The sequence below is a fragment of the Adiantum capillus-veneris genome, chromosome 4, assembly GCF_014529385.1.
Source record: "Adiantum capillus-veneris isolate H3 chromosome 4, ASM1452938v2, whole genome shotgun sequence".
Taxonomy (NCBI): Eukaryota; Viridiplantae; Streptophyta; class Polypodiopsida; order Polypodiales; family Pteridaceae; genus Adiantum; species Adiantum capillus-veneris.
In genome coordinates this window covers 148,483,247-148,544,194 of record NC_140934.1, presented here as the reverse complement: position 1 = coordinate 148,544,194, position 60,948 = coordinate 148,483,247, and the positions used below count along the sequence as shown (strand labels likewise).

At 42.9% G+C, this 60,948-nt stretch overlaps 1 protein-coding gene across 1 annotated transcript; it reads left to right on the top strand.

Annotated features, from left to right (window-relative positions):
• Positions 1–13,347: 13,347 nt before the first annotated feature.
• LOC147460139 (common plant regulatory factor 1-like) lies at positions 13,348–32,511 on the top strand. The gene is made up of 7 exons (XM_086511250.1): positions 13,348–13,436; positions 13,544–13,586; positions 13,662–13,686; positions 31,265–31,494; positions 31,567–31,644; positions 31,795–31,920; positions 32,041–32,511. Exons 1-7 carry the CDS (start codon positions 13,408–13,410, stop codon positions 32,065–32,067), a joined length of 558 nt encoding a protein of 185 aa, XP_086367376.1. The 5' UTR covers positions 13,348–13,407; the 3' UTR covers positions 32,068–32,511.
• The last annotated feature ends 28,437 nt before the right edge of the window (positions 32,512–60,948 follow it).

Genomic DNA, 60,948 nt, shown 5'->3' with positions numbered 1-60,948 from the left:
TAGTAATGAAGATGGAGAAGATGGCAAGCTTAAGCATTGAAGCATGGCTCTTGGTTGGATTCGCATTCCATAGCCAAGAGTGTTGGCTCTCACTTCTCACAAGCTTGGAGAAGGAGGTGGAGTTCCTCAACTTTCACCAAGTGAGAATGGTTCCCCAAAATGAGTGTGTGTGTGGTGTATATCCCCCTAGCACCCCCCTTGCTTGCTTGGGACGAGTTGTTGCTTTTCCACATACTTCAAGCTCATTGGACCCCTCTCCCCCTAGCCAATCACATGCAGCATGCAGTCAAGTACATGGGTAGTCTTTTGACAAGTGTCCTCCTTACCCCTTCGAGAGAGAGAGAGAGCTTGAAAATATCTAGATATTTGTTGGATGGAACTAGAAGCTCATCGGACCCCTCGTTAGCCCAACCAATAGCATTCAAGCACACCATGTGGTTAAGCTTAAGGAGAGTCTGACATGTGTCCCATGTGCCCTTTGAGAAAAGGGGTGCCCTTTGGGTGAGTGGAAGGGTAGGTCAAAGATTCCCCTAACTTTGGGACTTTCATGCATAGGAAGCTTCTCAAGCACCTTCCTCGTTAAGTTTGTAGGGTATCTTTTTGACTCAAGCACCTTACCCCCCATGCATGGGAAGCTTCTCAAGCACCTTCCTCATTAAGTATGACAAATACCTCAAGTACCTTAGTCATCAAGCATGACAAGCACCTTAGGTGGAGTTCCCACCTCAAGCTTAGCCCTAGCTTGCCTAAGGTCAAAGGCAAGTTTAGGTCAGGTTCCCACCTCAAGCTCATCCCGCCTAACGTTGTGAGCGGGATGGAAACACACAGAACGCCTCTATAACGACCCGACACACACTCTTGGGAAGATACACACACACACACACTATGGGGCACCACTCGGCTTACACAACACACCTGGCCGAGACAGGGAACACACCTCTTGAGTGAGAGGAGAGAGACTATCCACTTGACCACTCCACACACACACACACACACACACACACACCCAAAAAAATCAGCTCAAAAGAGGATAATTTTTTATGTTTAGATACAATTGAGCTTGGGCCAACACCAATGGGGCAAATAGCTCACACAATATGGGTAAAAGATACCAGATACAATCACAAATTGGAGCAGAAGCTTCGCTCATAGGAGAAACTTACACAGCAAAAATAGCACAAAAAGAGTGAGGAATTTGGAAAAATGGACAGCGCCATCGTGTCCGGAACGACCCAAAACCCTAGTCTACAATGTCAAAGTGCTCAAATCCGACCTCGGATGAGCAGTTTAGGGCCAAAACAGGCTCCAAAAACACCAAAAAACACACCTGCGGCTGTTCCTCCTCTTCTCTCCACGTTTTTTCTCGTATTCTCTCAGTTTTTTCAGTTCCCACACTTAGCTTTATTAGTTGGGCACCCTTGGCCTTTTAGATGACCTCAAACGGACCCCGAACAGGCCAAAAACTGACCTCGCAGTGCATAGTTGTCACCTTTTTGCATCATCCACACACCTGGCACTCATTTCTTTTCAATAATGCGTCTCGCAACCACGTGAAGTGGCCCCAAAAAGTGGTCCTAATGATAAACTTTTTGCATAACTCTCACAAGAAAACACCCACGTTGTGTCCGTCCTCATCCGCGTGCAAATATTGACCCCGTTCGCCCTCCTGACGCCACTAGATGCCATCTGACGCACCTGCTTACCTCATGTCGTCGGCCCGTGGATAGGTTCCTTGAGAAGTTTTACGCGCTACCAAATCCTCCTTATTGTAGAAAAAACAAAGTGGTACTGGTAATAATGAAAATCCATGCACTATGTACACCCTGTCCTACCTGTACACATGTGGGCCCCACGTAACCACCTAGCTATGAAAAATGGGCAATTCTTTATTTGATGCACCATGCATGTATATGTACATATGCGCAATCCCTTGCTCCAAAAAACTCCTGACATAATTTGCCCATCCCCTAGCCTGCTAGATCATTCATGATCAGCAGCGGCAAAGAGAGATATGAGACTCGCCGCATCACAGGTCTCCTCATCCTTCACCAACATTGCTTGCTCCACAGACAGCTCATCTTGCTCCACCATCATCAATCTAGCATGATACAATTTAAGACACAATCCATTTACCCTTGAATTATGTAGAACCCCATCCAGGTTAGCCAACTGATATGTACCATTCGAGAAACACTCCACTACCTTGAAAGGGCCTTCCCACTTAATTTGAAACTTCTTTTGGAAGGTGTTGTCCAGCTTACTGTTGTAGCGCAAAACCAAGTCATGCTTCTTGATACCCTTACTTTTGACCTTTTCATTTATCTTTTCCAAAGCCTTATCCTGCATCTGCCCATAATGCTCCAATGCGCTCATCATATCCAATTGAACCTCTTGTAACTGCAAGAGCCTCTCTTTGAATGCATCACTAGGCGGCCCAAACAACTTCTCTAACATCTTGACCGCAAGCAACTCTACCTCCACAGGCAATAGTGCTTCCTTTCCATACACCAAATGAAATGGAGTAAACCCTGTACCTGTCTTCAACGAAGTACGGTAAGCCCATAATGTACTAGGCAATTCCAAATCCCAATTCTTTCCTTGGTGCTCTGTCACTTTAGAAAGAATTTGTACCAACTCACCATTGAATCTTTCATTTAAGCCATTACACTGCGGGTAATAAGGAGTGGTATGCTGGTGACTAATCTTCATCTTTGCGCATAAGAAGTCTAGCAGTTTAGCTCTAAATCCTGGCCCCTTATCTGAAAGTAGCTCTAATGGCACCCCAAACTTGCAACATATTTCATCATTCACAAATTTTGCCACATCCTTTGCAGTGATCTGTTTTACTGCTATAGCCTCTACCCATCTAGAGAGATAGTCCATTGCCGTAAAGATATAGCTTTTTCCCCTGCTTGTGATAGGTAACGGGCCTATTGCATCAATCCCCCACTTTTCAAACACAATAAACGCCATAAATGGTTTTTCGTAGCTCTGGCTTCAACCCTCTCTTCCCAAATGCTTGACACCTATTGCAAGACCTACACCAATGGTGAACATCCTTGTGCAAACTAGGCCATACATACCCCTCTTGCAAAATCTTATGCAAGGCGATCTTTAGAGCAAAATGGCCACCACATGCGCCTTCATGATTCTCTTCCAACACTCTGTAAAGCTCCTCCCGCCAAGGTACACGTCTCAACACGAGATCAGCCCCTTTCATGTATAAGACATCACCAATCAATTTGTACCTGTATGCACTACGCACAAAGCCATACTTCTTAGACTTCTGAATCTCCTTTGGAATGATTCCTGTTAGCAAAAAATCCTCTTCTTCAGCCAAACTTTCCCGGCCATGATAAAGAGGTAAAGTGGTCCTCAACACAAATAGCTCCCCAATCATGCCTTGAGCTGCTTCATGTGCCTCTCCATTTAGAGCACTCAATGTGTCTGATGATCCATGCTTCGAACTTTTTTAACAGGCCTTTAATTCTGAAGCACATTTCCTTCAATGAGGTGTTCTTGCTCTTCCACACACCCAACACTTGCTTCACCACTAACAAGGCATCACCTTTTATGCTCAACCTTCGAACCCCATGCTTCAAACAAATGTGTAATCCGGCTTCCAGAGTAGCATATTCAGCCTCATTGTTACTATGAGCATCCAATTTGAACCCTCTCTTGCATACTAGCTTCCCCTCTGGATCATAAAGTGCTATACCCCCTGAAGCTGCATCATGGCTCTTTCTGTATGAACCATCAAAGAACAACACATGTGCATTGCTGATCTGTGGCACTTCTTCAACTACCTTTCTCACCACCTCTTCCTTAACAATAAGGGGATTCTCCTTGTAGGTCAACAAATCAGCTAGGGTAGCCCTTGTACTATCTTCCACTAGAAAAGAGAACTCAAATTCTTGCAGCTCAATTACCCATTTCTTGACCACATTTGACATGTTAGTGCCATTAATTAACTGTGGCAAAAAGGCATAACTCGTCAAGAAAACAAAAGGTCGTGGTAGCAAGTAATGACGAAATCGTCAACAAGCAAATATTACACTGGCCATCACTAGCTTTACTTCTGAGAATTTTCTCTCTGCTACCAGCTTCACACGGCTTGCACAATACACTGGCCTCATATAATGGTTGCCCTTCCCCTTTTGCAATAGCATGGCTCCAATGGCATCCTCCCCTACTGATGGATTTACATAAAACACTTTCTCCCAATCAGGAGCCTGCATGGCTGACAACCCCCCTACCACCTCTTTCACCTCTTGAAACACTTCTTCACACTTGTCATCCCATTGCAATGGATCATGCTTTGCCACTTGCTGTAATGGATAAAGAAGTTGCGAAGACAATGGAATAAACCGTGCCATGTACTTCACTTTGTGTATAAAGGTTGCCAATTGCTTCGTACTCGTAGGTGATGGAAGAAGAATAATAGACTTAACCTTGTCTGGATCAGCCTCAATGCCATTTTCTGACACCATGTGGCCCAATAAATTCACCCTTGGCTATGCTAGATGACATTTCTTTGGATTTAGTTGTCCTCCACATTCATCATATCGAGCCAATACCATCTGCAGCTTCTCATGGTGTTTAGCCCTACTGCTATAAACAGAGAAGTCATCCATAAAAGCTTTAACACAACTACCAATGAATGGTTCCAACACCCAATTTGCTCTCTCTTGATAGAAGGAAGGTCCATTTGACAACCCAAATGGCAATACTGTGTAGCAATAGCAGCCCCATGGCGTAATAAAAGTTGTCTTTGTGCGGTCTTTAAGAGCAATCTTCAATTGAAAATAGCTTGAAAAACCATCACACACACTGTACCTCTCATAACCTGCCACTGAATCCAAGATCTGATCGATGAATGGAAGAGGATATGGGTTCTTCTTAGTGGCTGCGTTTAAGGGTTTAAAATCTACACAAACTCTCCACTTCCCATCCTTCTTTGGACTGACTACAACTGGACTCACCCATTCTGTGGTCTCCACAGGGACTATGAACCTTGCCTTCAATAACTTGTCCACCTCTTCTCGCAAGGCTTCCATTTTCTCTTGACCCATCCTTCTTAGCCTTTGCCGCACTGGCTTAGCACCTTCTTTCAACTCTATATGCATCTCTTCGCCCTTGAACCCTCTGATCTCTTCATATGAAGTAATGAACAAATCAGGAAAACTAGCCAGCATGTGCAAATATATATCCTTCTCCATAGCTGAGAGGTCTCCACTGATCATTTATGTCATCAATTCCTGCTTCTTTGACAACTCAACCTTGGTTTGCATCAGCCCTTCAATCACTTCATAAGGCCCTTCACTTTCATCTTCAACCTCATTCGTAAATGCAACTAAACCAAACTCCTCGATTTCTTTGTCCATCAAAAGAAATGCAACATCAGCATCCTCATCACTGCTCGTAGTGCTATCACTGTCCTCATCTGTCACCGTGGAAGAGTCTTCATCACTAGACTCATCCTCATCTTCATAAAGCTCCTCTAATCGTTTCCTTGTGTCCATATTATAAAGCTTCTTGGTACATGTCTTTCCATAGAGGCTAATCGTACCATGTCGCCAGTCTTGAACAGCTCCCACTGCACGTATCCATGGTCTGCCCAGTATAATAGGATATGCTCCCAACCCTGCTGGCATCACATGAAAATCAACCACTGCCTTTGCATCATATGCCTCCACTTCTAAGCTCTTTACAACACCCAAGCATTTTAATTTTTGATGGTTTGCCAATCTGATCTGAAAACCTGACACCCCAGCCACTATGAGACCCATCTTCTCAACGCATGAGTGTGTTATGACGCATATTTGGGCTCCGCCATCCACATAACCTTGTCCCAAATTTTTCCTTTTATGCCACACATCTACTATTGGACAAATGTCTGGTAGCTCATCCATTGCCAACACCTTTAGTGAACCTCTCTTTGGCTCTTTCTCCATTGGGTTAACCATCCTCTTCCACTGTCGCTTTAGCTTAGGCACCATCTCTATAAGCTGCCCAAAAGTAACATCTGCCTTCCTGCTCATCAGATCCTCCTTCAAGTCATAGCTTAATTGCCCATCCCCTAGTGGAAAATCTGAAACATGAAACTTTCGACGAGCTCTCCTTTTCCTCTTGGCCTTGACATCCTCGCCTTCATGGCTCTTTCCTTTCTTCTTACTAGGACCTGGGGCACTTCTTCCTTTCTTATCCTCTGTGGTCCTCTTCCTAATAGGCATCACTAATGTATCCTCTAGCTTTGATGCCTTCTCCAAGGTGACTACACTTAGCACTTTTGTCTTTCCCTTTTCCTCTTGGGTTAATCCACTGGTTCCTTCATCTCCCTTAATTTCGATGCCATAATCATTTGACCTAGTTAACACCTGTCTTGGCAATGGATACATGTCTCCCCCCATCCTTGGTGGCTTATCACATTGCGGGCTGATGTGACCCAACTCTCCACAATTATAACATGTGGGCGTCTGCCTCCAAAACCTACCATTGCTTTGTCCAACACCATTTCTAGGCCTTTCTTCACCTCCTGGCTGATTTGCAAACCTCCCTCGACCTCGATTATTTCCCACTTGACCTAGTATGTTTAGGCTGAGATTCTTCATCAAATCTACCACTTGCCTCATGTCTTGCCTTAGCCCATCATCTTGCACCGATGTAGTGACCACTGCTGGCATAACCTGAGTAGTAACAGGAACCACTGGTTCATGATGAACCCCTGACATGCGACCTTGTAAAGACTCTATAGGCTGAAATTCAGACCTCATGGGCAAAGACTCCACCCCTAACTGGCTCATTTTCCTCAACTTCCACTCTTTGTTCCTTGCTACCTCTAGTGCATCTTCATATGTCCTAGGCTTCTTTACCTCCACTCTCCAACGTATATTCTCCCAAAGACCAGCCAAGAACCTGTCCTTCTTCATCATGTCAGGCGGGGGTACCTGTGGTGCTAAGGCTTTGCACATCCGCTCCCATGCCAATGAGAACTTACGTATATACGCATCTACTGGGTCACCTTCCTTTTGCACCAAACCTTGTACTTCTTGCCACACTTTGTCAGGATCTTCTATCTTCACAAACTCCACTTCCAACCCATGCCTTAGATTGTCCCAACTCAATCTTACAAGTGGATCAGCCACACGCAACTCCTCTTCAAATGTTTTGGACCAGACTCGTGCATCACTCTTCAAACAAATTTGGAGAAGACGTAACATCTGCGCAGGGTCATGAATCTGGTTGCTAATGCAGGCAACCTCCATCTTTTCCAAAAAATCTTCCACATCTTCATCACTTCTTCCATGAAACTCCGGATAAGAGAAAGCCATGGCTACCCAAGTTACAATGCTTTGAGAACCCCTTCAAACACACGTGCAAGAACCCAAAACTTCTCACTACCCAATCCCCAGAAACTTCAATGGAGCTCAACTTTAGATAAGGACAAACACATGCACATCAAATGAGTTTTCATAGTTGATCATCGGAATTACAACAGGCAAAGGACATTCCAAGATCTCTCGTAATATTCTTGGCCCGAACATAAAGACTATGCGCTGTTGGAAAAAAATCTTCTTGGGCACATGAACATTTATCTGGATTCTTTGAGTTAAATGAAAAGGAGTGAATTGAGGGCCATTTTGATCATCCATTAAAGCCAACCATGAAGCTCCCAAGAAGGCACACCTGACTTAACCTCTGATTTTGCCAAAATTTCAGCAGCATAACAGCATAAATGGCTCAAAAGACCAAGAAACCAGCCATCATAACTTGAAAAAATTTTGATAGAGTTTCCCCTGAAGTAGAGCAGTAGGAACCCAAAATATAGACTGTATATATATGCATAAATTGTCAACAATAGAACCAGAGCATCAAATAGGACTCACTAGTACATAGCCTATGGCGAGGTCACAAAAAGGGTGCTCCAGCTACCTGTATCACCGAAAGGATCTCCACATTTGAGAATCCCCCAGCCCAATAAAAACCTCACACTATCGACCCTCACACAAAGGCTAATGCAAATCGCGTATAGTCAAGTCTCAGAAATGACTATCTTCCAGACCAAGTCTCAGAAATGGCTGGGACTGCCAAATACAACCAAGTATGGCTCCACAAATGCATACAATGTCAGTTTCCACAAGTAACGTACAATCCAGCAGACAATGCGCTCATAGGCGCCAAGTGATGCATACCCACAACAACTGCAAGTGACATCACTGCTAGTATATCACTGTACTCCAGCTACCTGTACCTGTGTGAATCACCTATACCTGTACATGTCCCTGTAACCTGTAACCTGTAACCTGTAGCCCCGAATCTCGAAGCTTGAAGCTCGAAGCAGAAGGTACTCGAAGAAGATCCTTCGTGGGGGCGCCAAAAGAATGTGAGCGGGATAGAAACACACAGAACGCCTCTATAACGACCCGGCACACACTCTTGGGAAGATACACACACACACATTATGGGGCACCACTCGGCTTACACAACACACCTGGCCGAGACAGGGAACACACCTCTTGAGTGAGAGGAGAGAGACTATCCACTTGACCACTCCACACACACACACACACACACACACACACTCACACCCAAAAAAATCAGCTCAAAAGAGGATAATTTCTGATGTTTAGATACAATTGAGCTTGGGCCAACACCAATGGGGCAAATAGCTCACACAATATGGGTAAAAGATACCAGATACAATCACAAATTGGAGCAGAAGCTTCGCTCATAGGAGAAACTTACACAACAAAAACAGCACAAAAAGAGTGAGGAATTTGGCAAAATGGACAACTCCATCGCGTCCGGAACGGCTCAAAACCCCAGTCTACAATGTCAAAGTGCTCAAATCCGACCTCGGATGAGCAGTTTAGGGCCAAAACAGGCTCCAAAAACACCAAAAAACACACCTGCGGCTGTTCCTCCTCTTCTCTCCACGTTTTTTCTGGTATTCTCTCAGTTTTTTCAGTTCCCACACTTAGCTTTATTAGTTGGGCACCCTTGGCCTTTTAGATGACCTCAAACGGACCCCGAACAGGCCAAAAACTGACCTCGCAGTGCATAGTTGTCACATTTTTGCATCATCCGCACACCTGGCACGCATTTCTTTTCAATAATGTGTCTCGCAACCACGTGAAGTGGCCCCAAAAAGTGGTCCTAATGATGACCTTTCTGCATAACTCTCACAAGAAAACACCCACGTTGTGTCCGTCCTCATCCGCGTGCAAATATTGACCCCGTTCGCCCTCCTGACGCCACTAGATGCCATCTGACGCACCTGCTTACCTCATGTCGTCGGCCCGCAGATAGCTTCCTCGAGAAGTTTTACGCGCTACCAACTCCTCCTTATTGTAGAAAAAACAGAGTGGTACTGGTAATAGTGAAAATCGATGCACTATGTACACCTTGTCCTACCTGTACACATGTGAGCCCCACGTAACCACCTGGCTCTGAAAAATGGGCAATTCTTTATTTGATGCACCATGCATGTATATGTACATATGCGCAATCCCTTGCTCCAAAAAACTCCTGACAACGTCAAAGGTAAGTTTAGGTCGGGTTCCCACCTCAAGCTCAGCCCTAGCTTGCCTAAGGTCAAATGACTTTTAACACTAACCATTGGAGGTCTTTAATGAAGCTAACCCTAAGGTCTTTTAAGCTCCATTAGTTAACCTTGCTCTTTGACATACCATCTCTCATTTGGGCCTCTTTACCATTGGCCCCGTGTTGAGATAGATCTGTACACACATGTCTATATTCTAACCCTTGTTCCCGTTTATTATCCCACATTAAATGATCAGTTTAATATGAGAAAATCATTTGTGTTGGTTAGATATTAGATTTAATGACACCATGTCTGCTCATGCCACCATGCAACCACCAGTATCGTTCGCCATCTATTTTTCTTTGGCGTGCCGTTAATCTTGACTTGTTTGCCAAGCTCAGCTAAACACATTTTTTTTTTTTGTAATCCTCGTCTCCATTAGCAAAGACCAGTTCACTTGCTCGTGTAATCCGACCTGCAAATCTTGAGATCTACCTCTAAATTTGGTGAGAAGACCTATAAATTTATTTATTTAAACAACATATATATATATATATAGTGTGATAAAACCTTCAAACTTTTTCTGAATTTACCTCTATTGTTTCTCATAAGTAGATTTGACAATTTTTTTCCGACAAAGGTTTTTGAGCACTGCTCTAACTGTTCATTTCACACCCACACTTCCCTTCAGCTTGAATCACCTAACGATGGCACTAATTTTTGGCCCCATTATCTACATAATATTGTCGCACATGTGCGCGCGCACACACACACACACACACACATCCCTCTCGTGAGCGAGAGCAGATGACCAACATACCCTCTATCCTCCCCATGTTTTGAGTTTCTTCTAAGCCTCATTATGTGCTCCCCTTTGAAGTGCACTACACCCTTTATGCAAGCATTTTTGTTAATATCACTCATTAAACATACACTTTAGTAATACATTTATCTAAATCTACTACATGTTCATGCGTCATTTATTTTTGCCAAATAGAGCAAGCCACACTCAAGGATACTTAGACGATGGGATTATTTTCATTGCTCTCATAGTTTAGTCAAGAAATTGAAAGAAGAGTAGCAACACATACACAATGGGTGATCGTAGACCTAATATTGATAACGAATGCAATGGACAACATATTGGTCAAAATCACACAACATATGATGATGAAGATACAAGTCCTCATGATGGACATGGGATAAAGTAAACACACACACCACTATAGAGATGAAACCTATAGATGGGATGATAACTACAACAATGGTAATTGACGGACTTGAAAAAGGCTAAAGATTGTAGGGCTATCCACAAACATGCTCAATACGATGGCATTGATGACCACAAAGGCTCTCTCTCTCTCTTTCCCTCTTTTTTACTACTCATACATACACTCCCTCGTTCTCAATATAGGAGTATCATCGTCACCAATGGTCCTATATATCTCTAAATTATCAAGGTATTACGATGCAAGTGGTCTTTTACGAACGACAACCAATTACATGATTGATGACGTTGGGTACTCTGAGCCACCACAAGGTCTCCATGGGACTAATCAATCATGAACTTCTTGAGGATTGGCCTCAAAAACATAGCACAATACTGGATTGTATCGAACAATTGTATTCTTTTACAGTAGCTATTGTAATGTTTAATTGGAAGTTAAGCCTGCCCAAGTAGCATTATAATCATTATCTTAAAATTTCCAAACTCATGAGAGCTCTCAAGCTTAACATCACCAATACTGACCTGCTTGCTAAAGATAAGAAATAAAATGGGCAACCCTAAGTTTTTTTAAAACTAGGTTTAGGCTAAGATGAAACAAACCTTCCTTGTACATTGGCAATAGATCAATTTTATATCGTTTGCCCATTGTCTCTTACAAGTAAAATTATGATCTGTCTTGTACAAATACACTTAATTACCCAAATATTTAAGTTCTGTAAGATTTGTAAGGCAAGGATGACATAAAAAAATCAACCCTAAATTCAACTTTAACGACTCTTAGAACAATGGGTCTAACCCTTGAGCGAGACATTTGATTCAGGTACTATAAATGTGCATGAACAAAGATAAATAATTTACCCATTATCTCAGATAGCATACGAAGCAATTTTGGCAGGATCTTAATGATCCCTTCACTCTAGCAGCTTCTAATAATGCAAAATACCATTGGACACTTCTAGAAGACTTAACCTCTTTTACTTGATTACATTGTGTTGCAAAATCCATTGTTTCTAACGTCATGAATTATACTTAATTTAATTGGAATCTTTGCTCAACTGTGATGCAACTACTAACATGAGCTCAATTGGTTTGGGGATGATCGTCAACATCTGGTACATACTTCAGCATTCCAACTTACTCCAATTAGGTACCAGGTAAATGTTTTGTAAATTTTTCATATTGTCTAGTCCATTGGTCATGTGCACACAGATTCGTCGATTTAAGCAGTGTGCAAATGCTCATCCTGGTGTAGACTCATCGATGTAGGTTGTTTGTGTCCTTCTTGTCTTCTCTCCTCTCCTCTCTCTCTCTCTCTCTCTCTCTCTCTCTCTCTCTCTCTCTCTCTCACCGTGCCAGTGCAACACTCTGCTCTAGGAGGTGCACCTACACGCACTCTCTCACTCTATCTTTCTCTGTTCGCGTATAACTCTGATTCTGTGCAAGTATGATTACCAGGTATGCAAATTTGTTGTTTTATGCCGTGAAGTATGTTGTTTTCAGTATTTTGCAGGGCCTTCCGTGCCTCCGTTTGTAGCATTTAGTGTGCTGTAGTCCGACTCTGAAGATCCCTAATGATTTAACCGAGATGACATCAACAACTCTACTACTTTTGCATAGAATCATTAGAATGATGCCTCATTCTTATTATGTTTTACATAAATGAATCAAATACTGAGTCATTTCTGTACAAATCTTTGTCTAGTTATCGTTTGAATGTTATGTTCTTTTGTGAACATGTATCTAGTTTAATACAACACACACACACACACACACACACACACACACACACACACACACACACGTTACCTGTGGTTAATGGATGCAAGTTCTCTCCCTCTCTCTCTCTCTCTCTCTCCTACTTGCGTATGCTATAGCTTGCACTCCAAATTAATGCGATTTTCTCGCTTTGTGTTGCTTTTTTTAACCTTGTTCTCAACTTAGAGCCAATTGTTTCAGGCCAAGTGGCTCTATTCTCCTTCCAGCGTTTCAAAAAACGCTCACACAATAAAGTTAAGGCCAAGTTCTATTCCATATGCGTGCAAGGAGAATCTTGCATATACCTTTCTCGAAATATTCTCTCATCAAAAGAAGGGAAAATTACCAAAATACCTATCTAATTTGTGGAAATTCCCAAAGGACCCCTCAAATTTCCAAAATACCCCCAATATTTTGTCATAAATTCCCAAAATGCCCTTCAAATTTTTCAAAATTCCAAAATACCCCTGGTCGTGAGATTAAACTTCTCCAAAGATAATTTTTTTTGTAGCTTTTCATAAGAAGACTGATTGTCTATCAATACAAGATGCTCAAGCTAGAAGTTGAGTTGGTTATGTAGGCTTTGGAGATAAATCATTTCATTATTTTTAGACATAATTGACTATTTTTGCGAGGTACTTTGTAACAAATTACATGCTAAGCACTCAAAACAGATCTGAATTGTCAAAAAAGAATAAAAATCAGAAAATCTTGAACAATCCGGCTAAAATAGATACTTTGGGAATTTTTGAAATTTGAGGGGTATTTTGGGAATTTCCACAAATTGGAGGGGTATTTTGGTAATTTTCCCTCAAAAGAATGACTATTCGTCTCGGCCGGTCAGTGAGACTAATAAGTCGCATGACGGGAGCTATCAGAGATGCCAGCCGACTGTGATCAGTCTTCGAGGTAGGCGCACCCACGGTCGTGTGTGTGTGTGTGTGTGTGTGTGAGAGAGAGAGAGAGAGAGAGAGAGAGAGAGAGAGAGAGAGTCGCTTCTTGTTTTCATTTACTAGTGGAGAGAGTGGAAGTGATGGGTCATGGGAAAGGAGTCATGAGGTTAGTGAATCCAATTCTCAACGAGCTTCTCGGATTTTAGTATTTCCTTCAGCTAACTTTGAATTGTGTGTGCAGACTCGGACCACGGCAGAACTCTTTGGTGAGATTCTCTTCGCTACAGTAGGCTTTGGGTACTGATTCATCTTTGGTTTTTTTCCTGGAAGGAACATGCACATGCAACATGCAACATGCTTGCAACTCACACACATAAGCAGTTGAATATCAAAACGTATAAGCAGTAAAAGCTGGTTGATCCAATAAGACCATATAAATTGGTTGAAGTGAAAGAAGAAAGGAAGAACCACAAGTAGGCAGTCTCTAAAGTCGTTACTCTTGAGCTCAGTCTTAAGCTATAGTGGAGTCAGCTCATTTGAGTGATTTTGTCTGCATCATTTTACGATGATGGAGTAGGGGTCTCTTAGGTCTACAAATGGGACCATATGCTTCATCGAATTCGAGAGCCAGTTTTCCACCTATCCTTAGGTAGGAGTGTCTAGAATCCTAGGAGGATTAGTACCGGCAATGTTGTGAGTGTGTTTGTAGGACATGCATGTTTGGACGAGTCTATTAGATTAGGTTTTCCAGTTTTGGAACCCTCTTGCATAAATGGATTGTACAAGCGTTTTGACAGATGTTGCTACACTACGGTGGACATCTGGCATGACATGCATGTTGTGTTTAGGTTACAAGAATCCAACTAGCCATTCCCCGCGTCAATTGGATTCTTGGATTGGCGGATGTGCTACAGTTTCACCCAAAAACTTAGCCCTGGTCAAACTCATTAGTGTGTCACAAACAGATGATGTGGCATGCCCATAGTTGTCCCAACTTATAAGACACCTATCGACAGGGCCCTAGGGACATTGGAATCAATAAAAAGAAAAGTGCTTACTGGTTGTACGGATCACTGTGATTTGTGTTGACAGGTTGTACGGATGGCCATGATTTGTGCTCGTTGTGTTGACGTGGCAGGCAATACAGATTTTTGCGTTTTGCACTGACAGCTGCTGATGTGGAAGACTGTACGGAATTCCATAATTTGCGCTGATAGCTTTTTGGGCAAGTAGTGTAAGGTGCAGCGGAATGAATGATGAACTTTGCTCAGGATGAGTGCTCCGAACTGTGCTCAAGGTTCCTTTTACTTATAAGGGAGAGCCTTCCGTTCTTAATGAGAAAGTGCAATGGACACAACAAAAGTGAATGGACACTGTGCGAGAAGGTGTATGAGACTAAGAGATAGAGAGAGAAGAGAACACGACACCAGAGGCGTTGTAAAACCCTCCTCCGAAGGTCCCAATCTCGTTGGCGAGAGTGGTCTATATTGATTGCACAAACTGGTACAAAGTGGATGTATGAGAACTGATGCAAGTCTAGGGCTATGTCAATGTCGACGACGTGGATGACGAGACCGACTTGTTGGCTGAAAATCTGCGTGCTTGTTCTGCTGTCCAAACATGCCAGAAGGCTGAAATCTGATGAAGCAAAACGCTGGTTTTAGCCTGTCTAAAAACGCTGATCAAGTTGTGGGAAAAACACTGATTTTGGCTGAGTTTCTGGTGCTTCAAACCGTTGAATTTGTGAGGTCTTATCGCTCAATTGCTGAGGCTATAGCGCTGCTGAAAACGCTAGGGAAAAGGGGCGATGATGCTGATGTTGAAAAACGCTAGGATACTGGAATCTGTGGCGATGAGGCTGACGCTGAAAAACGCCAGGAGACGGTGGTCTTGCTTGGAGGAAATCGCCACCAAGGGAGAAAGGTCTTGCTTGAGAGAGAGGGGGAACCTACTACATGTGGCCTGTGTTCTCCTTGCTCTTCTGCGAAATAGTGCTAGCCTAGGTTTGCTTATATATTATCTTACCCAATTTGCCCTACTCAGTTCCCTACAAAAGTCACTTAAAGTAATAAGTGAAAAATGTCAAAAATAAGGAAAATAGGTTTATTGCACTTGAAAATGCTCCTGATGGATTCTTTTGGATTTTGATGGTAATGCTGAAGATCATGTGGTGTGCAACCAGAGGATATGCATCTACTCTAAGTTCCTGGGCATGCACGGTCTGCGAACAGACTCACAAAAGTGCTAGAACACTTCCAAAGCTAGACTGACTAGACTGACTGAACCCTTGTCATGCTGTAGCTTGTCCAAAGACACATAGGGTTGGATGTGTCATGTGACATCCCCTCCTTTATAAAGTGAGGTACTGGTATCGAACTGCATGGCTTCCTTGTAGTCTGCCAACAACTCTGGATAATCCTTGAAAAACTCTTCGTCGACCCACACCGCTTCGTGGTCCCTCGATCCTTAAACTTCAAAAAGTATTGTCTCACTTGCTTCTTCGAACCATGTCGAAACCGATGCAACAACACTTGCTCCGGCTCCATGACTTCAGCTTCATCGATGATCTCTGGTTCTTCTTCTTCCGAAATGTCTTTTGGAGGTGTTCCCTGAAACACTTTCAACCAAGAAACATGGAAAACGTTGTGCATTGACCATAAGTTAGGCAATTGTAATTTCATTGAAACCTCATTTATCTTTTTAATGACTGGAAATGGACCATACATACGAAAAGACAACTTGGGACACTTCTTTCCAACATGCTTAAGAGGTTGCTTCATGACCCCCAAATACACCCAATCCCCTTCCTTGATCGAAACATCCTTTTCCATCCTGACGATGCTTACTAGCCTGCCGTGAATAAGATTCTTGAGCCTTGCTTAGCCGAAGCTTCACACTCTCAAAAATCTCATCTAATGACTGACTTTCAGCATTGGCATCAGGTATTTGATTGACCGAACAAGTCAAAAGCGATTGGAACGGACGGCCAAAAGCATACGGAGTTCGACCAATGGTGGCAGAAGAAAAAGTCATTCAAAATAGCCTGAACGAATGGGAGATAGAGCTCCCAATGAGACTACTGATCATGCACATATGACTTTAAAACATCAAAAGCCAAGCGATTGTAAATCTCTGTTTGCCCATTTGATTGTGGATGAAAAGCTGATGAAAAATTTAACTTAATACCAAAATTTTCAAAGAGTGCGCACCAAAAATATGACGTGAACTTAATATCCCTATCTGAAACAATTGATTTTGGCAAACCACAGAGGGGGTACCAATGCTTAAGGAACAACCGTGCTACATCTTGTGCAGTGATTGTGGCTTTACAAGGAATCAACATGCAAAACTTGTTGAAACGATCGACAATTGTCAAACATTGAGTGTTTCCTTGAATGCAAACTTGGCGGAAGGTTAGTCACAAAATCCATGGAAATATCTTGAAAAGGTCCATCGGGAATAGGCAACGGAAGCAAGAGGCCTTGCTGCTTACCCCGAGGAGCTTTTACCTTTTGACATATGGTACACTGTGTGACATAACGAAATACATCTTTTCGCATTTTAGGCCAATAAAAGAATCTTTCTATTTTTTCCAAAGTGATGTTCATTCCCCTGTGTCCACCCGTGAGAGAATCATGTTCATCATGCAATATGGTTGGCCTGAGAGAGGGAAACACACATAAACGTTGACGAAAATACAACAAACCATCACGAATGAGATAGTTGCTTGGCCCTTGGGAAGCAAAAGCTTGCAACCAATGTTTACCAAACTCGGAATCCGCATAGTGATTCTTCATGTTGTCAAAAGACACACCCTGAATAGAAAATGCGGATCTTGACTCAAGAGCCAAAATCTGTCCTTTGCGACTCAACGCATTTGCAACAGGGTTAGCTTTTCCAAGCACATACTCAATCAAACCTCTAAATTGCTTAAAAAATTGTGACCACCGTGCTTGGCAGTCACTCCAATGTGCACTAGGCATAGACTGGAGCCACTTGAGGGCTTGATGATTTGTGCGAACTGTAAACTCTCTACCATAAAGAAAATGCTTCCAATGCTTAAGAGAGTGAATGACAGACAAAAGTTCTTTATCATAAACTGAATAATTCTTTTCCGCACTATTGAGCTTCCGGCTAAGGAAAGCTACAGGACGACCATGTTGTTGAAGCATAGCGTCTATGGCGACATTGCTCGCATTCGTTCATACCTCAAAAGGATCATCCCAAGAGGCAAGGATAAGACACAGTGCTTCTGTCACCGCAACCTTGAGAGCTGCGAAAGCCTCAATGGCTGCTTCGGGCAAGTCTATGTGTTGACGGCCAGTCTTGACCCCTTTCAAAACATCAGTCATAGGTGCAGCAATGCGTGCAAAATTCTCTATTTCGAACTATATGCTTGACATAAACCAAGAAACGAACGCACATCATATGCAGTTTTGGGCAAATCCCAATTACGAACCTGTTCAACCTTCGCAAGATCTACCTTGACGCCGTCTGTAGAAATGATATAACCCAGATAAGTGACTTCATTAAGAAAAAATTTAGACTTCTTAGCTGCAATGTACAATTGACACTCATCCAAACGGGTTAGTATCCTTTCGACATCCCTTTCATGTTGTTCCCATGATGCAGAAAAAATGAGAATACCATCCGAAAAGATGAATACACATACACCGACCATATCGTCGAAACGACCTACCATGAGACGATTAAATGTACCCACGGCACCTGTTAATCCAAAAGGCATTACAATATACTCCCATTGCCCTCGCTCGGTGCGAAAAGCAGTTTTGAAGATGTCGCCTTTGAATACTCGTACCTGATGGGATCCACTCTTGAGATCGACCTTGCTGAAAACCTTTGCCCCATTGAGGCGATCAAGGATATACTCAATGCGAGGCATCGAAAACTTGTTCTTGACGGTCATCTTGTTCAATGCCCTGTAATCAACACACAAACGAGACAAACCATCCTTCTTGCGAACAAACCAAATAGGAGCAGCAAAAGGACTTACACTACGACGTATGAATCCTCTAGCCACCAACTCCGTGAGTTGTTGCTCTTAACTCTTCCTCCCTTGTCTTGTTCAAATGGTAGGGAGCCTTACTGATAGGCCGTGGCCCCTCCATAAGCTCGATACGATGGTTCTCCGGCCGCTTGGGTGGGAGACGGGGTGGAAGATCGTCTTGCAAAAAGAGATGTTTAAACTTGGTAAACAAATCTGAATACTTAGCTGGAGCGTGAATGCTCTGGGAAACTGGAGCAGCATAGATGAATGCCGCTTGTGCTCCTCGTCGTAATTCACGCTTTACTTGCACATGAGAGATGAGAGGCAAAGAATGCAAGCCCTCGTCAGTACGAATGATGAGGGGGGAGTTAGTTTTGGCATTTAAAGTGAGAGTGTTAGTCTCTCAATCAATGAGAGGGTTATGCTCACGAAACCATCTTATGCCCAAAAGCATATCACATCCTGAAAGAGGAGACACAAGAAATTTCTTACGGAAAGCAGCTTGTTGAACTGTAAACATCACATCAAGGCACTCTTTCGTGATGAGAGAGTCCATACCAGGAGCAAAGCGAGAAACTTCGAGAGGAGATTGCTGACTAACCTCTAGGCGGGCTCTCTCAACAAGAGGCACTAATCACATCATGCATTGTAAGGTGCAGCGGAATGAATGTTTGAACTTTGCTCAAGATGAGTGCTCCGAACTGTGCTCAAGGATTCCTTTTACTTACGGAAGGGAGAGCCTTCCGTTCCTTTAGTGAGAGAGTGCAATGGACACAAACAAAGTGATTGGACACTGTGAATGGAAGTGCATGAGACTGATAGATAGAGAAGGGAATACTACACCAGAGACGACGTAAAACCCTCCTCCGAAGGCCCCACTCTCTATGGCGAGAGCGGTCTACTTTGCACAAATCTCTACAATGCTTGGACTTGCCGACGATGTCGACGACGATGAGGATGACGACGAGACGACTGAAAACTGAAAACGCTAAGGGCTGAAATCTGCAAATCTTTATCCTCTGAATTCAGACTCTATGTGGATGACGATGTCGATGGCAACGATACGACGACGACGCGCTGAAACCGTAGATGCTGAAATCTGCGTTTTCCGGGCTGAATCTGTAAACCTTGTGGAGTCTGACCGTGCGGCGAGGATCTACTGCGGGAAGGTGAGATCTACGAGGTTCGGGACTTCTTCTGCGAGTGCTTAAGAGTGAAAACTGAAAACGCTGGGGTTTCTTGATGTTCTGTCGCGGGGAAACTGCAAAACGCTATGCTGATGCAAAAACGCTAGGCTGAAATTGTCTTCTGCTGCTGTCAGTGGCCTTGCAATGCAAAATGCTAGGCTGATCTGCTGTAGTCTTGTTGCCAAGCTGATGCAGAGACAAAACGTTGGCTGATCTGATGTGGTCTTGTCCAAAAACGCTAGCCAAGTTGTTGTGTAGCAAAAACGCTAGAAGTCCTTGGGGTCCTGTTGAGAAGTTGCCTGTGAGCAATGCTCTTGCTGTCTCTTCTGCCAGAAAGTGCTAGGGCTAGGTTTTTATTTATACAAACTTAGCAAAATTGCCCTACCTACTTTCCAACAGAAGTCATTAAAAAATAATAAGTGAAAAATGTCAAAAATAGGAAAAGTAGGTCTATGCACTGTAAAAATGCTATTGATGGGATCTGACTAGAATCTAATGGTCATACTGTGTGCAACCAGAGGATATGCATCTAATCTAAGTGTCTGGACATGCACGGTCTGCGAACAGACTCACAAAAGTGCCATATCACTTCCTATTCTAGAGTGACTTGATTGACTGAACCCTGGTTGTGCTGTAGCTTGTCCACGGACACATAGGGTTGGATGTGTCACGTGACATCCCCTCTTTTTCAAAGTGAGGTACTGGTACCGAACTGTATGGCATGGAGGGAGATCGCCAATAGCATCCGGAATCCTGGAAGGGACTCTTTGCCGGCCCACTTTGATGTTTGGGTCGTGCGGTACTTGAACTTCATAAAGGTCTGCAACGCTTGCTTCTTTGGGCCGCGCCGAAAGTGACAGTCTTCTGTGGCTCCTTCAATGCTTCAACTTCGTCTAGAGTCGTGCTTCTTCCTTCTTCAAGAATCTCCAAGGCTAAAAATTCCTGAAACCACTTCCAACACAAAAACATGAACATACCCATTCCATGTAAAGTGACTGGAGAAAATATCGTCTTCTCTAAAGACTGTGTATGCAATGTAGATGACCATAGAGACGGAGTGCCAAACCGTTCATCAAACACACGCAAACAATGAGATCGAATCTTGTCTTGTTGATCTAAATCAATCAACTGTGGCAATTCACAACGGAAATGCCCATGCTTGGTGCTCATACTTTCTTGTGCTCTTTCTACGACTGTGTTGTGCAAGAAAGAGACATGAAATGTGACTTCCTTGAATGCATACTTTTCAGCTTTTCATGAACAATCCGCATACATTCGTGGTCATTCATGAGTGAAAGGTGCTCAACGTGCAATATGTCATGCCTAGGAAAGGGATCACATAAAGACAATGACGAAAATACAGGAAACGATCACGAATGAAACACTCGAACGTGCTGACGAATCATTCGAACACATAGTACTTCTTGTAAGGGTTCTTTGGACCTAGGCTCGAGAGGCAAGATCGGTTCTTCGTGATTGATCGAATCTGCAATGAGGTTAGCTTTGCTAGAAAAAGTATCCACTAACTCATCCTTCTTGTGAACAATCACATCTTCTTCATGCAAATCATCATGCTTGTGAGAAATCACATCTTGATCATCATGCAAATCATCATGCTTGTCATTGTCATCCAAATCATCATGCTCATCATTATCATTCAAATCATCATGCAAATCCTGTGTGTCATGCTTTGGAGAAGAAGAGACTGAGAGAGTCTCCTTCTCCTGAATCCGTCCAATCTTCGCCTGCACATTAGCAATGAGAGATGGAGAATGAACAACTTGCTTTCCATGAATGGCAATGGGAGAGTCACTTTTGGCATTGAAAGTGAATGTATTTTCCGCCCAATCAATGAGAGGGTTATGCTTACAAAACCATCGAATGCCCAAAATCATATCACATACTGAGAGAGGAGAGAGAAATTTTTTTCTACGGAAAGCAGCTTGTTGAACTGTAAACAACACATCAAGGCACTCTTTCGTGATGAGAGAGTCCATACCGCGAGCGAAGCCAGAGAGCTCGAGAGGAGATTTCTGACTAGCCTCTAGGCGGGCTCTCTCAACAAGAGAGGGACTGATCACATCATGCATACTGCCTGGGTCAAAGAATATGACAAAACGTTGCCCCGTCATATGACCATTACATTTAATGAGAGACTCATCAATGGGAGGGTCAGGAGAAACTTGGGGTGCACTCGTGTTGTCATTGATTGCATTGACAGAGGAAGTGGGTTATGTGGATTCTTTAGATTCATTAGAGTCAAGCTTAGGACATGTTCTTTTTATGTGACCCTTAATGTGACAATGAAAACAACGACCTTCCTTAGAATAAGTGCTTTGCTCTTCCGACGTGATGTATCCTCCTAAAATTCCGTGTGCTACCTTTTCATCTGGAGTGAGCTTAGGTTTAGCAATTGTGTTAGCCTTACCCTTAGGTTCATTTTGAGAGTTCTTTTTTGAGAGATTATTGGAAGATTGGTTAGAAGAGTTATCGTTCTTACCATTCTTACCATTCTTATCGTTCTGAGGGTTCTGAGAAGTCTGAGAGGTACTTGAGGAAGTCTTGTTCTCCTTAGGCTTTCCCTTGTTGTGCTTCATCTCCTGTGCGAGAGCAATCGCTACCGCCTTGTTGAGAACGATTGGATCGAAGACTTCTACATCAAACTTGATATATTCGTCTAACCCAAAAGGAAAGCCTCTTTGCGCTCATCATTAGATTTGCGTAATTGAGTGCCGAGCTGCAAAACACGGTTAGGAAAAGACATGACTGGAATACCATGTTGCTTGAGATTGCGCCAATCTTCTTTCAATCGTGCTAGGTACAAAGAAGGCATAAACAACGCCTTGAGCTTGTCTTGGAAGTCGGCCCAATTGAAGGAAAGGGGCGCGTCTCCGTCGGCTTCCTCTAGGTGCGCGGCTAGCTGTGCTTCTTGCCATGCGTGGTACCAATTGACGGTATCACCGGCAAGGTACATAGCTGTCGTGAAAACCTTGCTATTTTTTGCCTTCTTAGTTGTTGCAAAATAAGCATTACATTGATGCAACCAAGAATGAATAACACTAGCGTCCATCTTACCATCATACTTACTGAACGTCAACTTCTCGGTGACGGGGTTGTTAACTTGTTGGAGTCCGAATCTCGGCTTGTGCCACTTGATGAACCACCAACTTCTTTGGCCGGTTCGGGTTTCGCGGTGAGGACATGTAGTACCAAGTCGTTCATGCGTTGTTCTCTCTGGGCCTCACGCTCTAACTCCAAAGTAGCCTTTCTTTCTTCGGCCGCTTCCCTTCTTGCGTCGGCCGCCAAGCGCGCTTGCACAAGCTGACGCTCAATAGTAGCCTTTCTTTCTTCGACCGCCAAGCGAGCGTGCTCCAAGTCGGCCTTTCTTTCTTCGGCCGCCAAGCGAGCTTGCTCCAAGCCGGCCTTTCTTGCCGCTTTTTTTTCTTTCTGTTCCTCGGCCGCCAAGCGATCGTGATCCTGTTTCTCTTGGTGGTCACGCTTCGTGGCAATGCAAGTCGCCTCTTGCTTTGCCATCATGTCCATCATTGACTTAACCAAAGCTTCCATGGGGTTTGGTGCAATTCCTGGCGTAGATGGCGAAGGGGGATGGTCAGGAAAACCTCCTTGTTGTTGAAATTCTTCTTCACTACTTTCTTGCCCATCACTCTCATGTCCGATATCCATCCCGCTTCGGGTGATGACCATGCATTGAAGTTGTGGCTTCTTAAGTTCACGAGGCACTTGGGTTCTTGTGGGTCTTGGGTTCTGTGAGGGTCTTGAGTTCTTGAGGTTCTTCTTTTGCTTGCAGTCTGTGTTAGAGAAGGATCTTCTCTTCACCCGAGTTCTGCTCTTTTCCGTGGGCGCACCCCTTGGCGGCCTTGTGCTCACACCAAGGTTGCTTCTTAGTTGTTGCAAAATAAGCATTACATTGATGCAACCAAGAATGAATAACACTAGCGTCCATCTTACCATCATACTTACTGAACGTCAACTTCTCGGTGACGGGGTTGTTAACTTGTTGGAGTCCGAATCTCGGCTTGTGCCACTTGATGAACCACCAACTTCTTTGGCCGGTTCAGGTTTCGAGGTGAGGACATGTAGTACCAAGTCGTTCATGCGTTGTTCTCTCTGGGCCTCACGCTCTAACTCCAAAGTAGCCTTTCTTTCTTCGGCCGATTCCCTTCTTGCGTCGGCCGCCAAGCGCGCTTGCACAAGCTGACGCTCAATAGTAGCCTTTCTTTCTTCGACCGCCAAGCGAGCTTGCTCCAAGTCGGCCTTTCTTTCTTCGGCCACCAAGCGAGCTTGCTCCAAGCCGGCCTTTCTTGCCGCTTTTTTTTCTTTCTGTTCCTCGGCCGCCAAGCGATCGCGATCCTGTTTCTCTTGGTGGTCACGCTCCGCGGCAATGCGAGTCGCCTCTTGCTTTGCCATCATGTCCATCATTGACTTAACCAAAGCTTCCATGGGGTTTGGTGCAATTCCTGGCGTAGATGGCGAAGGGGGATGGTCAGGAAAACCTCCCTGTTGTTGAAATTCTTCTTCACTACTTTCTTGCCCATCACTCTCATGTCCGATATCCATCCCGCTTCGGGTGATGACCATGCATTGAAGTTGTGGCTTCTTAAGTTCACGAGGCACTTGGGTTCTTGTGGGTCTTGGGTTCTGTGAGGGTCTTGAGTTCTTGAGGTTCTTCTTTTGCTTGCAGTCTGTGTTAGAGAAGGATCTTCTCTTCACCCGAGTTCTGCTCTTTTCCATGGGCGCACCCCTTGGCGGCCTTGCGCTCACACCAAGGTTGCTTTTTCCCACCTCACGTCGCTTGGCCGGCCGCTAAGTGCACGGTCCACTCTCAATGAGTGAAAAGAGGCACAAGGGGAGGCTGGACAAACCCTTCTTTCTTGGGATTCCTGTCACTCTTCAAAAACACGACTAGGAATCGACACGCCCAAGCGAACTTGGGTTCGTGCGACCGCAACAAGCAAAAAAAATTCTGTGGTTCTTGTGGTTCTTTCCTTGAGTGATACAGAACACTGCCAAAGCTCTGATACCAATGTAAGGTGCAGCAGAATGAATGTTTGAACTTTGCTCAAGATGAGTGCTCCGAATTGTGCTCAAGGATTCCTTTTACTTACGGAAGGGAGAGGTTTCCGTTCCTTAAGTGAGAGAGTGCAATGGACACAAACAAAGTGAATGGACACTCTAAATGGAAGTGCATGAGACTGCGAGATAGAGAAGAGAATACGACACCAGAGACGTTATAAAACCCTCCTCCGAAGGCCCCACTCTCTATGGCGAGAGCGGTCTACTTATGATTGCACAAATCTCTACAATGCTTGGACTTGCCGATGATGTCGACGACGATGAGACGGTTGAAAACTGAAAACTTTAAGGGCTGAAATCTGCAAATCTTTATCTGCTGAATTCTGACTCTATGTCGATGACGATGTTGATGGCGATGATACGACGATGACGCGCTGAAACCGCAAATGCTGAAATCTGCATTTTTCGGGCTGAATCTGTAAACCTTGCGGAATCTGACCGTGCGACAAGGATCTGCTGCGGGAAGGTGAGATCTACGACGTTCGGGACTTCTTCGACGAGTGCTAAAGGCTGAAAACTGAAACGCTAGGGTTTCTTGATGTTCCGTCGCGGGGAAATTGCAAAACGCTATGCTGATGCAAAAACGCTAGGCTGAAAACTGTCTTCTGTTGCTGCCGGTGGCCTTGCAATGCAAAACGCTAGGCTGATCTGTTGTAGTCTTGTCGCCAAGCTGATGCAGAGAAAAAACGTTGGCTGATCTGCTGTGGTCGTGTCCAAAAACGCTAGCCAAGCTGCAGTGTAGCAAAAACGCTAGAAGTCCTTGGGGTCCTGCTGAGAAGTTGCCTGTGAGCAATGCTCTTGTTGCCTCTCTACCAGAAAGTGCTAGCGCTAGGTTTTTATTTATACAAACTTAGCAAAATTGCCCTACCTACTTTCCAACAAATGTCACTTGAAAATAATAAGTGAAAAATGTCAAAAATAGGGAAAATAGGTCTATGCACTGTAAAAATGCTACTAATGGGATCTGACTGGAATATGATGGTCATACTGTGTGCAACCAGAGGATATGCATCTAATCTAAGTGTCTGGACATGCACGGTCTGCGAACAGACTCACAAAAGTAGCATATCACTTCCTATTCTAGACTGACTTAACTGACTGAACCCTGGTTGCGCTGTAGCTTGTCCACAGACACATAGGGTTGGATGTGTCACGTGACATGGATATTGCCTGGATCAAACAATATGATAAAACGCTGACCCTTTACATGACCATAACACTTCATGAGAGACTCACCAATGTGTGTGTCGAAGATTCAGCTTGGTTCATTAAAGTGCTTGTGGTTGCTGTGGGTGCCTTTGGTTCTTTAGGTGGGGCTGTCTTAGGACAAGCCTTCTTAATGTGACCCTTCACGTGACATTGATAACATCGACCTTCCTTAGCATAAGTCACTTGTTCTTCAGCTGTGATGTATCCTCCTATAATGCCTTGTGTACCTTTTTTATGCGGGGTTAGCTTAGGTTTTGCAGGTGCTTTAGCTTTACCCTTAGATTCATTGTGAGAGTTCTTTTCCGAAGAATTAGAGGAAGATGGTCTATAAGAGTTTCCATTCTTACCATTCATATTAGGCATCCTAAAGTTTTACCCCCGTTTCGAATTTGTTTTGCCCTCAAAATCTGTAATCTGCGTGTTCTGAGAATTCTGAGAGGTTCCTTAAGAAGTCTTGTTCTCCTTAGGCTTTCCCTTGTTGTGCTTCATCTCTTGGGAGAGAGCAATCGCTACCGCCTTGTTAAGATCCGCGGGGTCAAAGACTTCTACATCAAACTTGATATATTCGTTTAACCCAAAAAGGAAAGCCTCTTTGCGCTCATCATCCGATTTGCGTAATTGAGTGCCGAGTTGCCAAACACGGTTAGAAAAAGACATGGCTGGCATACCATGTTGCTTGAGATTGCGCCAATCTTCTTTCAATCGTGCTAGGTACTGCGGAGGCATAAACCGCGCCTTGAGCTTGTCTTAGAAGTCGGCCCAATTGCAGGAAAGGGGCGCGAATTCGTCGGCTTCCTCTAGGTGCGTGGCTAACTGTGCCTCTTGCTGGTACCAGTTGATGGCATCACCGGCAAGGTACATGGTTGCCGTCAAAACTTTGCTATTTCCTGTCTTCTTAGTTGTCGCAAAATAAGCATTAAATTGATGCAACCAAGAATGAATAACCGTGGCATCCATCTTACCATCATACTTACTGAACTGGATCTTCTCTGTGACTTGGTTGTTGGAGTCCGAATCTCAGCTTGCGCCACATGATGAACCACCAACATCTTTGGCTGTCTCGGATTTCGAAGCGAGAACATGTCGGACCAACTCTTGCATGCGTTGTTCACTCTGTACCGCACGCTCGATCTGTCGTTCTTCAGCTGCCTAGCGCGCTTGATCGCGCTCCAAGGCGTCGTGTCGTTTTGCTTTTCTTTCTAGTTGTGCCATCGCAACCCGAGTCGTTTCTTGTTGTTGTGCCATCATCTCCATCATCGACTTGACCATAGCCTCCATAGGATTTGGTACAATTCGTGGCGTAGATGGGAAAGGGGAGGGTCGGGAAAACCTCCTGGTGGGGAAAACTCTTCTTCGCACTCCCATGCTCACCACCTCCATGCGAAGTACCCATTCCACTTCGGGTGATGACCATGCACTGTGATCTTTGGTTCTTAAGTTCACAAGGAACTTAGGTTCTTGTGGGTCTTGGGTTCTTGCGTTCTTGAGGGTCTTGAGTTCTTGAGGTTCTTGAGGGTCTTCTTTTGCTTGCAATCTGTGTTAGAGAAGGATCTTCTCTTCACCCGAGTTCTGCTCTTTCCCGCGGGCACACCCCTTGGCGGCCTTGCGCTCACACCAAGGTTGCTTTTTCCCACCTCACGTCGATTGGCCGGCCGCTAAGTGCACGGTCCGCTCTCAATGAGTGAAAAGAGGCGCAAGGGGAGGCTGGACAAGCCCTCTTTCCTGGGATTCCTGTCACTCTTCAAAAACACGATTAGGAATCGACACGCCCAAGTGAACTTTGGTTCGTGCGACCGCAACAAGCAAAAAAAATCTTGTGATTCTTGTGGTGCTTTCCTTGAGTGATACAGAACATTGTCAAAGCTCTGGTACCAATGTAAGGTGCAGCGGAATGAATGATGAACTTTGCTCAAGATGAGTGCTCCAAACTATGTTGAAGGTTTCTTTTACTTATGGAAGGGAGAGCCTGCCGTTCTTAATGAGAGAGTGCAATGGACACAACAAAAGTGAATGTGGACACTGTGCGAGAAGGTGTATAAGACTGAGAGATAGAAAGAGAAGAGAATACGACACCAGAGACGTTGTAAAACCCCTCCTCCGAAGGTCCCACTCGTTGGTGAGAGTGGTCTACTATTGATTGCACAAACTGGTACAAAGTGGATGTATGAGAACTGATGCAAGTCTAGGGCTATGTCGATGTCGACAACGTGGATGACGAGACCGATTTGTTGGCTGAAAATCTGCGTGCTTGTTCTGCTGTCCAAAAACGCCAGAAGGCTGAAATCTGATGAAGCAAAACGCTGGTTTTAGGCTGTCTAAAAACGCTGATCAAGCTGTGGGAAAAACGCTGATTTTGGCTGAGTTTCTGGTGCTTCAAACCGCTGAATTTCTGAGGTCTTATCGCTGAATTGATGAGGCTATAGCGCTGCTGAAAATGCTAGGGAGAAGGGTGATGATGCTGATGTTGAAAAACGCTAGGGTACTGGACTCTGTGGCGATGAGGCCGATGCTGAAAAACGCCAGGAGATGGTGGTCTTGCTTGGAGGAAATCGTCACCAAGGGGGAAAGGTCCTGCTTGAACCTGCTGCCTGTGGCCTATGTTCTCCTTGCTCTTCTGCCAAATAGTACTAGCTTAGGTTTGCTTATATATTATCTTAGCCCTACTCAGTTCCCAACAAAAGTCACTTAAAATAATAAGTGAAAAATGTCAAAAATAGGGAAAATAGGTTTAATGCACTGGAAAATGCTCCTGATGGATTCTGTTGGATTTTGATGGTAATGCTGATGATCATGCGTTGTGCAACCAGAGGATATGCATCTACTCTAAGTTCTTGGGCATGCACGGTCTGCGAACAGACTCACAAAAGTGCCAGAACACTTCCTAAGCTAGACTGATTGGACTGAGTGAACCCTTGTCATGTTGTAGCTTGTCCACGGACACATAGGGTTGGATGTGTCACGTGACAAGTAGTTTTGAGTTTGAAGCTTTTGGACTAACGGCTTTTGGGGCTCTGCTTTTGGCATCCCTTGTAAATTTATAACACCCCCTGGGACCTCACTTTGCAGAGCATCTGGACGTAGAGTCTGAGAGCAGAGGTCCCTTGGGAGTTGTACTTTGCAATGATTAATGATAAAGAAATACCGAGAGGGACGCTAGACTTTGGGGCCAATACCTCTGGGCACGGAACTCTGCCGGGCCATGTCGACTCTCTCGCTCTCTCTCTTTCTATTAAAGTTCAGTGATTTTGAAGTTTCTATTTGTGTGTTGCTATTCATTCTCGCTTGGAGTGTCCAAGCCTGTTGCAGTGGTATCAGAGCTCAAAAAGATTCTTCTTCTATGGAGGATCCGATCCTTTTTGCAGCGCACGTAGGTTTTGTGAAAGAATCTTCGTGTCTTGACTCCGAACTTATTAGCCACTCCCACCCTTTGTACATCGCGCATTGGGCGCGCTCCTGTTTGCATTGCTCTGTCTTATAAGGCATAAGCCATAAAGAACTCTAGAATTACACACGGGTTCTTGCGGAGAATCTCACAGAGGTAACATTTCTCAGTGGGTGGGCAGAGAAAAGTTGAAATCTGGCGCAAGAATTGAAGAAAGGAATGAAGATTTGGACAAATTCTTGGCAGAAAAGTTTGCCAGAACGGAGTACGAATGTCAATTGTAGGCTGGCATATGTGCGAAAAGATTGATCTAATACTCCAAAGACCCGAGATTTGCGAAACACTTGAAGAATTACTTGATTGATGAGATTTGCTCGAGATCTTTCAGTTCATTTGTTTGAAGTGTCTAAAGTCTGTTCTTTTCTGTTGGCATGTGGTGCCGGCCCCGTTACAATTGGCTTCATTATGGTCGAGTCTGCCTTAGATCTTCGGAGTCATGACAGAAACTCAACACTTTGAACTTTGTGTTGATGTATGCTCATGGATGTATGTGTGCGCGCGTGTTTGGAGCATATGTTAGTACCTAGTTCTACACCCACTATTGGGCACTGATGACGTTGGTGGGGATGTCGTGGTATTTAGTCAATACTATGCAGGATGGAGCTGATGGTTATATTGGCTTGTGGGTGACTACCATGAGTCTATACCTTGCACTTTCCTTGAAGGGTGAATCTGGGCTTATCCTGGATTCATCTAGGTCTATGGTATGGTCTATGGTCATGGAAGGAGTATAGAGAGGTTGAGTATCACTATGTTTCTGAGCGGATTTTGGTTGGAACTTTTCCTACAGCAGACAATGCAGTAGGCATCTTCGCGAAGGTTGTTTCTGAGCATACTTTACCATCACACCTTTAGCTTCTATGGGTTGTTTTAGCAGCAGTGCTGAGAGGGGTGTTTCATCCCCATCGCTCCATCTCTCTTGGCATTGTTGTATGGCTAGTGGAGCATATGGTTGGAGCAATATGCTCCCACATGATAGAAAGTCAGCAGCCCCGAACTGCCACTGTTAGTGCCCCCGGTTGGGTATTTATTGATGTGTTACGGACCATAAGGTGAGCAGTTGAGAAAGTTGTCTGAGATGTGAATTGAGTCATCCTACAAGATTGCTATGGTCCTAAAACCTTTCCCTTTTCCTATGGGTTGGTTCGAAGTGTAACAGCCTGCGGAACCCTATGTTGTCTTTATCATCATTGCCTTCCAAATGCTATGATTCTGCTCTTACTTTCATGTGAAATTGGAACCTGCATCCATGCCTCAATTAAGATCAGCTCTGCCTGCTTTGGATGTATTGAATGTGATTTAAGGGTGGTGGTGACAAACTGGTTGATCTGGCTGCAAGTGATTGCAAAGGTTGCTCACAATTGATGCCCGTATCAGCTACATATTAGTCAATGCAAGGCCGCGTTTTCCCTTCTGATGCAGGCTGGTTGCTGCTATGTCAAACGAGTACATAGCACGAATTTGCAATTCCCTTAATGTACAGATTTGGAACACCTATGCTTTTATATTTTGCTGCAAGTTGCACATGAAAGTGTTAAAAGGATGTTACTGCTGAAAATTTATTTGGAGATCAAAAGCAAAGGGAGGTGAGAGGGCAGGATGATGACCACTCATGGTCATCGATGTGTAATTTTGAGGGGATGGTGCTAAATACCATTTTTTGATTTTGGATCATACAAAATTGGTGCTCACATTAGCACCCCTGCCTACTACCAGTTTTATGTTGAATGGAAAACAGCTGATTGTCGATGCACATGCAAAAAGTGGCCCCGGCCTAGGGGAGGGAGGGATCTGTTTAATTCTGACATGCTGACCAGCTTTCACCGTCTGTTTATGTTTAGAGGAATTTGTTTTGGGTATCTTTTCTTCTTTGATCTATTATTCAGGGAGTTTATGTGTGTTAGGGAGCAATGAAGCAAATGGAGTTTTTGTGCATGGTCCAATCGCTACTGGGCATATGGTTATGGAGAAGCCACTAATGCTAACGCATGGCATGGATGTTGGCATGGAGTACTGGAGTAATCCTGCAGTATCTACGGGTCATGAAGCGTTAAAGCCTCAGTATGTACTTGCTCCTGCGGGAACCATGCCATTTAATGGTGAAGCCAAAGGCAGTGGGAAGATGTGGCTACAGGTAATTTGCTTAATGTCACTTATGTTTGCATCATCGCCGCCTGTTATAATGGAAGGCTTTGACCATGTGCAGGACGATAAGCAGCAAAGGAGAGAGAAGAGGAAACAAGCAAATCGAGAATCGGCAAGACGATCCCGCATGCGAAAACAGGTAAGTTTGTTTGTATGTGATGTTAAATTTGTTTTGGCCGTGGTCGAATTGCTTGCAATGAGCATGTATGGAAACTTAGAAGGTTGGGCTTTCTGTTTACCAACAAATGCACCAGACGCTTTGACAATCATGGTGTGCGACCTTTGGCAGTTTGAATATGAAGAGCTTGCAGAGAAGGTGGCTGCTCTGACAGCTGAAAACGATTCTCTCAGATCTGAGGTCAACAGACTGGGGGACCTCTACAGGAAGCTTTCTTCTGAAAAGGACGCACTTCTTGTGAGTTACTAGTATCATATTCACTTCAGTGAAGCTGTCGATTCATTGGACAAGTGCATCTTTTGGTGGATAGTCTGCCTTGTGTCTCTCACTGCATCTATCTTTGTGTTTTGTGTGAAGGAGCGAGTACACAAAGGGCAAAGTTGAGATTCTTTGAAAACTGGTGCTCCCTTGCTGGAAGGTGGTTAGCTCCACATCGGTATGGAGGATCCGAGAGTCGGAGGGAAACAGCCTTTTGTTTCTCCTTCTTATGCAACGTTAGCATGGACCCATCTGTGGGCTCTCGCTCTTTGTTGAGGAAAGCACAGGTCTGCAACTGAATTTTGAGCGGAGGGAAACGTCCTTGCTTGTGTGATGGATTACTCTGCTGCATCCTTGGTGAAGTTAGCTCGTTGATGAGTGTGATCTTTTTTTTTTGGGTGAAAGAAACTCTGCAAAGAGGAGTGGAAGGCAATGCATGTACATCAGGAAGCTCTGTGCAGCTATTCATTTTGTAATATATATTACTGGGCTCTTCCATTTTTCTTTTTAGCATTAATTTTTTTTCGTAAGCCTCTTCCCAAGACTGCAATTGCTGAAGTTTACGCCTGCCACTAGCGAGTCTTTGTGAAAAAGTTTATTAGTTTGCTTTCAAGTGACAAGTTCAAGAAGATTAGAGGAGTATTCCATGACAGACTTTGCATTGTGTGCACTTCTCTTCTTCTCGGGTGTGTGTGAACAAAAAGGGAGAATGGTATAACCTTTCTATCACCCCAAGTGTGGTAGATTGGTTATGTCATTTCCGTCTTGAATAACAAGTCTTGAGTTCAACTCTGGTCGGGTAGATCTTTGAGGTCTCTTGGGATAGTTTCCCACGAAGTTAAAAATTATCTTCTTCTTCTCTCTCTCTCTCTCTCTCTCTCTCTCTCTCTCTCTCTCTCTCTCTCTCTCTCTCTGTGACTCTTGTGGCACTTATTGTGGCTTGTGGGCATTTTTTAGTGGCTATGTGGGTGGCTCTATATGTTTTGAAGTCATATGGTAATTTAACAGTAAGTTAAATTTAAAAAACTAAAAGAAACAACATTTCTTTTGTTTCTTGACTGTTTCGATCTCAATTGAAACTCCAAACTCTGGTTTTTCCGTTTCCCTTTCTTATGGTGACCATATCCATGAGGAAAATGATGTGTGCATAATGCAAAAGAAAGAAAGAAAGCTTTTTAACTTATATTATAGGCTGAAATGAGCCTCATGAATATGGTAAAGAAAGTTTTTAACTTCTACTAGAGGTGGAAATCAGCCTATGAGACAGGTTCGAGAATGTCCTTATTTTTTAACAAATTTCGAAGCCTATATTTTCCAAAAATTCTTATGGAGTGCAGGTCCTTATCCCAAAAGCAGGGCAGAAGCTGAGGGCGTTCAGATGGAAGGCGGATTATTTGTGAATCACTTGGGGACATGTAGGAGGGAAAGCTCAGAGACCGCTTCAAATGCGATGTTGAGCATGGCTGTAGCACAAGAGTCCTTCGTTGCGACCACTTGACTATCTCCATTTTTTTTTTGTAGTCTTCCTATAGTGAGAGATATAAATGAAGTGAAATTTGTATTGGGTTGTCTTTTTGGGTGCTTGTGGGACTCTCTGAATTGCTAAGTGATGTCATTCTATCTATAAAGTTCTTTAATATCTTGAAAATGTCCGTGTTTTTGCAATGATGCAAAGTTTTATAATTATTAACAATTCATGGAATGTATTGAAGTTTTAGGTATTGCAATGGAACAAGTGAAGTTGTGAGTTGTAAAAATTGGATGCATAAAGTGGCTAATTTGATCGCAACCTCGTAGAATTTTAACAATCTCAAACATTGTTGTAGATGGTACTTTCAATATTGAAGCTTGCAACTTTGATATCTATACTGTAAGTGCTCCTACTGGCTCGTATGTTAGTTTATTCATTAGTTTTTCAGATTCCTTCGACCAGAGGCTCACCTCCTAGGCTCCTAACTCGAGATGCCTACCCTTCTAAAAGGTAACTTGCGATTCGATCACGCAACATGTGCGCATATTGGCTCCCGTGCAGACCCCGTAACCAGGCGAGCCAAGTTGCGCAGTTGTAAATATAAGGGCTCGTTTTTATAAAAAAAAACCATTTAACTCCTGCCTCGCTACCGGCTTTGTTCGATGCTGGCCCTCGCCCTCTTGCAGCCTGCACCCTCTTGGACGTCGCCTACGCACTCTGCCTGCCTCGCCTTACCAGAGCGCATCTTGTTTGATTGCCAGCGCGCATCTACTTCTTGTTTGATTGCAAGCACGCATCTTCCCTGATTCTCATTGTACTTTCTTTTTTAAAATGTGTAAGACCTACTACTGGAATGCTTGTAAAAATACTGCTTCCAAGTCAAGGATGGGCCATTTATTTATAATGCGCTTTTGTTTTCTCCTTGGTTTTCATGATTGTCGTTTGCATACTTTGTGTGTGTGTAATTCAAGCATATTCTTATTAATCCTATGATTTTTGAATCCAATTATGGAACTTGTGAGCACTATGCTCCTCAAATTACTTGAAAGGCTATTGAATGAAGGAAATATTGTGCCTCTCTATCTTGGCAATCACTATGTCTGCTACACATCTCATGGGCCTTTTTTTTACATAAATAAATCGAGATGATAAGCACTATGTTGGTTAGAAGACATCCCTATATACTAAGGGGATGATAAGTTATTTGCCTTGACCTACTTTCATTATCCGATCAATTGAAAAATTCAAGTTTTGCAGCACAAAGCGCCTACGCATTTATAGTCAATTGCAATGTTCGGGAACATTCGTTTTCACAAACATACAAAAATCCCTCCAAGACAAATATGAACCGGAAATTTTACAATGCTAGCCAGTATTTTTACAAAATTGCACTATTTTTCATGTATTTTAGGTGGAATTTTCTCCTTCTTGCCCTCCCCTCAACCGGCTACTTTGATTTTGCAACCACCTCAAGGCTAGGTTGAGGCACACTTTTCCCGAACACTGGTCAATCGGCTTGTCATAAACTATGTCCAGATTTTGCTTGAATAGGCTTTTTGTCATATTCTTGGTGTGAAAAAGTAATATTTAATGCAAATCTTTAGCATGAATATGACATGGTATTGTACTCTCTTAAAAAATGTAGAATGTCTTATGTAGGGTACCATCACACGTGTCTTTTGGATTCATGAAACATTGAAAACTAATCTTTCTTTTTATCGCTTTAAAATTGAAACGTTGAAATGCACACTCTTTTGATATTGGATTGTTGCTCACATAAAAATGGTAGAATGTGCGATTGTTGCTTTTAAAAATATTTTTACTACTACTCTCAGTTAATACATGATTTATATAGATAAGCAAAGACATCTAAGTAGGGAAGATTTTCGCTTTAGTATTAATCAACACAATGTATATATGAAATTTTTAAATTGATTCTTACAAAAGGGTAACGATTGTTTATCTCGAAAGTATCGTTTAATTGTAAGGCTATTGTTAATTGATATTTCAATTAGACTAATCATGAAAATTTTGTAGTCTTTCTAATATATTTGATATTTTAGGTGCATTAATGAATTTGATGGGATGAGTTTCAAAATGTGGACTAGTGTGATACAAAATTCCCTTCAGCAAGGGGTACGTGGGATATGAGTGTGATCATTTGTTAATTTACACTAAAAATTGTGTCAATTTTCCGGTTCTCTTCAAGGCCAAGCTCGAAATTCGGGATTTTATGATTTTAGCCGTTGAAATACAATGTACCCCGGTTTTTCTCTGACACTGGTTAAGGGATGTAAAGTTATTTGCACTAACCTACTTTCAAGATCCGACCAGTTTAAAAAGCCAAGAAAGTTTTGGAGCACAAACCTTATGTGCCTTCATAAATATTTCTAAACCTTCTTGTTGGATCAATCTTTTGGTAAGAAACTAAAATCTTGGCTCTTCATAAATAGGCTTTTTGTGATAGCTAATGTGAAAAAAAATATATTAATATAGATATTTAGCATGAATATCACATGTTTTAGTACTTTAAATAAGGGTTCAAAAGCAATACTTGGTCGAAACTCACTCACTCACTCTCTCTCTCTCTCTCTCTCTCTCTCTCTCTCTCTCTCTCTCTCTCTTTCGTTTTCCCTTGCTCTGCATACTCTAAACTCCACCTCCAACCATGCCTAAGCAGCATTGTCACCCTCCATAGCTATCGTTGCCCTAACAATGGTATCGGAGCCTTGGTGGAACCCTTGGCAAGCGAAGGCATTGACATGCATACCTCTCAAGACGCTACATATCGTTACAATGCCATTTTGCAGCCATAGGGTTTTGCTCAAAGAAATGGGTTGGCAAAGTTACTATGAAAGAACGTTTTAGAGCGCTACCAAAAAAGCCAAAATGTGCTGGTGATTGCAGTTGCACGTTTTGAAAAGCCATTCGACAAGAAGTTCTTTTTGGGGGAGCTCTTTGGTAGTTCTTTAGAAGCCTCTCAAAATGCTAGGCCAGCAAGCTCAACAAGGAGCATATCAAAATGCTGCTAGAATGTTGGATCTTATCCGCGAGCAGTTTTGCAAAGTGTTTTAGGACACCTCCTTAATTAGCATTGGTGGTTGCAATTTGTGCAAGAACTTGCCAACAAAGTGAGATGCCACGGCACGGGGTTTGACAAAAATGACAATACGTTAAAACACTCTCAATATTTGCCTTCTTCAACTATTTTTTTGGATTCTGTGCATCTCAAAATACCATCTAGAATGCCGCTACTTTAAATAACCCGGTTGAGCAAGCTGTGTGGTCTTTCAAGTACAAGGCTTTGGAGTGACACAAACACGAAGTGTCTAAATAATGGTGACAAAAGGCATGGCTTCCTTACGATGTCTTAGATTCCTTATTTCATCTAACAGACAATTTGTTTCAAGAAGTGGTTACATACATAGATTTCCAAAATTGTTTTTCTTGTGTGTGTCATAGGCTTGCCTTAGGTTTTCAATTGTTAGTAATCGTTGTGTCAAAATTGTTCAAGTTATAAACACTACCTCAAGATAAAAAGTGGTAAGACCTTCCATTTATCTGTTTGGTTTGAGTTCTTGTCTTCCCCACTCTAATTGTTCTTTGAGGGAAGTAGACACACCTCGATGTTGTTGTGTGTTGGGGGTGGGGCGGGGCCGGGGGAGATTCTACACACTATTTCAGGTGGTCTGTTGAACTCTTGCATGGTTTGTTCTCAACCCATTGTCAGTGGTTTAGTCTTGGGGGGGGATTATTGAGTTTCAAGCGCCCCGGTTAAGGTGCCTAACCGATGTGGGATCAAGCCCTATCAGAAAAACATGGAGTTTGCATGGAGAAAAAGGGGTGGCTAAAGTTAGCCTGGATTTTATATATAAATAAATAAATAAATGAACATATATATATATATATATATATATATATATATATATATATATATATATGTACATTTCTAGTCTCTATGTGCTGGCACAGCCATAGCATCTCTCATGACCTAAGTGATGATGTCACTCCACCGTGCCTGTGGAATGAGTCGACTTAAGAGCAAGGACATTTTTGAAGCCTTTGTCGTGTTTGTAGTTGTAGTCCTACTAGGAAAACCAGGAGACCTGTCAGATGAGTCATTTGTCTTTGTTGGCAAGAGTGTGTATCCTTTATCTAGATAGGGATCTGCTTGTGTTAGGGTTGAAACTTCAATTTGGGTGGCCGCTTGTGTTAGGTTAAACTCATGGAGATATACATTTGGCCATTCATGTCAAGGAACAGTATACTGAATCTGATGTAGGATAGTTTTATTATGATCCTTTTCCTTCCATCTAAATTTGAAATACTTCTTGTCGAATGTGATAGGCTGCAATTTGTCCAGAATATCATTGCCAATGATCATATCGTAACTTGGCTGAAAACAGAGATAGACAAAGATAGGTATTCTGGATTTTCCAAGCAATAACCATGATTTAACCCGATTTTTTATCGTCTCTTCGTATTTGTTAGCACATTTAATAAAAAATGGTCCATATAGTTTCTCCCATTAATTTTTAGGAGCAAATCTTTCGTTAAGGAGAGTCAAGCTCGCTCCTGTATCTAATATAGCATTGAGAGAATTTTGAAATTTTGTATTCAAAATTATAGTAATGGAGACTCCTTTTAGTGGTGAAAGATTGTTATCTCCATTTAGTGGTTCCTAAATTTCTTCTTGCTATGAGGAGATGACTTCCTTTACCTAATTGGCGATCCTTGCAAGGCTTTGATGATTATTGATAATCAACTTTCTGTTGTGACCTATGCTGGTTCGGATGTCATCAATGTCTTCTAGAAGTTTGTCAATTTTAGAGAGAACCAGACTTGTGTTATTAGAGGTTTCTGATTGGGCGTTTGTTGGGTCGAACCATTCTTCTTGTGGTTGCTTATCTTTTCCATTGCTCTGTATAGATGATTCTTCTAAGATTTTCTCGTGGGTCTACTTATCATCTATTATTTGAGCAAAGACTTGAAGCTCTGTAGGATCATCAATCCATTGCTGAATCCGTCTATTGATTGGATTGATCCATGCTTTGCTTATGGCTTCAAGGTGAATTGGCTTGATTTGTTCATCATCCAATTGCTTTGGAGGGTCAGCTTCTTCAGAGATTTTTGCTTCTGAATCAGAGTCTGCATAATTAACACAAAACTTTCTCTAGTCTCTGTACCATGATGATCTAAGTATGTCACCTTGGTATTGATCCATTTGGCCTTATCTTTATCAGTCTGAGGTTTGAGAGGGTATTTTGGATCTAGAATAGTTTCTTCCTTCTTATGGGAGTAATAGATACAGGAGTCTATCTTTTTTGAATGAGTTAGAAATGGTAGATCTTCTACAGGAATGCCATCAATACTGATTGCTGGAGATTCCAAGATATCTTGTCTCCATGCTTCACTAATTTCTTTAATTGTAATAGAGACATTATCTTTAGTTTTTGACTCTTTACCTTTATTTGATAAAGAGCGCGATCTTGACTCTCTAGATGAAGAAGCTGGGTGTGATTTTCATTTGAAAGGGGCTTTGCCAATTACCACGATATCCACCTTCAGTGGTGGGATATCTTTATTGCCAATTTGGTATTCGTTGGCCACCATTAGTTGTGAAGATTCTTCATAAGATGGTTGGACTTTTTGTTGTTTAGACAGAGTTAGTAAGTCTTTAAGGCTCTGTATGTCTTCTTTGGATAGTAGATTGCCTTTTGGTGTTGGTTCTTCAACTGTTTTTGGTGATTGTTCTTTTGGTAGCAAAATATTCCATGGAACTGGAGTTGGAGAGGTTGTAACTGGAATTGATGAGGTTGGTGGAAATGATGGATATTTCTCACTCCACTTAGAGAGAAGAGCTTTCTCTCTTTCTTGAAGATTGGTTTCCCATCAAAGTACTAGAGCTTGTTGCTTTTCAAGCAATTCTTCCCTTTGTTGTAATTCTGTTTCCTTTTGGAGAAACTCTTTGTATGATAGACCAAGGGTTTTTGTGATGTCGAGGGAAGATCTTGGGGATAATCAACGGTTTCATCATCAGGATTGAAAGAAGAGGAGAGTTCTCTTCCTGGTGGTAGCTGATGAGTTGGTCTGGCTTGATTTTTCCAGAGACTAGATTGCTGATAAAGTGATGATCAAAGAGAGGCTTATTCTTCTAAATTTGTTTCATTTTCATTTTCTTTACTAAAGCTTAAATAAGCATTCTTTCTAAAGCTGGAGGCTTAGGTTTATCAGCTTCCTTCAGAGCAGCTTTTAGTTGCTTCTGAAATGTAGTTACACCTTTTCTTTGAAAAGGTCTTTTTACCTGATTTTTTAGACTTGAGGGAGTAATCTGAATTGTTGGACTCTGAATCTTCAGACCTGTATTTTTGTTTTCCTCTTGAAGACTTTTTTCATTGTTGAGGATTAAACATAATAGACATAAAGTCTTCCACGCTTATTACATTAAGAGCTATGGGACAATCCATAAAACTTGAGTCTGAATTGTAGTTGCTGTTTGTTGATGAAGAAGTTTTTCTTGCAAACTGACCAATGCTGAATTTGAACTCTGAGATATATGAAAAGGATAGCTCTGAATAGCTATAACCATCTTCTAGAATTATATTTTTCAATGCCGCTGATTTTTTTCTTCTTGGGAAATTTAGAAGCCCAATCATCTGTTTTAATACAGATAAAGCATTTATTATTATTCTTTGAAGAAGTGGACTTGCATTTTTTGAAAAAATCGATGCTTGGGTCTTTGTTTGAACTTCTTCTCCTTTTTGCCCTTCTTGGGATGCTTGCACGAGCATTCCTTCTTTTTGTTGGCACATCCAAAATCTCTGGAGTAGTAATTTTGCTTGTAGAACTTGTTTGAAGGTTTTGAGTCCTTCAATTCTTTTTGTGCCTGCTTTTGAATACATAGTTCCTGTATTACTATACCTGTAAGGCTTGGATTATATCTCCAAGTGTTGCTGATTGGAGATTCAAATTTTGGTTGTCCAATTTCTCAATAAGCAGCTTGGTGATGGCTTTTGGCAGTTTGTGCACAAATTTTGTTTTGATTTCTCCAGAATGGTATTTACTTGCTTTATAGATTAAATTTATGCAATAGATATAGAAATCCCAAATGGAGGAGAAATTACAGATTTGAGCTTCATTAAAAGCCTGTAATGCCAATGATGCTTGATCTTCACGATGCCCAATGAATTCTTTGTAGATACTTTCAATTAAGAGCAAGAGAGGAGAGTCATTTCCTTCAGGTTGCATAATAAAATTTTTGACTTCGGGGGGAAGCATTTCCCACCATCTTTCGAGGATGCCTGTAAAACCATTCACTGCAGCTTCAACTGCAATCTGTTGTCTCATGCACCCAAATAGCATTTGTTGATAGATTCAATTATGCATGTATTCTAGAACTAGGATAATATCATCATGCTCTAGATTATCAATGTTGTAGAAGGTAATATCTCCTACCTTTTTTATACCTTGCGCAAATTGGGGAGTCTTTTGAGTTTGGGCAGCACTTGTAGATGCTTCTACGATTGGCTCGTCCTTTTCCATTTGTAATGGAACCAGAGGAATCTCCATTTGAGAATCATCTATTTCTCGTTTATCTTCAGGGTTGAAGGGACTTTCATATGCACTGGGAGGAGATGGAAGGCTATCTAGAATGATTTCTGCTTTAAGACCATTGTAGATAGTTTCCTCATAAAAGTAAGCAAATTGGTCCCAATTACCTTGGAAGAATACATCGTCATAATCTTTGATTCCTGACGTGTGTTCTGCATTGGACATATCCCATATTGGTTGTATTTGGCCTTCTTCCCAATTGTAGTCAATTGGTTCTATGACAACTCCTTTAGGGTTTTTTGATGGAGGTTTGCCTGTGTTGTCAATTATTTTGTTTGATTTTTGTGACAACAAGCAATAGTGTAGAGATCTCTTTCATCCTCCGACAAGCTGCTATGAATCTTGTAATAAAGCCGCTCTGCGGCTTCCCAATCTTATCTCCTCGACTCAATGTCTGAAGAATAATCTTGTTCTTCTTCAAATTTCAAGACATTTAAAAGCTGACGCTTGTGTGAGTGACCCGGACGATGCAGGGAGGGTTTAGTGAATGAGAAGTATGGCAAGTTTTAAGAGCAAGGTACAATTAAATCAATATGCCATGAGGGGGAAGATATTGTATGCATGCTTTGAAGTTGTGTATGCAATTGAGTAAGGTTCTGGCTGGACTCAGAAACAAGCCTATGTAAATCCTGTGACTGTTTTTCAAGCATATGCAACTTCACAGATTGATAGTTACTTTGAAGCACTTCAGGACGGGGTTTTTGTGTGATTAGTCATCATACATAAGGGGTAATGAAGACTTTATTAGTATCTAAGATAATAAAATCTTTACCTTTGATCATACAAAACTGTATAGAGAATGTAGAGGATGTTGGAATTAGGGTTGCAGAGAAACACACACAGCTTGGAGAAGACGAAGGAAGCTCAAGGTACACAATAGAGAGTGTATTCCTTAGTGTGCAATGGAAAGATAGATAGCCCTAGAGTGATGGGCGTATATACAATGCACGGGGGAAAAAACCTCCTAAAGAGGGAAAAAATGCCCCGGCGGTCCTAGTGTGTTCACACACATCACTACCACATGTATATGGTAACAAATCCCCCCTGGAGTGATGCGGTGAACGAGAGCTGGCACATGAGTAAAGGGAAGTGCCAGGCCCTGAGGACAGGATCAGTCCACAAAGGGGAGTAAGCCCAAAGGTTTGCGGAAAGCTTCAAGCTTCTCACGAGACAATGCCTTTGTGAAAAGATCTGCAAAGTTGTCCTGTGTTGGCACATAAGCCAAGCTGATCTCTCCTGCTGAGAGCCTCTCCCTGACATAGTGGTAATGCACCTCAATGTGCTTTGTGCGAGCATGAAAAACTGGGTTCCTCGCAACTGCCAATGCGCTCTGACTGTCAGTGTAGATAGTGTTGGCAGTGTCCTGTCCAACACCCAAGTCAGCCATAAGGCGTCTGAGCCATACACACTCAACCGTAGCTGTGAAGACTGCCCTGTACTCAGCCTCACAACTCGAAGTGGCCACAGTAGGTTGCTTCTTGCTCAACCATGATATACATGAACTGCCAAGCATGAAACAAAAACCACTTGTGGACACTCGCGTGTCAAAACAACCAGCCCAATCTGAGTCCGAAAAAGCATGTAAGTCTGGCGGCAATGATCCCCCCTTGGGATAAAACAAGCCAAGATGTAAAGTGCCACTAAGGTAGCGGAAAATCCTCTTGACAGCCTGCCAATGCTTAGACCCTGGGCTATGCATAAATCTGCTGACCTGCGAGACTGCAAACTGAATATCTGGCCGTGTGTTGCATACATAAATGAGGCATCCAACAGCAGTTTGGTAAAGAGTGACATCAGCAGGATCGCCAGCATCATGTAGACTCAACTTCAAACCTGTTTCCATGGGAGTGGCAATAGGTTTGCAATCCTCAAGTCCAAACTTACATAGCAATGTCTCTATGTAACTTTTCTGACACAAGGCAATACCACCATCACACTGCTTAAACTGTATACCCAAGTAATGATGCAACAGCCCCAAATCTTTCATCTTGAAAGTAGCATTCAAATCAGCCTTAAATTCAACAATATGTCTCTCATTTGGTCCAGTGATCAGCAAATCATCAACATAAAGAACCACAATGAGAAATACATCATCCTCACGCTTTACATACAATGTGCTTTCTGTTGGACTATTACGAAAGCCTCGTTTAACTAAATGAGTGTCAGCTTTCTCATACCAAGCACGAGGAGATTGCTTCAACCCATACAAAGCCTTCTTACATTTGCACACTTTGTCCTCTTGTCCTTTTATGACAAAACCGCGAGGCTGCGTTACATAAACTTCCTCAAATATGTCACCATTCAAGAAAGCAGTAACAATGTCTGATTGATGTACATCCCAACCAAAATGAGCTGCCAATGCACATAGAAAACGCACAGTAGTCATACGACAAGTGGGAGCAAAAGTCTCTTCATAATCTATGCCTTTTTGTTGTGCATAACCCTTTGCAACAAGTCGAGCCTTATGGCGATCGATCTCACCATCCGGCTTGCGTTTCAACTTGTAAACCCACTTCGTACCAGTGGCCTTTTTGCCAGGAGGCAAATCACATAAAGTCCATGTGTCATTCTCTATAAGTGCATCATATTCTGATTTCATGGCAGCAATCCAATTTTCTGAATTCTGTGCTTCATCAAAAGACAGAGGCTCCTCAACATCATGTAAACTAGACACAGCCAAAGCATAACAATCTGATGCATAAGATGCATGGCGAGAGCCTGAACGAGTACGACTAGATAAAGGTGCATCCAATTTACTATCACGCAAAGTGTGCACCAGCCATTTTGGCATACCTCTAGCCTGCTCATTTTCAGCCCTTTCCTCATCAAGTACATCATGTACATCTGCATCAGTAATAGGCTGTTCTAAAACATTTTCAGAAACCCCCATAGGCTGTACATTTGCCTCATTGGAACTTACATTCGTATTTCCACCACTGAAAAGAGGCAACAAAGTGTCATAAATGTCCTGTGAGCTTACATTACTGTCTCTAGTACATGACAGCAAGGGTTGAACAGAATCTTCCACAAACACTACATCCCGTGAAACCAAAATACGTTTTGTTTGCGGATGATACAACCTGTAACCTTTGCTTTCAGCACTATAACCAACAAAAATACATTTGACAGCCTTATCATCCAATTTTCTGCGCTGCACTTGTGGCACCAAAGCATATGCCAAACAGCCAAAAACACGCATGTGCTCAATAGAAGGTTTTCTATCATGCCATGCTTCATATGGAGTAATAGACTGCAAAGCTTTCGTAGGACACCTGTTAAGTACATAAGTGGCACACATGATGGCCTCAAGCCAAAAAGAATGCGGCAAAGCTTGACTTTTGACCATACATCGTGCCATTTCCGTTAGTGACCTGTTTTTCCTCTCAGCAACACCATTTTGCTGAGGTGTATAAGGCACTGTACATTGGTGTTTTATCGCACGACTAGCCAGAAATGCATTAAATTCATGAGACATATACTCCCCCCCTCGATCGGAACGGAGGGTGCCCATAGTACATTTTGAGACATTTTCAGCCATAGCCAAAAATTGTTTGAAGCACATAAAAACTTCGGACTTTGCTTTAAGCGGAAATACCCATGCATGCCTGGAGTAATCATCAATGAAAGTCACGAAGTACAGGTAATTGCCCAAGGACGGAGTTTGCATGGGCCCACAAACGTCACTATGCACAAGCTGCAACCTGCATGTGGCCCTAACTGAACCATCCTTTGGAAACTTAGAACGCTGCATTTTACCCAGAATACAGCCTTCACAAACATGTTTGATAGGTGCTTCAAGAGGCGGCAAAGAAGCAACCATATCAGATTTCTGCAAACGCAGCAAACTGGCAAAATTCAGATGACCAAAACGTGCATGCCAAAGTTTTGCATCTGAAATAGCCCTTGAATCTGCAACAGCATTTGCAAAATTTTGTCCACACTTGTCATACAAAGTGAGCTTATACAGCCCACGGCACAAAAGCCCAGATGCAACAATTTCATCACCAAAACTGAGATCATGAACTGTACATCTGTCATCCACAAATTTGACTACAAGTCCAAGTCTAGCAAGTGCGGATACAGACAATAGATTCTTCTTGATCCCAGGTACATAAAGTGCATCAACAAGTGTGAAGGAACTGCCATTAGCAGCAGTGAGCACAATCTTTCCAACTCCCTGAACTGGATAAGAGGCGTTGTTGGCACAAGTGACTGAATTCCCATGAGGGACAGACTCAAGAGAGGTAAACAATTCACGATGTGAGGTAATGTGCTTTGTAGCACCACTGTCGAAATACCACACATATGAATCTGCAGCAACTGACAAGCATGCATCATGGACAGCAGGATTGTAAGTGCACTCTGCACTAAAAGCCCATTCTGCATCAACATCAGCATCACAATCTCCTTTCACAGAAGACTCAACAATGGCTGCATTTGTAGTGGAACCAACATTTGCAGTGGAACCACCCTCTTTCTTCTTAGCCTCTTTGGCCTTCAACTTAGGACACGACTTGATCAAGTGATCATTGGCTTTACAATAATGGCAACGCATCTTCTTTTTGCCCTTATCACCAGAATTGCCAGACGAAGTGCTGCCAGCAGAAGCATTAGGAACAGAATTTTTGCCACTCGCAGCAGAACCATAAGAAGTGGCTGCATTACTGTTACCACCCTTTCTTTGAGAAGCAATAAAAGCCTGTTCAACTGCACGCTGCCTAGTCCTGTTTTTTCTAGAAAGTGACTCTTGCAACAGCAATGTGCATAATGCATCAAACTTGACAACTTCAGGATTTCCTTGGGTCATCAGTCTCCAAGTACTAGCAAAAGTCTGGTAGGAATCTGGTAAGGCATCAAGAACAGTCTGCACAAGGGAACTGTCAGAAATGACTTCACCTGCAGAAATGAGTTGCTCATTGATATCCTTGACACTAGCAAGGAAAGTGTCCATATCATCTTCCTCATGCATAATCTTCGACTCTAGCTCTTTACGCAGCAAAGCAATTTTAGCCTCATTGCGGCTTGCATAAAGACCTGCTAGAATATCCCAAGCCTGTTTTGCAGATTTTGCTGAACGGATGTGAGGAATAATGGTGCGCTTCACAGACAACGCAATCAATGCATGAGCCTGCGCATCCTTAACATCCCAACGAGCTTGTTCTGCTGTAGGCAAAACAACTCTAACAGCTGCAATCCTTGCAGCAAGACCTGCAACATCCTCAATATCGCCTACATCTTCAGAACCAGGACGTACATCAATGCCCTGCACAATGTTCCAGACACCTTTTGACACAAGAACGTGTTGCATCATATAAGCCCACATAGGGTAGTTGTCCCCATCCAACCTGTCCTCAGCAGCAAACATCTTGAACACATCTGTGTTGTTGTTGTCAGCCATGGTAAATGCTGCACCTGATGTGAAAACTGCCCGAAAATAGGAGAAATGGAGCGGGAACAACTTGTGCTATATAGCACAAACCGTAGAAGACTATAAGGCACCTGTTATGCAGAAAACGGCACTGACAGAAAATCTGCACAAAATGACGAAATAGCCTGTGCAGTACTGCCCGTAGTGGAAACGGAGGCCGAAATGAGCCCAAATCAAAATTCTGAGCAGACCGAGCTCTTTGAGCCCACCCAAAATATTTGTCGACCTGCGAACGCTTGCCAAAGCTCACTGAAATCGGAGAAAGTGAGCAGGCGTGTGCTGGAGCAGCTGGCGACTAAGCCCGGGAGGACGTGACCTGCTCTGATACCAATTGTTGGAATTAGGGTTGCAGAGAAACACACACAGCTTGGAGAAGACGAAGGAAGCTCAAGGTACACAATAGAGAGTGTATTCCTTAGTGTGCAATGGAAAGATAGATAGCCCTAGAGTGATGGGCGTATATGCAATGCACGGGGGAAAAAACCTCCTAAAGAGGGAAAAAATGCCCCGGCGGTCCTAGTGTGTTCACACACATCACTACCACATGTATATGGTAACAGAGGATGATGAGGCAATTTGACTCATTAGTCTTAAACAGTTTCTACAAAAGGTTTTGTCTTCATTTTCAAAAGTTTTGGAATGCTGACAATCCTTTATTCTCATTGCTCTAGACTTAGTAGAGGCTTTATGCACAATAGGGGAAGAGATAGGTTTTTGAGAGCTAATAACATAATTAGATGAGTCAATATTATCAATACTCAAAACTCTATTAACTATTTTCGACTTTAAGATAGGCTAAATGTCTACCGCCCAATTCTCAGGTAGTTTTTTTGTCCATGCAATTTGATCACATCGCAACATTTAAGAATGATCATCAGAACGCATAATTATATTTTGCCCTTTACGATCTTTTTTCTCTTTTACTGTCAACTCCCTTCATAAATTGCAGAAAGTCCTGAGTTTACTGCTCTTCCTAAAACAATAAAAGCAATTTCTACATTGGGGGTTATATGCTTTAGATCACAACGGACTATTTTTATTGCAAGAGTCAAACCTTTGCGAAAATAGGGGTCATCAAGTGACACATTATCATTTGGGAAAACTTGCAGATAAATTAGTCCATCTGCTAAGTTGCTTTCAATTCCTCCAAGGAAGTGATCTTGCAAATTTTTATGTCGGGTATCTAAAATCATAACTAAGCAGGATACTACTAAACCTGCTCTAAATAGAGGGTTTACTCCTATCTGTACACAACCAAGATGAACAAAATGATAGACTTTTTTAATGGCTTCACCTTTATCATATTGTAGGATCTCAACAAGCTTTATGAATGCATTTGATTATTTATAGGGATAGATGCAAATGATCTATTGTCTAAGTAGACTGTTGAGGCTTTAAGTTTAAATATATTTTTATGTTTATATACTTGATCAGGCTTTAAGTATGGTATTTTCCATTGGGCAGATGGTTCTGCTTCTTCTACAACTATGGAGAGATGTGCAAGAGACTGGGTCACTTTTGACAATGATCTATTTAAGAATGCCATTGAAATTTTAATTGGTAGTGGGTCAAGAGAGGTGGGAGTTTCTGCGGGAATTTATAGAGGATTTGTTACCTATGGCTATATCCCAAATGCCGACCGACGACCATCAGACCATGACCACGCAACCTTGCCTTTCGACACAACACATAAAAACGGCAATAGCTTCTTGGAGCAGACAATGTTAAAAGAGAACAATTTTTGCTAATCACTCTTATAGCAAGAGATGAAGAGATGATAGACTTTGAGCATTTAAGATGAAACTCAAAAGAGATACTTTCACATAATGGTGATACACAGACAAAGGCGATACACACATATAGAGCGAGAGTAAGATGTAGGCTAACTTAGTTCACAGGCTCTGATACCAGGAAACACACACACAATAATGACAAGCGAAACGTGTGTATTATGAAGGTAAAAGATTACAAGGGAAATACACTAAGTGTGTAGGGGATCGATATGGGGACTGTATACAAGGCTAGGCTCAACTTGAGATGCTTCACTCGAGATGATTTACAATGAAGGGGCGCTCCCTTTATATAGAGAGGTGAGGTGCCTTTCAAAGGTAAGTAACTTGTTGTGCGCACAAAGTTATTAGTGGAGAGGGAATCTGGAACATTTAATGGCCTAAAAACTTGTGTGTAGCAGAAATTAGCATGAACATAGTGGGAATTTCATTAGAATAGATTCCTAATGAGAATTACAAGAGTGCTTGGGTGGAGAGAGCAACAAAAAGCATAACACCTAGTTAGATAGCATGAAAAATACTTTCAAAAGAGAGAGAAATTAAGCTATTGACAACAGTTGAGGACCGGATTTGCATGGAGCCGGTCCCCCCTCCAAAAGGCTTTGTATTATGGTTTCTCCCATCAAGAGAGACATTGTACAATACAATTCTTTGTGTTCCTTCAATACTAGCTAGTGCAATGAAGACAAAAGCTTCATGCACTAAGCAAAACACTTAGCAAACACAACATTAATTATCCCCGGTCTCAGACCCAAGACCTCACACACCTTCGAAGATGGTGAGAGCTAGCAGGGTATGAGAGTAGATTGAGAGGAAGAAGGAGTATCTTACGAGAAAGATGTACATCTCCTCACATAATCACTCATATTAGCATAGCTTAGCTTAGTAATTAGCATGGTAGAGGAGATGATCATGCATTGAAGCTTGGCTCTTGGTTGGATTTGCATCCACATGCCAAGAGTGTGTCGATGTAGACTTCTATCTCACAAGCTTGGAGTAGGTGATGAGCTCTCCATTAAAGCTTGGGAAGAGATAGTCTTCTTTTCTTCACACATGAGATTGTGTGAGTGTGTGTGTGATAATGCCTTGCAAAAATCAGCCCCCTCTCTCTCTTGGGTGAGCCCTCTTTCTATTTGCTCTTGCTCTACCCTCATTGGACCTCCCCAGGTCAAGCCAATGACTATTAAGCAGCATAAGTGATAGCCTTCTGACATGTGTCCCCCTTTCCCCTTTTGTGAGAGCTTTAGGTAATTTAATAATTCAACTAAAATCTCATTGGACCCCTTTGCCTCCTGGCCAATAGGAATCAGGCAAGCCATTGGGCTGCTGAATGCTCATTGGACCCCTTGGGAGACTGTCCAATAGTCTTCTAGAGGACTTAATTCTCATTGGTTCTTTTATTAAGTGTTTTTAAATTAATTAAACTAGATTTACTCTAGACTAATTCTCATTGGTCCACCTCCAAGGCCATCCAATAGGAATTGGGTATACCTTGTGGGCATCTGGCCTAGGGAGCTGACATGTGTCCCTCATTCCCTTTGTGTAAAGGGAGCTTGTGTGTGTATATGTGTGGCTTTCTCTCTCATCCCCTACATGCAAGGCTCGCCCCCTCCTATGTAGGGATGTGCAAAGACTTTTTTGGACACACACCAAGCATCCAATTCCCCTATGGTTGACCTTTGGACACAACCTTTGAATTTTGGAACCTTAGCATTTTGGAAGTCTTAATGGGCTGAACCTTAGGGTCTTTTTAGCCCATTGTTGCACATGGCTCTTCTGCAGATGGCCCCCCCTTTGGATCCCTATTTTCCCTCCTTTGGATCCCTACTGTGGCCAATCTGCTAGCTTAACCAATATTCTAGCTTTTTCTCCCCTGGCACTTCCCCATATTAAATGATCAGTTTAACATGAGAAAATCATTTAGGAGAATTAGATATTGATTATTATGACAAAATCACTTTTGTAAAGGGATTTTACAAGTGGAGAGGGAATAAAGTGGCTTTGGCTTTTAGGTAGAATCTTTAGGGGCACACCACTATAGATTAAATGCTCACACTTTTTTTTTAGTTTTAGGTAAAATCTTCAGAGGCACGCCACTATATATTAGATGCTTACGCTTTTTTCCAGTCACTATGTATTGGCACAGTCGTGTCATGAGAGTGTATATATATGTATATAAGAATTCAAAAACAATAAAATATATAGCATGTTGCTTCAGCTTGGTAAAATCTCTCTCTCTCTCTCTCTCTCTCTCTCTCTCTCTCTTTCCCTTACTCTTCATGTTGTGAACTCCACCCCCCACCATGGCTAAGCAGCCTCGTCATCCTCCATAGCTACCATGGCCCTAACAATTTTTTTCTTCCTTGCCTATGATACTTATAATTAGATTGCATTTTTTAGTAGTCTCTCGACATCTTTTTGTCAAAACTATGAAAATTCAGACGTTGCAAACAATGGTGAGAATGCTGACGATGAGAATAGTCAAAGATGTGTTTGCAAACATAAAAGCAATTTAATTCACGAAACCTAATTTCAATGGTATATATGGTTGAAAGCTGTTGAGTTAGGGACTTTTTAAAGATTTTTGCCACATTGTCTTGAGTTGGACAATATGATGGGTGGACCAATGCACACGGCCATCTACAATCCCAAAATGTAGTGTGAGTATCATATAATCAACATAAGTATCTATCACAAGACGTTTTGGACAAATTCTCACAATAATTCCCACATTGTGACTTACCTCAACATCATGAGCTTCTATGAGGGAGGCATCACATACCTAGCTAGGTATGCGGTGCCTCTCGAGCAGAAGCTCATGATGTTATACACTACCCTCACACACTCCACATGGCTTTTCATGACTCTCTCACAGAGAGATTCTCGTGAATCAAAATGAATTCACCATCTGGTTTGCGTTCTGCCTCAGAGAGGCTCGTGCTGCTCCTATCTGCCCTCATACACTCTAGACGGTTTTCCATGATTCACCCCGTCCATAATAATACTTCCATTTCTGTCTCGTCTAAGAGCTGTCAGTCAATCATGTCATCTCTCTCTCTCTCTCTCTCTCTCTCTCTCTCTCTCCAATGTCCTTTGTATCGTGGAAGAAAGACAGAGTTTCTCACAAAGTAAGGTCCTTGCCTGGCCTCTATACTGTCGTCATTACCACTCTCCTATTGTGCCGCCTGAGAGAGAGAGAGAGAGAGAGAGAGAGAGAGAGAGAGAGAGAGAGAGAGAGAACTATCGCTCCCTCTTGCAGACTTGTCCTCTAAGCGACGTCTCCCATTGAAAAACAAAATCGTTGGTTGTGCTGTCCTTGCTGGTCATCCCCTGGAGCATCGACTTCTTGGCCTGCTCCTTGCTACGCGCTCAGCAAGACACACTTCCCCTTGTCTATAGCTGGGAGCTACTTATACCGCCCTCATTCCACACCTGGCATTCACCCTTCCATTCACCTTTGGAAGACAACTTTTCCTTAAAATTGAATCACTTATGGAGCTAGTTCCACTTAATTAATCATTTGTCCCCCCTCTCTCTCCTCCACGTGCCTTTCACCCCTTTTTTTCCTCCTCAAGCTTATGTGAAAATCTTCTTAGATTCTAATTAATTCACCTACTTCCCAAAATTGGCAAGGCCTACCCTACTAGTGGCATTGAGAATGGCATTATTACTTATGATACCAACTCATTAATGAGCACAATGTAGAGACTATATTGTTGTCCATCTAAATAAAGAGAAGCTTGCATGTGCATTGCTAATTCATTTTGTTACCATGGATGGACCTTTCTAGCTCTCATGTCATCCAATGTTTCCTTAAAGGTCTTCACTACTAATGTTGAAGTATGTATATTTGTGTCACTGCCCTACAAGGTCTAATGGTCTCTTGTGAGGTGCAAGATACAATTCTTGTGCTTTAAGCTACAATGACAAGGTGTGAGACAAGATGAATATGTTGTCCTAATTTTGTAAGCAGGACAAATTATACGGAATTTGAGGAGATGCCCTCTTCAAAACCAAAGCAAAAGGCACATGGTCGACAGTGCTACTCATGCGAGCCACGGAGGTGGTGACAGTTGGGGCGCACCATGATCGGCAGGTTGCGGATGAGGGCTCTCTCTCTCTCTCTCTGTCTCTCCTCTCTCACGAATGCTGTGAACTTGTGACTGCTGATGAGGAGATGAGCGGGGCAACAGTTGCTCTGTCTCTTGATAGTGCCCGATGGGCAGTCACAAGAGCAGGAGGTGCGGAGGGCATGTGCGCAGCTGTACAATTTGTTGCAATGCATGCTGATGCAGCGCACGGCAGCAGCAGAAGGAGAAACAGCCCCGCAGGGGGTTCGGCCACAAGTTGTAGAGGATGTAGGGGCGAGAGCATCCACATGAGAGAGGTCGCAAGGAGAATTTCCCTTTCGAGGTGACTGCTGGTGGGTCGAGGAGGGGGAGATGGAGATCGGCCAGGGGGCGATGGTTGCAGGAAACGAGGCGCACGTCGACGAGCAGATGCAACGCATGGCACGACAGGCCAGCCCAGCTGTCGGAAGAGGGTGGCGAGCTGAGCTTGCAGCGGTGCCAGCCTGAACCCGGCGTAGACCTACAATGGTGCATGGGTGGAGGCAGAGGCAGCCTGCGTTCGCGAAGCAAGTAACAATCGAAGGATGCATGTCGAGAAGCAAAATGCGATCGAAGGGTGCGCGGGGGAGACGGAGGATGCACGTTGGAGAAGGCTTAAGGGGCGCGTGAATGCAGCCGGAGGTCCTTTTGCGTTTAGAATTAGGAGATTCGTGCGAATCTTGGTCGCTAATTAATTAACAGAGGTTGAATAGACCCAAGTAGGAGATTTTGAAAATGAAAGAAGATGGTATTGCTGCTTTGACGAGATTTGTCCTAATGAAAGAATTTGAAATTAGGATGATTACATTTGTCATAATTTTTTCAAAAACGGTTTAGCTTGCAGTAGACCTTTCTCAATTGGTCTCTTCTTTCATAATTATGTCACCTCTTCCTTGAATGGCTAACCAAATAATTTCCACCAAATGATAATAATGTTCTTCTTCCTTCTTCTTTATAAAAATCATAATCCTCTTTTGCTCTTGTTGTAGGAGAGGATTACTCCAATTTTCGACATTGGGTCTTTTCCCTTAAAGAGAATCTCCTCTGAGGGTAACCTAAACTGTCGCACCGATATCTGTCAATATAATTGCTAATTTATCATCTAGATTAATACCCACTCAATGCATAGAAGTTGAAACCATGATTGATTAAAGCAAGTTTCCAAGCTCTTCAATATCTTCAATTTCCTACATCATTAGCCCAAAGAATGGCATATTCTAGCTAGCCTTTGTCCCCATGGAGTTGTGGCATTCTCTAAGAAATACACAACTTTTTTTTGTCTAGGATTAAGAGGATAATCTCAACAGCTTCATTTTGAGGTTGTGCTTGTGCCACCTAAGTTTGAATGGTCTTGCCTTCCTTCACTGGGTTGACAAACCTGTATAGGTTCATTGTCATCGAATACCCTTTAGTCTAGTTTCTCTGTATGAAACTTCACCCCCTTGAAATTTAGGCTGTCCTTTGCCACCACGATATTCCACCCCCTAGCCCATCCTTAAAAGTGGCCACTGTCAAAACCCTTTTTAAATTTTTAGGTTGCAATTTGAAACATTGACCGATACTTACACTTAAACTTGTATTATTATACTAGTTTTTCCCGTCAAGATTGGAATCTTATCGATATTTTGCAGTTTTGAATAATATAAGGGGAATCAACAAAGATCCCTTTACTTGGGGCTCAGAGGAAAAGGTAAGGCCAACAAAAAAAAAGACTTCTTGCTTTCCACGTGTAGCACCTCCAAATGTTTAGTAAGGGTCTTTGAGGAGAAAAATGGCAAAGATGACACGTGCACGCAGAAGGGAGAGAGGGTAAGAGAGACTTGTTTTATCGGCAAAAGCTTCAAATTTTGACCTAAAATTGGGAGAAATTCAAGGTTGCCCTTATTTTCATTGGTTAGGTAAAATATGGGCATGGACGGGACAGGTGGTCCAAGAGTCGGCGGCCAAGGGGGTAGGAAGATACCATGTTACCCCTACCCTGCACGGGACAAAGAGCGAACCAACGGGCGTATATTAGGCCAAGGGGGGAGAAATGATATTTTTTTGTTGCAGGTATCTGTTGGCAGAGGAGGGCGCAGATATGTGTGTGTGTGTGTGTGTGTGTTGCCATAGACGCGGACATGAGTAGCTACTGCAAGAGATCACCAATTGCAAGACGTAAAGGCATGCATCCCTCTCACATATATTTTTGAAAATCTCTTGCTCTCTGTCATGTCGCACCATTCCTTGCGTCTGTCATTGCATGGTGCATGAGGAGCAGCTAAGTGGAAATGGGGTAGCCCCAATATTCTTGTCAATTCTCCCACCATGTTATGGTCTTGTATAATCACAGGTGTTGGGACCAGGAATGCGTGCAGCACAGCCCACAGGGCTTGGGGGATAGGACGCGACAAGAAGGAGCTGCAGGGGTCGGGCGCGCAAGCATAGAACAGAAGGGGGCCGGAGCATGCAAAGGCGAAGGTGACTGTTCTTGTCGTTTGGCAGGAATAGTGAGGACGCTCGTGATGGAGCTGGAGGACCTGTTATCCGTGGCTGTGTAGGCAGGGCTCCACCAGCCATGGCGAAGCATACGAGGGTAGTGATGGCGGGGGGGGGGGGGGGGGGGGGGAGGAGAGAGAGGAGAGAGATGGAAGAGAGAGGAGAGAGAAAGAGGGGTTATTTTGGGGGGATCTGGCGAGATTCTGCATAAGGGCAATTATTTTTTTTGTTGGTGATTGAGATTGCATAGTCGAGGTGTATATTGACCAATTAGCGAGTATGCAATCCATCTGCATTGATTGGGGTTTGGATTCATTTTCATTGATTGGGGTTTCGATTCATCAATTGGAAATGATTATCAATTGTTGGCTTAAATTATTCTCTAATCTCTATCTAATATATCTAAATTCTTCTCTTATCTCTATCTAATCTATCTACATTCTCTATTATCATTTGCAATTAGTAATTAATTACTAACTCTACATTCTATATGATTTGTTTAAACCTAAGCTAAACTCTACTCATAATTAAAGGTTTGAAGCCTACCCAAGCTCCCTTAGAGATCGACCTTCTTTGGCAATGTTCATTGAGATGATGCACATAGACACCTTTCTATGTGTAACAAGAATATGTGATTTGAGCCCAGATATCTCCTTGAAAACACCTTTTGTGGTAGAAGGCTGTGTTAAGTTTAATCGGAAAAGAGTCAAACTGAACCTCACCAGCTAAGTTTGTTAAAAGAAAGAACAAGAGACCTCTTACGACAACCCTAAGAACAACAGACCTCTTACGGCAACCCTAAAAACCTATGCTGGGATGCTACAGTCAATTATTTATTCCTCATCAAATTCTTTTGTAACATATGAGGAACTCACCAAATTGATAAAAAATATCAAGAAAATGGTTGCCAAAAAAAAAATCTTAACTCGAGCCCTAACATATGGTAGCTGGCATGGAATAGGGCTAAACCTTAACGTATTCAACACCTTGAGGAGGCACTAAGCCCATATTCTATGGGCCTACTGTTTCATTGAGTATGGTGCTTGGGTTTAGGGTGGACATACATACATACTTTGACTAGATAAGCATGACTGAAAAAAAAGGGGCAACCCCCTATGATCAAATTCTATGGCTTTTTTGCACAAGCCACCCTCACGTAGCTTCCTATGACAACATTTGGTGGCATGCCATGCTACATTCTAAAATTGAGATATTGTGTAGAGATGACTAGAATAACATTTCTATACATTACAAAGAAGTTGGGGTGATCTCCTCTCCTCTCTACAATCTCTATTATTATTTGGGTCCTTTGTACACGCATTAATTAATTTCCTACTAATTAGATTCCCTCAATATCTTAACTCGCAACACTACTCTCCTCGTTGCAGACAGTGCACACGCTTCCTTCTATTTGCATTGCATGTCATCCTCCTCGTCCGCATCCCCACTGACCAGACAGAGCAGGCGCCCTCAATGGTGGTCCCGACAACAAATTGTCCAGTTTCGTACTGGAGGTGTGTCTACCTACCATATTCTGCATCCATCGATTCGCCCTGCCTTGCCTACACTTCATTCATAGCCTTATCACCATCACCAACAACCCTCGGAAAAGACCCTCTCCCTAGTTGCAGTAGATGTCCCAGCACGAAAAATAGTGATGCGCAAAGCCACAAAGAATGTCGCAACACAGAGAGAGAGAGAGAGAGAGAGAGAGAGAGAGAGAGAGAGATCTTTGCCGTGTACAGACCGCCGTAACTTGTGTTTTCCTGCTCCGTCGCAGTGCCGAAAACACGCCCTCCTGTTGTTAGCATTGAATTTTTTTTTCAAATCACCTCCGCTACACGCGTCGTGTCCATCTCTCTCTGCGCCTTTTCCCTCTCTCTCTCTCTCTCTTTCTTCCACGTCCATGCAATCTGCAGACGACTCTCGGAATTTTCTCTTGAGCCAAAGAGATCTTCTTTGATTCCCTTTAAAACAAATGGAAAAAAGATTGTTGGCACATACTTGATTGATGGTGATTAATAGCTACAATCACTCATATTTTTATAGTGAAACTATATGCCAGTACACATGCTAGGAGCAAACCCCTCGTATGGTAGCTGCACTTGCTCTTTGAATGCCACACAAATGACCACTGATCAACATGTTCCACCATAGTTGTGGTATTCGTGGCTACTTTTTCATAAGCCTTGTATGGCCATTTGCTTCGCTTCTCTCCCCAATCTCCCTAACTCACACATGTATGAAATCCATCTAAACTCACAACTAGACTACACATACCTATTTAAAATTGAAGAAGCCTAGTTGGCTTTGCGTATATAGAACAAAGAAGTGATCTAGAGCAGCTGGTTGTGCTCAATCAAAGAAAGTGGGGCACAAAAAAAGCGTGGCAAAGCTAGCTCTTGTAGCACCCTCCATGATATATCACAGAAAACCGGTCCCCTAGAAGTATTCTCTAGACAATGACCAGGCATGCCATTCATGTGCGGCACCTCCTTGTCACCTTTCCAATTCTAGTCGTCAAACACGCTGTATCAAAGCTCCCCTACCCATATCATAAGCATTGGAATCCTGATGAAAAAGGGCAAGTGGCACTACCAAGGAAGGAAAGCAGAGATAAAGACCTCTTGGAAAGGGTCTTGCGGGATGTGCGCATGCCCTACAAAAACACTAGTCGTTGGAGGTAGAGGTGGGTCACACCACCTTAGAAGACTAGAGCTAAAGACACCTAAAGAAGAACTCCTAGATGCACGTGAGTCCTATACAAACACCAGCCAACAAGTAAACGATGCTGCAAAACATTTCAGGCCGCCTGGATGTGATCAAGGCCACCACAAACCCTTACCTTGTGTCAAGAGATTTGCAACATATGTTAGCGCAATCTCACCCTCTATTATGGGTCTGTGGATAGATGTGTCTGTTTTGCTGAGCCGTCTGTTATGATAGCTAGCATCCTCAAAGATCTTAAACCGCCAAACTTTGGAGGCAAGGAAAGGAAGCAAAACAAAGATTTTGTGAATATGTGTTTGGCCAACTAATCATATTTGCATGCCTTGCGGCGACTTCCTAGTCATGTGTAACCCGTTGAGACTAGCCTATCATTAACTAGCAAGGCCTATAAGAGGTGGATGAGTCTCACAACTCATCCATCCACTTGGGGTGAGCTTGAGATGATGTTTAGAAAAGAGTTCTTGCCCATTAATGATATTGAGGTCCTGGCTTCAGTGGGACAAGTGTTCCATGAGGTGCAAGTCCCAAACATAGTACATCTTAGTACTCAAGCTTAAAGAAATCAATGAATTCTAGACTTTGCGAGGCTTCAAAAGAGGCCTCACTATCTTTCTCTTGAGTACATTGAGCCAAAATAGCCAAAGGATCTGACTTAAGCGATCACTTATGCACAAATATATGATGATATCTAGATCCATAGTGCATCGGATCAAGGAATCGGGATTTTAAAGAAAAACAAAGAGTTGGGACTTAAAAGAAATGGTTTCTAGGTAGATAGGGGAGTTGATGAGAGGTCAGGTGGTCTTTGGTCTAAAAAACCATGACCATTCTGAAAGAAAAGATAGTCAAAACTCCAAAAGAAAGAGCAAGGCAAGAAAGCGCATAAAGAAAATTGTTGCTTTATATGGAGAGACATAGCACACACAAAAGATGAGTGCCCAAAAGTGAAAGCATCTAAGGATGGTAGTGAGCCAAAGAGAGATGGGAAGTCCTCTAGGAAAATGCACACGGTGCAGAGGTTACCCCTTGATTCCGTAGAGTTTTGAGAGGTGACAGCTAGCCATTGAGATAGATTTCTCACATGTGTAGTGACACAAACGATGTGGTAGCTCTTGATAGGACTGCATTACGTGGTATGCTTGTATGGAACCATCAATGGATGTAGAGTCAAAATCTTTATAGATAGTGGAGACACCCATGACTTCTTGAACTACTCACTAGTCAAGAACTTAGGTTTACCCGAGACACTAAGCAATTACAAGTACGCCACCTTAGCCAATGGTTATGATAAAACGGTATGTGATACCATTGTCTTGGGCAATCCTTTGGCCATGCAAAACTACAACGTGAGCCTTGGACTTTGAGGTGGTCATGCACTTAGCTAGAGTGGATGTTTTTCTTGGTAGGGATAGGTCGGCCCTAGTTTACACTAGAGTTATTTGTAGAACACGTTAGTGCAGCTAAAGTGTGTTAACCATAGCAGAGGGCACAAGTAGGGATGTGGATGCTGGAAGATGCAAGCATGTGAATGAAGCAGGTGTGAAGTACAAGTATGGCAATAGAGATCTGGAAGTGTACGGTTGAAGTGCTTGAAGAGTGGAATGTGTCGGTCTTTCAGAACGATAATCGGAGTCCTCATTGCCAAGATACACGGCTTTGAAGTTCTAACGAGGGCCGGTCTTGAGCCAGTTTGGTTGCATTTGAGAGCGCACCATCTAGTGGTTTTTTTGCCTCAACCAAGTTCTTGAGTATAGTATGCACTATATGGAGTTGGCAAAAACCGACGGCTTATCCACTGGTTTTGAAGTTCTAACGGGGGCCGATCTTGAGCGAGTTTGGTTGCATTGGAGAGTGCGCCATCTAATGGTTTTTTTTACCTCAACCAAGTTCTTGAGTATAGTACGTACTATATGGAGTTGGCAAAAACCGACGGCTCATCCATCAGGCTCATGGTTGCCGAGTTATAGCCTATTGAAGTTGAGATTGTTGCTGAGCAAGTGGGTATTGATGTTTTTTTGCCAGGTTGGGGCTCGTCGTTCAAGGCCATCGCGATGTCAAAAGGTAGAGCAGACGGGAGAGTTTGAGGTGAAAAATGTCAAGTTTTAAGTGTACTTTGTGGCTTAATCAATGGAGCCTTGAGCGTAAGGTCAAGTGGAAAAAAAAACAATTTTTGAAGATTTTGATGACCAAAACTTTGGAGCTTTTGAGAGATGGTCATCCAAATGGTGCCACATGGGTGGTCGATAAACCCCACATGTGAGGGCTTTAGCTGGGAATACATTGTATAAAGTCTGGAGCCCCTCAACAAAGTTGGGAGAGAGGGAGAGCTCTCCTCTGAGCTCCCTGGCTATGAAGGATGCGCGTAGGGGTGACGCCTTGCATTGTGTCCGGTCGTGATGGGCGGCACTGGCGATGGATTTTGACGATGGTGGTGCGTACAATGTCAGACAATGCTTCTAACATAGTTTCTGATGTGGCATTGTAAGGCTAAGTGCCCGCACCTGTAAAGAGCCAAAATATTTTTATTGAGGATGGAGGGGGGTCTTGCCGATGTCACGGGGTGCTCACTTGAAACGGGGATCGAGAATTGGAACAAGAGGTGATTGTGGTGATATGCCAGGTGTGTGTTGTGTATGAAAAAATTAAAATAAGCTTGAGTGAGCTACACGAGCCAGGATGAACCAATTTTTTTTGTTTTTGGAAAATGCAAGCTCATATAAGAGGGGGTTCTCTCCATTTGTGAAGGGCTTTTTGCCATTGTGGACTTTGGGCCATTGTGTTTTGTCGAGAAGAGACTTTTGAGCCAAGGAAGCTGTGTGGAGTTAGGAGGGCTACCAGTTCGAGATTTAAGCTCAGCAATGGGTTTTAAGCTTGTCGATGTGTGTGGACGAAGCAGTTTGGAGAGATGTTGTACATGGTGTCGTTTTGAGCATAGTGAGGCCGTTATATTTTGTTTTCTAGTGTCAATTTTCCCTTCTCTTCTCTGCTTGGGTGCATGTGTTTTCGAGCAGCCTTGGCAAGTGTGCCGACCCCCCCCCCCCCCCCCCCCCCCCATGAGGTCATGTTGTGCGAAGAGGGATAGAGAGAGGTGTTGTGTGTGTGGAAGGCTATGAATTGAGCAATGCGGAGTGAGTGGGATGATTTGTGGTGTTGCAGTGAGTGTATGCGTTGGTTTGTGTGCAAACGGTGGTTTGCCTATGTAATTGTGGTGTTTTGTGAGTGTTTTCTAGTGGATTGGGGTGTTGTGGAAGCCCTGGGCTATAGAGAGGAATTTTGTTGTGTACTAGGTGTGTTCCCCTTTCCATCTTCTGGTGCCCCCATTGAGGAGCTGTATGAGGCTCTTGTTTGAAGTTGGAAGTAGTGTTTGAAGCTGACAGAGGGTTGATAGAT

What these genes read in the sequence shown, in the direction of transcription:
- LOC147460139 (XM_086511250.1), top strand. Translation starts at nt 13,408, where the DNA reads ATGCCAGCCGACTGTGATCAGTCTTCGAG. An exon ending in GTGGGAAGATGTGGCTACAG is followed by an intron (nt 31,495 to 31,566) that starts GTAATTTGCTTA and finishes GACCATGTGCAG; the next exon opens with GACGATAAGCAGCAAAGGAG. An exon ending in CTGAAAAGGACGCACTTCTT is followed by an intron (nt 31,921 to 32,040) that starts GTGAGTTACTAG and finishes TTTTGTGTGAAG; the next exon opens with GAGCGAGTACACAAAGGGCA.